Below are 71471 nucleotides of genomic sequence, written 5' to 3' on the forward strand. Positions count from 1 at the left end.
AGCTGTTGCATACAAATAAACCAGACTTGTTACAAATATAATGAATTCTAGAACCTTGTTTCCATATATAATCTTTTCACGTATAAAGTGACAATCTACCTTAATATATTTAGTCCTCTCTTAATATAGGACAACTTGGTCATCTCAGAAAAGAGTCATTTGTGTGAACTCCCCAAATCAATTCTTTAAGCAACTGTTTGGGCCAAATAAGCTTACATGTGGTAGAGACCATAACTCTATATTATGCTTTTGCATTAGATTTTGCTACTACAATCTGCATCTTGATTTTCCAGGAGATCAAATTGTCCCTTATAAAGACATTATTTGGAGGTGCAAGAGATCCAACCCAACCTGCATCTGAATAACCCATAACACAAGTGTGATTATTGTGACCATAGGGCACCTTTAATATACTTCAGATTGCGAATAATTGTATTCCAATATCCTGTACATGGAGAATGCCAAGATAAGTAACTAGGAGATAATTCAATTTTCCAACTTGTAATTTGTATTTCTCAAGATCAGGAGTGGCTCCTCCCGATTAGGTGGAAGTTTGATATTGTGATCCATGGATGAGTCAATGAGATTGAAATTCGTCCAATTTCATCTAAAATATCCAATGCATACTTCCTTTGGGAAGTGTTGGATTGTGCTACTTAAATCCCCGAGAAATATCTAAGTTTGGCAAGGTATTTTGTTTGAAAATGACAACATGTGTTGACTGTAAGAAGTTATGATAATCACTACCTGTGAGTACAATGTCATCAACATACATTACCAAGTAGATACATCTAACGACTGTGTGACGATAAAACACTGAATGATAAACCTCACATCGAGTCGTACCAAATTATTGGACAATTTCACTGAATTTGCCAAACAATAGGGTAAATCCCTTGTGTCTATTGAACACATAGGGTTATGTTTATATAGGAAAAAGAAACATATGGGCTAAGCCCATTACATAAATATGAGATATCTAACAATATCTCATAATATCAAATAATATCTAATAATATCTAACACTCCCCCTCAAGCTGGTGCATATAGATCATATGTACCCAGCTTGTTACAAATGTAATCAATCCTAGGTCCTCGTAAGGGTTTAGTAAAAATATCTGCTAATTGATTATTTGAATTAACAAACTCAGTCTTGATATCTCCTGATATAATCTTTTCTCGAATGAAATGACAATCAATCTCAATATGTTTTGTCCTTTCATGAAAAACTGGATTTGAGCTAATATGAAGAGCAGCCTGATTATCACATATGAGTGTCATTTGAGTAACCTCTCCAAATTGCAATTCTTTAAGTAACTGTTTAAGCCAAATAAGCTCACAAGTAGCCGAGGCCATAGCTCTATATTCTGCTTCTGCACTAGATCTTGCCACAACACTTTGTTTCTTGCTCTTCCAAGAGATCAAGTTATCACCAATGGAGACACAATAACCAGAAGTTGACCTTCTATCAGATGGAGATCCTGCCCAATCAGCATCTGAATAACAAATGACTTTAGTATGGTTATTATGACCATATAACAAACCTTTTCCAGGAGAGCCTTTAATGTACTTCACTATACGAATGACTGCTTTCCAATGATCTTCACATGGAGAATTAAGAAATTGACTCACCACACTGACTGCAAAGGAAATATCAGGACGAGTAACAGTGAGATAGTTCAATCTTCCAACTAATCTCCTGTACTTCTCAGGATCTGAAAGAGGCTCCCCCTGATTGGGTAGAAGCTTGACGTTGGGATCCATGGGAGTATCAACAGATTTCGAATTCATCAACCCAATTTCCTCCAAAATATCTAATGCGTATTTTCTTTGAGAGATAACAATACCAGTATTGGATTGTGCTACCTCAATCCCCAAGAAATATCTGAGTTTGCCAAGATCTTTGGTCTGAAAGTGTTGACAAAGGTTTTGAGCATGTGTGTGTATATATATATATATATATAAAGAAGATACAAAAGAGATGGGCGCTCATATATTTAGTTACACTTAACTACACGGTTAACTTGACCTACATAATTTACATGCATGGATGCGTTCATGATCTTACATGCAAGTAATATGTTTGTGCATTGCTAAAAGTGTTTTAAATACCGACAACTAGTACATTTCAAAACTACAATCAAATTCGAGGAAACAAAAGATTGATCAAAATGAAAAAGAGGAAAGAGGAAAACTAGAACTTGAGTTCAACCAAGTCTACAATGCCAAGTTCTATTTTTCATTCAGTACTAATTTCTATATAACTGGGAGATAGAAACACTAGTTGGAGGATTATGTGTTGAAGATTAGGTCTGGATAATTGATACAGTGCTTAAGTCTGTAGGTGGTCAGAAAATGTCTGTCCAGGATCTGTTTTACATTAGTAATTCTAGATTCATAATTCTTGTGGTCTGATCCATGGTTCAAATCATGGATTCTGCACTATAGAAGCCTAGAGTAATTTCTTATTTATTGCATCTAAAATAGTAATTCAACTGAAGTTTTTTGTTATGTGAGATTATGGTCATTGTTACATGTACTGTTCTCAATTACCCAAAGTTTCTTTTATTGCATCTCCTTTTATGTTTAGAAGGTTTTCAATTACCTAAGAAAATTGATAGAGAAAAAAATCAAAAGAAAAGAAAACATCTGGAGCTTAACTTTCTGTTTTTTTGCCATTTAGCTAGGTACTCTTGAATTGATTTGCATTCGTTTGTTTGTATTTTTTAAAATTATTCTATAGGTTGGAGTATGAGCAAAATCGGGACATGAGTTCACGAATTCTAGAATTGGAAGCTTCTCTAAGTGCTTTAGAGAAAGATTTAAAACGTGTACAGGATAGAGAGGCTGCAGCGAAGTTAGCAGCTGAGAAGGCTACTGAAGAGGTTAATCAGTTAAAGGAAGAAGTTAAAGGTATATTTGATACCTGTGTTTGCTGTATGATATTGATAGAAAACCATGTGGAATTCTTGTTTTTATTTGGATTTGCTATATTTTATTCTCCTTTTGGATTGGGGATGTTGTTGAGGTGAAAGCTTGGTTATCTGGGTAGGCCCTTCGCCATTTTCTATCTGAAATTGATGGGAACACAGACCCACTATTGCTTCATTTTGTTTATGTTTTCTTCTTTTGGAATCTCATTCTTCAACTGTTCTCTTTCTACTCTTGAAGAGTGGAAATCAAAGTCAGAAGATTGTGAAAAGGAAATCCAAGAGTGGAAGAAGAAAGCTTCTGCAGCCACAACAAACATATCCAAACTTAATCGCCTGATACATTCTAAGGTTAGATGTACAATAATTCTTGTCTCTGGTGAAACTTGTAAGCGAAGTGTAGATAGCCAACATCTTTAGTGTGTTTACAGGAGGCACAGATTGACCAGTTGAATGTGCAAAAGCAGGAAATACTAGAAAAGTGTGAACTTGAACAGATTGACCTCCCGATCATACCAGATCCCATGGATACTGATAGCTCGGTACCAGGTCCACATTTTGATTTTGATGAACTAAGTAGGGCACTGAAAGACACGAGACACTCAGACAGGGGTAAAATTGAGGTAGAATTTAAGCAAAACACTGATGCCTTGGTATCTGAGATTGAAAGAACAGCACCAAATTTGAAGGCATTGGATCAATATGAGGCTCTGGTGGAAAAGGAAAGAGCTGTAACCGAGGAGTTTGAAGCTGTCAGGAAAGAGGAGAGGGAAAAAACACAGAGATTCAATGAGGTTAAGCAGAAAAGGTACAAGTTATTTTAGTTTCATTTTATTATTACTTGTATTTTAATATTAATACATAGCCAATTGTTTATAGTGTGCATGGTTTTGGTGGATGTATCAAAGGAGTCTTAAAATTACATAAGAAATGATGTCAAGAAAATAATTAAATGACTAGTTGTTTGAAATGACTTTTAACAAGTGATTGTATACTGATAAAATATTTAATTATTATTTTGTTGTACAACTTTTATAAAGCCACTTTTTGGGTGTACATAGACTAGGGATTAAAGAGTCTTAGGCTGTAGCTGTTCCTTGATCTGTACTCTTCTCATTTTTTCACACATTAAAGGGATTAAAGAGTCTTAGGCTGTAGGTGTTCCTTGATCTGTACTCTTCTCATTTTTTCACACATTAAAATTACATCAGCTGTGAAATATACTCAGTGATTTTACTCATCTTTAAATTCAAGTTGGTATAAGGTCCCGCTTTGTTGCCTGTCCATCTGCTGCAATCCACTGCTAGCTGTTGCCTAGGGGCACCTGGAGGGGTTTGACCCACCCCAAGAAGTTGCATGACCTGAATCCCAGTCACGTATTCTCATGTCTTGTTCTTCAGCAACTTGTCATGCATTGCCCTCTACCTGCCAAAATCTGTTGGACCACCTCCATTAGACTCATCGGCGTCTTTTGGGCTCGTCTTTGCCCTTGGTTCTGGATTTAAACCTACTTGAAGTTTGGGTGAAATTATTAGGCATAGTTTCTCTCTTTTCTTCTTTTTTCTCCCTATAGTTGTGGGTCTATATGTACTTGAAATGACCTCCATAGGTCCTGGCTTTCTTTCTGTTACTAATACCATTGCAACTGCAAAACTCAATTGGAGAAATTACTTGTTATGGTCTGCTTTAGTGGAGTTGTAGTTTCAACCAAGTGTCTATTTTTCTCTATGCTATACCATTTTGTCAAGGTGTATGAGAACATGTGGATTGATGTAAAATTCCATGTGAGCCCAAAATAGTAGAAAAATCAAATGAAAAATATTCTGCTTTGATCCCGAATGGGACTTCTAGACTGGTTAAAGATTTGATCCACTAATGGGACTTCTTGATTGGTTAAGATTTGATCTTGAATATGATCAAAATCTAGATTCATGGTGCAAAGAATAATGACCATATACAAAATTTTCAACCTCTGCCTGATTTCTTCTAGTGAGTCAGCTTCTAAGAACATTTTTAACTCGTCAACAAATTGACCTTCAACAATGAAAGATTTCATAACATGATCTCTCGGTTTGAGAGATGCCAATTTATGGGAAGAATCATAAAGTTTGTCAATGGCATTTGCGAAGATGCTTCAAGCCTTCTTCCAAAAGGTCAATCTGGTAAGCTTGATGTTTGATAATTCACTTACAAGGTTGGTGATAAGTTTCCTCTGAACATGTATCGTCCTGCATTTCCCGTCAGAATCTCTCTAATGCTCTAATGAAGTACAACCTTTTATTCTTGGGAGTTTTCTTTGCTCTCTATGTTAGAGCTTGTCTTTGAAAATAAAATCTTGTATTGTTGCATTTGATCTGTCTTCTGAAGAAGCTTAAGTGTGATGGATGCAGGTACCAATTGTTCATGGATGCTTTTAACCATATATCTGGTAATATAGATAAAATTTACAAACAACTTACAAAGAGCAATACACATCCACTGGGGGGAACAGCATACCTAAACTTGGAAAATGATGATGATCCATTTCTTCATGGCATCAAGTACACTGCTATGCCCCCAACGAAGCGTTTCCGTGATATGGAGCAGCTATCTGGTGGGGAAAAGACAGTTGCAGCACTTGCATTGCTATTCTCCATCCACAGGTAAGAGTTGTTTGTACAACTTGGATTAGAACATGAATACTTGGTAACTAATGAGTTTGAGTTTTAATAATAAAAATTCATCTAAGCAATATACTGACAGATCTCACATAAAACTATTTTTTTGAGATCTTATGTTCATGTTCCATTGACACTGTTCCCTACTTGCTTCTTGTTTCAGTTATAAGCCTTCACCATTTTTTATATTGGACGAAGTTGATGCTGCGTTAGACAACTTGAATGTTGCCAAGGTTGCTGGCTTTATTCGTTCAAGATCATGCGAAGGGGCAAGGACTAGTCTGGATGCCGATGGGGGAAGTGGTTTTCAGAGTATTGTGATATCACTGAAAGACACTTTTTATGACAAAGCTGAAGCGTTAGTTGGGGTTTACAGAGATTCTGACAGAAGGTAAATTTCTTGATATAAATATTGATTTAAAAAAAAATTTCATTGTGTTGATGGCGGATATACTAACATGGTTTACGCCTTATGCAATGATTTTGCCTTTTGCAGCTGTTCGAGAACCCTCACATTTGATCTGACTAAATACCGGGAGTCCTAATATTCTTCCATAGGGGGTAGCTGAAAGCTGCCTGCTATGTACATAGCAGTCAGAGCTTGGTTGCATTTTTATTTCTTCTCTTAAGGTGGCCAAACTTATTTGTGTATCTGCTTTGGGTTCTTTTTTAAAATTATTGTAAATAGGATTTCATTACTTTTTATGTAGAATACAGTAGCTAGATGTCCTAATTTTCCATCTTGAATTATTTTTTATTCACTAAGCTTTTTTCTCTGACTTGACTTTTGCTTTCTTGTATGTGTGATGTGTACAGCCCTCGTAAAACTCAAATGACCATAAGAACTGAAGCACCTTCATTAACAAAATGAAAGAAGAGGCGAAGTTTGTGAAGTAATTTTGCGAAGAAACACAATTATCGAGGGTAGCGTAAGAGTACAGTAATGTTAATGTTGATCACTTGTACAAGTTTTTTATTTTTAAAATATTAGTTATTTTGATAACATAGTAAGTAACTGCGAGCAACAATTTAAAGTTGAAACATGTGACGATGGGGTTAACTATTTTATTTATTTGTCCTTTGTTTTAAAACGTGAAGTTTTGGTCTTTTATTTTCTAAACCGTATCACAATAAACTCCTCTACTAGCACTGGGAAGAAGTTAACGGTTATGTTGTTAGTGGTGGTTCGTTTTGACCACCGTAATATCTAATTTATAGGGTTCGTTTTGACCGTTAAATCTAGTTAGTGGTGGTTTTGACTATCATACTTGTTCAATCTGATTTCCACCACCATCAAACCTTTTTCTTTTTTTGAAGAGACAGTTTCGACAGTCAGTTACTGACACTTCAAACCTCTTAAAATAATTATCAAAGACCCACACGCTATTTCGTTATAAATATTACAGGTTGTATTGGGAACGTTCCCTATAAATTACTCAGTTTTATTAAAATGCCAATAAGGAAATTAACGCAGTTAATTTGAAAAAATTAAACAGTGGAAACGATCGTTAGTGCACCCGTTCTCTAACTGCTTTAGCACCCTCCCAATGCATTCTGGAGTGCCTTTTTAACATGTTTATGACAATTTGATCTATACTCTTGGAAGGTTCCTTTAAAAAAAGAAAAAGAAAATGATTTACTCAATTTTTAACCCCATTGTTCACGGCTAGATCATGAAATTGTTTTTCATATAATACTTTTTATAATTTTCATTAGAAGAACTATCTTATTTTTACCTTTATTGTTTTTTGTTCATATCTCCTTGTCGTCATTTTTTTTATAAAGATATTATACAAATGCAATTGGTTAGTTTGTGATATATGTTTTATTTTATTTAAATAAAGTTTCACTTGACTCTGCACATGAAAAGGCTAGCCCAGGATCACACTAAGGGTACCCAATATTTAATGGCCACACTAGATTTTATATATTTGAACATTTGGTTCGCAGGCCGTGAAGGTCTCACTCAATTAGGAATGTTAGACACTACTCACTGATGTGGCGCATGGTTGAATTGAAATGGAAGCTTGTCCCTGTTATTTGAATTTCTTGAGGCAGATTTTGAGATTGTAAATAATAGGAGAAATGGTTGCGATTATAACGAAGTTGGTGTAGATTGATTTATGTTGCATGAAAAGAGCGTTGCATGCCAATTTGGTTTACATAACCCAAATTAAAACATCATTGTTTGTCAAGTGATCTATATTTGGTGACTCAACTAACTAACGGTTGAGAATGGTCAATTGAGAGCATTGATCCATCATCTCTCAACATTATTATTGAGTTGCAACAAACAAGGCCTTCATGCGTATGCATGTACGTAATGTAAGGCCACCTTTCCTCTTCCCTCTCCACCCCCTCCCTCCGCCAAACGCTCCAATCAAGGAGGAGGATCGGTACATCCGGAGAAGAATATCAACTTTTGAGTCGCGGCCATGAACAGCATGGATGAATGTTGCAATGATGAAAATGGGAAAATCGCTCTCGGGGTGCCCCTCATTTACCATTTCCGCGAGAACAATAATGAGCAAAGTCTGAAGGTCGAAGACCTCCAAGAATATCATGATTGTGAAGATGATGAAGATGATGATGATGATCTTGAAGTCTCATCTTTAGGAGATGGGACCCAAAGTCCTGCTGAGGTTAAACTCAAGATAAAGAAGTCATTGCTGGAATTACGTTGCAAGATTGAAAATGCCATTCTTGGCAACTTTTTGTTAGGGGAACCCGATAAGGATCTTGCACCAGAAGACGTGGCAGTGTCGAGGGAACAGCTGAGAGAGATTTCTATCTGGGGTGTCCCTTTGTTGCCCAGCAAGGCTCATGAGGGCACTGATGTTGTTTTGAGGAAGTTCTTGAAGGCCAAAGATTTCAAGGTCAATGAGGCCTTTGACATGCTACAGAAGACCCTCATATGGCGACGTGAAAACAACATTGATGGGATCACTGAGGAAGATTTGGGTTCTGAGTGTGGAAATGCAGGATTTTTGTGCAGTAAGGATAGGGAGGGTCGTCCTGTGTGTTACCAAGTTTGTGGGGTTTTCAAAGACAGGCGCGTCTACAAGAAGACCTTTGGATCAAATAACAGGTGTGACAAGTATTTGCGGTGGAAAATTCAACTGGTTGAAAAAGCTGTGAAGAAGCTAAACTTTAGAGAAGGAGGGGTAGATTCCATAATTCAGGTTTTTGATTTGAAGAACACACCAATGCAAGGAACCAAGGAGCTCAACTCACTCAGCAAAAAAGCTCTAATATTGTTTCAGAATTACTATCCTGAGATCATTCACAAAATCGTGAGTTCATAAAAGTATAATACAGACTATTATGGCTTCAATTGCTCATTGTTTTTATTTCATTTGCAGATCATAATATATGCTCCATTTTGGTTCTACACGTCCCAAGTGCTATTCTCAAGATTCATGAACCAGAGAAATAAAAAGAAGTTCATCTTAGCTAGGCCACAGAAGGTCACACAGACCCTTCTCAAGTGAGTGTGCTTAACACGAGCCTTAGTGTCTCATTCTCTGTCTCTTATCTTATTCAACCACATTTTTTTTAACATTGTGATTTTTAAAGGTGCATAGCCCCAGAACATCTTCCATGTGAATATGGCGGTCTCAGGAGGAACAACGATGAAGAGTTCTCGCCTTCTGATAAGGCCACAGAGCTTAAAATAAAAGGAAATACTGTTTCCAAAGTTGAATTTCCAGTGGCAGAGGTACACAGCATGAAATTTTTGTCATTTTTGTTTGTTTCAAATTGAATGCACATGCACATAAAAATTTCATTGATCATTAACCATGTTAGAATTTGCTCCATTGTAATTTGATTTTGGGATGTGTCTAGCTTGGAGTGACACTAATGTGGGATGTAACTGTGGTGGGATGGGATGTGTGCTACAAGGAAGAGTTCATTCCAGATGATGAAGGCTCGTACAGTGTATTACTGCAAAACCAAAACGTAGAGGGTAGCAGCACTAGAAACTCCTTTTACATCAGTGAACCTGGGAAGATAGTGATAACAGTTGAAAATGGGACATACAAGAAGAGAAAAATGTTCTATAGATCTAAAGCCAGAACCACGGTTCCCATGTTCATCTTGTTATAGTAGTAAATGGCCTCCAAGCTTCATTTGATATGAAGATATTGTACATTCACACTCTGTTTCCAACATCAAATTGCTGGCAGAATAGACCCTTTTACTCTCTGCTAAAGATTCAAAGATTCTATCTAGTTCACGGCTACTACCATTCATTCTGTACACATCCATATCTTTCTAATTCTTTTTCAACACTTCCAACCCAAAGCCATGCCATGAATTATTGGAACAAAAATTTTCCCAGTTATTGATAGTTGCATGATTTAACCAATTTGAATATCTGCTAAATAAAGCAAGTTATATAAGTTAAATTAAGTCATATATTAATAAAATAATATTGTTTTTTGTAAACTCATTTAAACTGCGAACTAAGTAGAATGATTAAAATTGGTCCACTTTAACATAAGTTAGACTTGTTTTGCCCATTCTAGTCATGAAGATGAATCACCCTGATTAAAAAGTTCATGTATGTATGTAATGACAAAAGGCTTGATAAAATTTGATCTGACCAGAGGTTCTCAAAATTTTGAAAATTGAAATATGGATTAATACATTTTTTTTTTAATTTAACCGCATTATTTTAAATAAATAATGAATATTAAATAAGATAAAAATTATTTTGAAAAATTATTTTTATTTAGAATTTAACATATTTTGATCCAGTAATTTGTATTTTCATTGTTTACACTTTGATGTCCTAATGACTATCATTAGTACTTTCTGAAATGTGCAGACATACATAATTTACTTTGAGTGTCTTAAATATTAGGAGTATTGATATAAAAAAAGAGTTATTATAGAAAGATAAGATTAGCTGGACTTTTTACTTCATTAACATCGTGATATAAAATATTTTTTACTTTTTGCTTTTTTTTTATTGATAATAAGTTTTGTTTTTGAAAATCATGGCTTAATTTATAAGACTCGGGGCATAAGCTTGCTTTTTCAACATGTAATTATTATTTGGTATTCTTTTCATTTACCACTCATGAGATTTCTGATCCCAGTATCCACAATATTTTTAAGGTTTATGAGATTTAATTTAATCCAATTTGAAATATGAATTACTAATTTACTTTCACTGAACCAAATTGTTACATGATCCCGTAATACGTCTACATGAATAAGAAAAACCAACCACTCAACATATCCATAATAAAATAGAAGATCCAAACTAAGCCTAAAAAATATTCATATTATAATAAGAAATGTAAGAGTATGTCATATAGACAAATTTCATAATAAAATTTAGTCTCAAATTTTGTTACCTATTATATGTATTTATACCTTCATTTTATTTTATCATAGTGAATACATAAATTCATCAATACCAAATATTCCTCCATAAAAAATCAGAAGCTATAATGTATATGTTAAACCTAACCATTCTTCAAAACAATATTTTTAAACACATTTTTATTATCTTAAATTTTTTATTAAAATATCATTCCTCATCCTTTTATATAATTATGAAAGTTATATTTTTCATATGAAAATTTTATACACCATTTGTATAAAATAATATTATACATATTAATATTATTATTTACATAAATTATAAAGTAATATTTTTTTAAAATCCATATACAAACATAAAAAATTTATTAACAATTAAATACACAATTTTAATTCATTTCAAATGTAATTAATAATCTATATGTTAATATTAATTATTTAGAAAGATATAAAAAAAATTAATTACACAACTTCAATTAAAAAAATTAAACTAATCATCTTAACACGTTCACCAGTCAACTTAAAGTGTAAAAAGTCCTGTTACCTTAACAAATTTTTTTAAAATTATTGTATCAAGTTCTCACAAGTAACTCCAAATTTGTAATTTTCCAAAAATACAACCTATTTTGATAGTTTCCTAAATTTTTTACCCAAGTACAGTAAAAAGAAAGAAAAATTATTTTAGAGGTTTGCTTGCCTCAAAATACAACTAATGAGGTGGAAGGAGATTTTTATATGGTAGGGATGATTTTGTCAAATGAAGGAGAAAACTGAAAATAATAAAGTGACAGAGAATTAATATCAAAAATAAAATTGAAAAGTTAAAAGTTTATTCTTTTACATTTTTAAGAAATCGATTCAATAATTTTATTTTAATAATATAATAAAATATATTATATTTAAATTTAAAAAATTAAAAAATTAAAAATATAATTAAAATTTTATTGATTGTTAAGTAATTAATTTTTTAAAATATTAAAATTTATCTATTTAATTTAGACAAGACAAATGTTTGATAAAAAAAACTCAAAAAATTAAAATTAATAAAATCTCATATTTACGTAATATTTTCAAACAAATTTATGTTATGATTCATAAAAAAGTAATTTATATAAAGCATATGAAAATCTATTTTTTCTCAAAATAAAATAAAAATTTGAATAATAAAAATCATATTATGAATAGTATATTTTATCAAATTTATTTATTTATAATTTATTAGATTGATAATTTAAGCATAAAGAAAATTGCATACCTAATTTTTCTTTAAAATATTCGAAAATTTAAAATTTTGAACATAAAAATTATAAACTTTTTTAAAATAATTATATTATTAATATAGTAAAATTTAATAGTCTTTTATTAATCATTTACACACTTACACTATTAAAAAAATATTAAATAAAAACTAATTTTAAAGAATAAAAATAATTAATTTCTGATAAATTAGATACTATTTTATAGATTGAAACAAATTATTAATTTTTAAATTAATTTTTATTATTTATAAATAATTTTTAAATTAGTATTTATTCCATTATTAAAAGTTTAACTATCAATTATTATAATAACTGTTATGATGATTATTATTATTAATATTGTTATTATACATAAAAAAAAATTAACACCTCTACTCTGCACAAGAATAAATTTTATAATTATTAAAGAAAACTCAGAAGAAAAAATTAACAAAAGAAAAAAAAATATTAAAATAGAATCCGTTGCCGACAAAAAATATTAAAATAGAATCCGCAAGGAAAGAATAGAATTTGTTTTAAAAGCACGTGAAATATAAAATATTAATATATATACAGAAATGCAACTATTATGCAGTTGTACATAGTGGACAGTGGATATACATAAGGATGTATTAACACTTTCAACACTAAAAACATACACATCAACAAAACTTTTATGATCCATATATCACGATTAAGAAAAACCGAAAATGTCTGATTCTGAAAGTGGATAGACTTAGAGACGTTGAGACAAGGGAAGAAGCATACGAATTCAATTTGATTCTGAAGCAAGGTGAGCCCACAAGCTTATGAGGTGTTACAAATTTGGAAGCCATAGCCATGCAAGCTGAAGAATGTCACCAACTCACTTACGTGTCTCTCTCTCACTCTCTTCTCTTCCTATAAATCACAACCCCTCTCTTCTACACTTCACCAACCCATTCACCACTTCCTTTGCTTACTTCCTTCAACATGTCCAGGCCCTTCACGCTTTCTCTTCTTTCTCTTTGCCTGCTGCTCTTTGCCCCGGCATGCCTTGGTACCACCAACTTGTTCAACAGGTGCCGAATCAACAGCCTCAATGCGTTGAAACCCGACCACCGCGTTGAGTCCAACGGTGGCTTGATTGAGACGTGGAGCTCTACACACCGTGAGCTGGAATGTGCAGGCGTCACTTTTAGCAGACGCACCATATACCGCAATGGCCTCCACATGCCATCTTACTCACCTTATCCCCAAATGATCATTGCCGTCCAAGGTAACTAACTGCTCACACTCTAATCCTGCTTGCAGATTATTATCTATGTTACCTTTATCTCTTTGCACATTATAGCTGAAGAGGGTACCTAGTTCATAATCTGTGTTGTTTTGTTTGGTGATTGACGTGAGCTGTGTGGGGGGTGCAGGAAAGGGAGCACTTGGACTTGCAATACCGGGATGTCCTCAGACGTATGAGGAGGCAGTGGATGAATCTACTTCTTCGCAGAAGCCATCGGACTGCCACCAGAAGATTCTTCAATTCAGTGAAGGTCATGTACTCTTGATTCCCCCTGGTGTTCCTTACTGGACCTACAACACTGGCCATGAATCTCTTATTATCGTCAGTCTTCTTTACACCTCCAACGATTACAACCAGCTTGATCAAAGTCCCAGAGTATGTAATCTTTAACTTAGAAGAACTTCATTTTTCTTTCTTTCACAAGTTTCATGAGTAAAATATATTCATGTATACTAATTAATTTATAATGGGTGCGTTTTTAGGAGTTTTACCTTGCTGGTAACCCGGATATAGAGCACCCAGAGGCAATAAAAGAACAGAAGCAGGTGGAGGAAGAAGGTAGCAACGTGCTCGGTGGCTTCGGCAAACGCTTTTTAGCACGATCCCTCGACATCGATGAAGACATAGCAAAGAAACTTGTCTCTCCAGAGGACGAAATGAAGCAGATAGTGAAACTGAAGGATGGCCTCAGCGTGATCAGCCCCAAGTGGCAAGGACTACAAGATGAAGATGACGACGACAAAGAAGAAGATGAAGATGAATCTCAGGGAAAGCGTGTGCACAAAAAGGAGGAAAAGGAAGTTGAACCTCTCCCTCATGGAAAGCGTGTACACAAAAAGGAGGAAAAGGAAGTTGAACCTCTCCCTCCTCATGGAAAGCGTGTACACAAAGAGGAGGAAAAGGAAGTTGAACCTCTCCCTCCTCATGGAAAGCGTGTACACAAAGAGGAGGAAAAGGAAGTTGAACCTCTCCCTCCCCGAAAGCATGTACACAAAGAGGAGGAAAAGGAGGTTGAACCTCTCCCGCACCGAAAGCATTTACGCAAAGAGGAGGAAGAGGAGAAGCCTCGCGCTCGCCGCACACGGGGACCAACCCCAAGCCCTGGAGGAGAAGGACACAGAGTGGTGGAAGAGGAAGAGGAATATGATGAGCCAGTGCGACACAAGACCCGCCACGAAAAGAGTTGGAAAGAGGATCAACCAGCAGAAGAAGTAGTAGAAAAAGGAGAAGCACACGAAGAATGGGAGACAAAACAAAGTAAAGACAAAAACCGTGGATCCAATGGGATTGAGGAAACATTATGCACCTTGAAGCTTCAACACAACATTGCTCGCGCTTCATCCGCTGACTTCTTCAACCCTAAAGCCGGTCGCATCAGTAACCTCAACAGCCTCACTCTCCCAGTTCTCCAACAATTAGGACTTAGTGCCCAATATGTTGTCCTCTACAAGGTACATACTTCACTTCAATCATATATATAACACTTTTATTTTTAACTATGAGTAATGTCTTGTTTGATAGTTATTGAATTTCTCTCATTCTATCACTTATTTGAACATATGATAACAAGAATATGAGCTTATAATATTGATGCAGAATGGAATATACTCTCCCCATTGGAATCTAAACGCAAACAGTGTGATATACGTGATCCGAGGGCAAGGACAAGTTAGAGTGGTGAACAGCGAAGGGATTGCAGTGTTCGACGATGAACTAAAGAAGGGACAGTTGCTGGCAGTGCCACAGAACTTTATGGTGGCGGAAGAAGCTGGAGAACAAGGATTTGAGTACGTAGTGTTCAAGACAAACCCCAACGCCGTGACCAGCTACTTGAAGGACACGTTCAGGTCATTCCCCGCTGAGGTTATTGCCAAAATTTACAAACTTTCACACAGTGAAGTGAGTGAGCTGAAGTTCGAAGGAAACTGGGGCCCTTTGATCAACCCTGTTAAGTCACAATCATCTTAAGCAACAACCATATGCATGATGGTATGTGGCATCTGTGGCCATCGTATGAAATAATATAATAAATTTTGTACGTCAAATAATAATAATAATAATAATAATAATAATAGTAATAAATAAATATATAAATAAAAGAATAGCCTATGTACCATCCTAGCAAGCCTTTCTTAATATCTGAGTGATTATGTTGAGAGTTTATGTACCTGTGAGTCGCTTACTATTAATTTCAAGTTTTGTCTTTATTCTTTGCCGTTCGTGTTCTTCTTTTATCTTTGTGAAGTTTTTGATTGTGTTTATGTGGGTGTTTATAATCGCTGATTTACTGTTTTGACCAATTTTATATTTAAAAATTAAAGAGCACTAAGAAATTGATCGGGTTTACAAAAGAAATGTTTAACAATGTTTTGGGCCAACTGTTAAAAAAGTTGTATTTATTTTACAAACGTTTCACCATATATTTTTTTATCATTTTTTACCATGATATAAAAGTGTCATTAAAATAGCTAGTAGAATTCATATTTTATATTAATATTACTGATTAATTTACGATATAAGACGTTAAATTTTATTTTTTTGTTGTTATAATTGGTCATTTAGAAAGAAAATACATTATTATAATTTATAATAATAAAAAAATCAATTATGAAAAGTTACTAGTTAAATTATTTATAATAATAATAATATTGGGATCAAACTTTTGGTTATCCCAACTCCAACTTTTGATTTTATTTTTAATGAAAACTTAAACCATTTTAATTTGAGAGCAAATCTAAGAATGACTTCTAACAATGACATTTAGTAAGGAAGTTTTAGAGTTGGGTTAAGTAGGAATTCAAGTCTACTGAAAACATATTGGGTTAGGATGAGTTTTTTATTCTATGTTAAATTTAATTCAACCCAACTCGTTTTTAAGTAGGTTAGATTGATTTGAAGTTGTAATTTTCAAGTATTAATTTAATTAAAATATATATATATATATATATATATTAACATAATTAACATTAAAAATCAACATCCTCAATCTTAACTCGGTTTTAACATGCGATAGTATTAGGGTTTCATATTAACATGTCATAGAGAGTTGGTATAAGGCTTGGGTGGTGTGACATGTTTCTTTTAAATCGGTAATAAATAAATAAAATAATATGAAATATTTAAAAATGTTCTAATCCTACAAAGAGAAAACCTACAAGAATAAAAAGAACTACATAATGTTATGTCTTAAAATTATGTTTTCTTAATCATATCTCCTTTTTAACTAGAAGATTATCATCATGGGAAGGAAGAATTTCTAAGAATTAGAAAGAAACGAAGAGGACGACATATTGGGATCAATTTCTTTTAAAAAAAATCATTAACTTGTTTCATATGAAATGATACACCTTTTAAAAAAATCACATCTTAAAGATATTCTAAATTTGTACAAAACTTATAAAAAAACAAAAGTGTTTCAAACAAATATAAAACGAGTCAGTAACAACATAATATATAACATATTTTTAATGGTTATTAAGGGTATATTTTATAAATAAAAAAAATTATAATTATAAAATATTATTGATTTATCGATAAAAAATTATCATATATTTATTAATAAATTTTTAATTACCGATAAGTGTGTGATCATCAATAATTACCAATAAATCTTATTGATGGATAAGAAAATTTCACTAATTAAGCATGGAAAAAATATCTATCCAATAATTAAACGGCGAAACAATATCCGTTTATAATTGAACGCGAAAAAATATTTGTCAGTAATTAAACATCGATATTATCTATTGATAAATTTCATAATATTAATATAATTATAAAAATAATATTAATTAGCATAATAATAATAAACTACTTAATTATGATAATAATAATGATACTAAAAATTTAATTATATAGATATATCAAAATGAAAATATTACTTTAATAAATTAAAGTAATAATAATAATACTCATAATAACAATAATAATAATCTTAAAATAATTATAATAATAATAGTACAATAATTTATGGTAATTATAATATTAATAATTTCATTTTATAATAATATATATTAAAAGAAAAATATTACTTTAATAATTTGTAATTATAATAATGAAGATAAAAGTAATAATTATCAATATTATTATGATAATAATAATAACAATAAAATAATTATGATAATAAATATAATAATAACATTAATTATTTTCTTATTAATAATAATTTATGATTATAATAATATTTTTTTATATTAATATATATTAAATAAAAAAATGAATTTAGTAATAATAAGGATAATAATAATAATATTATGAAAAATAATTATGATAACAACATAGGTGCTATCGTGGCTATGTATCCGCTTATGTTTCTTACATTATTTTTTTTTTAATCATTGTTATATATTGTATATATTTTTTTTATCATTATTGAGTATCCACATTTATTTACTTTTATTATTAAGGTGTCTCCATATTTTTTAATTTTATCATAAACTTTTGTATATATATATATTTTTTAATTTTATCATCAATTTATGTGTTAATATATTTAATTTTCTATTTTAAATTATTGGGCTTTGTTTGTTTGACCCAACTTTCTTTTTTCTGTTTCAGCTAGGTCTTCATCTTTTTCTTATATATACACCATGTATTTTACTCTCTAATAGACAAGTGAATAAAAGTTTCTTTTATATTTATTTTTCTCTACAAGTAGGGTTCATCAAAACCTCTCTTTCTTCATTACGATTACGTACGCTACATTAAAGCATCACATCAGACAAGGAATATTCATCCTCATTTACTGTAATATGGTATCAGAGCTCTCCGAATGAAGAGTTCTGCTGCGCTTCTCTCTGATTTTTATTTCCCTCTTTGCTGTTCTTGGTTGTTATTTTTTTTCTGTTCTCTTTCAAAATCTTGATTGGTTTTAAAAATCTTTTAGGCAATGTTTAATGAAAACCCTAGTCTTCATAGTCTTAATAGTAGTCACACTATTACATGCAATTTTTGTGGTAAATATGGTCATACTGAGGCTGTTTGTTTTCACCAAGTGGGTTTTCCTGGTAATGTTAAAACCTCAAAGTTTTCTTTTACTAGAAAAGTCTGCACTTTTTGTAATCGTTTTGGCCACACTGTTGACACCTGTTATAAAAAGCATGGGTTCCCTCCTGGCTACAAATTCACCAATTGGACCTCCCAAGCCAATAATATGATTACTACTGACACTTTTTCTGAGCTTTTTCCTAAAGAACAGGATGTAAAGGGGATTCAACTTACATCACAACAGTGCCAATTCCTTACCAACATGTTGCGTCAGCAAAACCTTGAGGATCCTGCCTCTCACACTCAAATTAATCAAGTCGGCAGCATCTCTACGGATGAAATCCCCAATACTGAGCATTCTTCAACAGGTAAGTTTCTCTCTTCACTATCTTCTATAAAAGAATCTTGGATTATTGATTCTGGTGCCACTGATCATGTTTGTCACAATTTGAACGTTTTTACTACTTATACTAAAATTAAACCTGTCTTAATTAGTCTTCCAAATGGCCAATCTTGTCAATCTAAACCTGATCATGGCTTGTATCTTGTCACTACCTTGCCTGCTTTTAGTCAATCTAAACCGCATTGTTTTGCTCCTTTTATTAATTGTAATATCACAAACAAAACACTATGACATTATAGACTAGGACACCCTTCACATGAAAGATTACATGTCTTAAGCAAACAATACTCTTTTATTACTGTTGATACTCATCATGTATGTGACACTTGTAGTCGTGCAAAACAGAGAAAACTTCCTTTCACTCCTTTCACTTTAAGTAATACTGTTACCTCTACTATTTTTGATCTTGTACACTTTGATATTTGGGGACCATGTTCCATAATTTCTATGCAAGGTTTTCGTTATTTCTTGACTATTGTTGATGATTACTCGCGTTATACTTGGGTTATTCTGTTGCATAACAAATCTGAAGTGCGTCAGCACATCATTAACTTCACTGTTTTCGTTCAAAATCATTTCAAAACTAATATCAAAACGATTCGTACTGACAATGGTGTTGAGTTTGCTATGTCAAATTTTTATGCTTCAAAGGGAATTATACATCAAAAATCTTGTGTTGAAACACCACAACAAAATGGCATTGTAGAACGTAAACATCAACACATACTAAATGTAACCCGGGCTTTACTTTTTCAAGCAAATCTTCCTCCTATTTTTTGGGAATTTGCTGTAAATCATGCTGTTTTCTTAATAAATGCTATTCCTACTCCATTACTTGATAACATCACTCCTCATGAAAAGTTGTTTGGAAAACCATATGACATTTCCTTTCTAAAAGTGTTTGGTTGTCTTTGTTATGCTAGTACCATTACTGCACATAGGAAAAAATTAGATGATAGATCTATCAAAGGTATTTTTCTTGGCTTCCCGCAAAATACAAAAGGTTATATTATCTTAAATTTAAAGTTTCATAGCATAGAGATATCAAGACATGTAATCTTTCATGAAAACCACTTTCCATATAAATTGGACAGTGGCTTGCCTAAGGACCCTAACACTTTATCTCTCCCTATTTCTAATGCATATAATTCTGCTTTTGATTTTTTTTTCTGATACTACACCTCCTGTCGAGCCATGTGCCTCTACTCCTGCACCCAATACTGTTCCTCCACCAGCCTCATTATCCTATGATCTTCCAACAAATAGTGCCTCTGCTCCTGCATCCAACATTGCACCTCCATCAGAATTATCACCGCCTGCATCTCCAGGAAGCATCTCACCCCAATTTCCAAGAAGATCAGCTCGTCCTCACCGACAACCTGCCTATCTTGCAGATTTCCACACTGCAAGCAACACCGTAAGTAGTAGATATCCTATTCATAATTACTTGTCTTACAATTCCTTATCTTCCAATTTTAGAAATGTTATTTCCTCTATCAATTCTCATCCTGAACCTCGGACATATAACGAAGCCTCCAAACATGCTTCTTGGCAATCTGCCATGCAAGATGAGCTTCAAGCTCTTGCTGCTAACAATACTTGGCAACTTACCTCTCTCCCTCCAGGAAAGAAAACTATTGGTTGTAAATGGGTATATAAAATCAAATACCATTCTGATGGCACTGTTGAGCGCCACAAAGCTAGAGTTGTTGCCAAAGGGTTTACCCAACTTGAAGGACTTGATTTCTTAGACACTTTTGCACCTGTTGCTAAACTCACTACCCTCCGCCTTCTGCTTGCTATTACCACTACCAAAAATTGGATTTTAAAACAACTTGATGTCAATAATGCATTTCTTCATGGTGATCTCCAAGAAGAGATATACATGACCCCCCCACCTGGCCTCTCTCTTCCTTCTCCCCAGCATGTTTGCAAGCTTCAACGGTCTTTGTATGGCCTTCGTCAAGCTGGTCGCCAATGGTACGTCAAACTTTCTACTTTTCTTTTATCAAATAATTACTCTATTTCTGTTGCTGATCACTCTCTTTTTCTTAAATATAGTAATGATAAACTCACTGTTATTCTTGTTTATGTTGATGACTTGCTCTTAACTGGTAATGACACGGAGGAAATCAATACAATTACTGCATCCCTTTACCATCACTTCAAGATAAAAAATTTAGGTAATCTCACTTACTTTTTGGGACTGGAAATTGCTCGCAACAGTATTGGTCTTCATTTAAGTCAACGCAAGTATACCCTTCAAGAAACTGGCATGCTTGACTCTGCACCTGTGGCCACTCCTATGACTCACACCTCCCGTCTCTCTCCCGACCAAGGCTCACCTCTCGATGCTGATGCCACTTCTCAATACAGAAGACTCCTTGGACGTCTAATTTACTTAACCAACACGCGACCAGACATCGCCTTCGCTGTCCACAATTTAAGCCAATTCATATCTGCACCCACAACTCATCATCAACAAGCTGTCTCACGTCTTTTGCGTTACCTCAAGGGCACCCCTGGTGAAGGACTATATTTTTCTCACACTAGTTCACTTCACCTTTGTGGTTTTAGTGACTCTGACTGGGCAACATGTCCTACCACACGCAAATCTGTCATTGGATATTCCATCTACTTAGGAGACTCCCTAATATCATGGAAATCAAAGAAGCAGTCAACTATCTCCCGCAGCTCCTCTGAAGCCGAGTATAGAGCCCTTGCCACCACCACATGTGAGTTACAATGTTTGTCTTACCTCCTTTAGGATTTACATCTTCCTCTCTCTCAGCCTGCAACCCTGTACTGTGACAACAAATCTGCCCTTCAAATAGCTTCCAATCAAGTTTTTCATGAACGAACCAAGCATATCGAAATTGATTGCCACCTAGTTCGTGAAAAACTTAACTCTGGTCTCCTCAAACTACTACCCATTACTTCTGCAATGCAAGTTGCTGACATATTCACCAAGCCCCTTGCTTCCGCACAATTCTCTACTCTCAAATCTAAGCTGGGCCTGACAAATATCTACTCCCCAGCTTGAAGGGTGTTAATATATTTAATTTTCTATTTTAAATTATTGGGCTTTGTTTGTTTGACCCAACTTTCCTTTTTCTGTTTCAGCTAGGTCTTAATCTTTTACTTATATATACACCATGTATTTTACTCTCTAATAGACAAGTGAATAAAAGTTTCTTTTATATTTATTTTTCTCTAGAAGTAGGGTTCATCAAAACCTCTCTTTCTTCATTACGATTACGTACGCTACATTAAAGCATCACATCAGACAAGGAATATTCATCCTCATTTACTATAATATTATGTGTATCTATATTTCTAATTTTATTATAAACTTTGTATCCATATATTTTTAATTTGATCATTTGTGTAATTTATATTTTTTAATTTGATCATAAACTTATGTCACATTACAACAAAACATTAATAAAATTTCTACTTTTATTTTTCACCTTTATACATACGTGGTCTACTAATAGTTTTTTTTTTATATATCATTTGACGATATTTTTACTCTTTTAGTTTCTCTATTGTTATATTTTATTATTTTTATTTTATCGATAAATTGTGACGTGGTAAAATAATGAGTGTATATATATATATATTTTGTCTCAATCATAATTAATTTTTAAAATATTTTTATATCTAAATTTAGTCATCTATACCTATATATAAAAGGGATTCTCATTCTAATTTTATCCTTATATTTATATTTTACTTTATTATTTTAAAAATATACGAGAGGAGATATTTGTCATTTTGTGACTTCTTTATTTATACCTATATATGAAGGGGATTCCCCTCTTTAACTTTTCTTAATTTTTTTTCTATTTTATCCTTTATCAATACTTGATTTTATTTCATTATTATGGACATTGCGTTATTTTCTATTTTTTAAAATTTTCAATTTTTTCAATTTTAAATTTTTCAAAACTTCAAACCTAAACTCTTTTCAAAATACTCCAAAATTTGTAAATTTCCAAATTTTCAAAATTTTTAATCTTAAATTTTCAAACCTAAAATCTTTTTGGAACACTTTAAATTTCAAAATCTTAAATTTTCATATTTTTACATTTTTAAAAATTTTGATCTTAAATTTTTCAAACCCTTAAAGCTTTTTTTTTTTGAAACACTTCAAATTTCAAAATTTTCAACTTTAAATTTTCAAAATTTCAAAATATCAAAATTTTTTAAATTTTCAACTTTTTAAATTTTCAAATTTCGAATATTTAAAATTTCAAAATATTTCACTCTTTAAATCCTTCAATTTATTTCTTATTTCATCCTTATATCAATATTTGATTTTATTTTCTTGTTATGGACATTGCGTTATTTCCTATTTTTTTAAAATTTTCGTTTCAAATCCTAAAACCTTTTGAAACACTTCAAATATCAAAAATTTCAAATTTTCAAATTTAAAAATTTGATGAGTTTAAAAAAGGTTTTAGCATTTTAAAATTTTCAAAATTTTAAAACTAAACTGGAGGCTTTATAAAAACCCATCAAACCTCCTTTTCATTTTCTATTTTCATATTTTCATTTGATTTACAACAAATTTTCGCAGTTTAAATAAGTGAGGGAAGAGTTTTCCATTTGATATAAGGAACAATTTTCTATTTGATTTACGGATTAGTTTTCCATTTGACATAATGAGCAATTTAATATAAGATTTACGGATAAGTTTTCGTCATTTCTTACAATTTTAGTTAGTTCAAACAAAAAACGTATGATTGTATTGGCACATGTTCCTTTTCTCTCTCACTCCCTCTAAAAAAACTAAGTAAAAGTTTAAAGAGAATGGATGAAAAACAAAAAAATTACACAAAATATTTAGATGTGTACTTGCATAATATTGACAAAAAACACATAGGGAAAATGAAAAAGAGAGGAAAAAAAAGTGCACAATTATACGAAAGAACAAATTTTCAAAGAAAAGAAGAACAAATTTAAAGAGAAAAGAGAGACGAATAAATATAATGATAAATAATATATAATCACAAAAAGTGTAACAAAGAAGTTGGGTAAAGTGAAAAAGAGAATGTGCATTCCTAAGAAGAATGAAAGAGAGTTATTTTTGTTGAAAACATGAAAATTTCGTTTTCTTTTTTCCTGCATCATTACACACCGTTACAATTTTGGGAAAAGGTTCCGACAATGAAGATCCCATGATTCTCGCGAACGCTTCCGACAATGAAGATCACTTTGGCTACTCCAACCACCACATCGTTAAGGATTTCATCGTTTTTATCGATCGTATCAACGCCAAACACAACCCTCAAAGCCAACATTAATATGTACAACACGAATGTTCCTTATGTGATCAATTATATGAACCCCTCATGTTCAATTATATGTTGCATTATCAAGAGGTGTTTCTTAAGCTTCAACAAAAATTCTTATTAAAGAATGACACCTTAAACGAGAAGATGAAATTTAACCAAAAATATTGTTTATAAAGATTTTTTGCTATCACAAAAATGAGGTATTGTTCTATTTATGTGTCAAATAAACGATACCTGATTTTTGAGATAACAAAATATCTTTATAAACAACAATTTTGATAAAATTTCATCTTCTTTTTCAAGGTGTCATTCTTTAATAAGAATTTTTGTGGAAGCTTACGAAACACCTCTTGATAATGCAACAGATAATTGACCATCAGGGGTAAACATAATTGATCACATAAAGAACTTTCGTGTTGTACATATTACCGTCGGCCTTGAGGGATGCGTTTGGCGGCGGTACGATCGACAAAGACGATGAACTCCTTAACGATGTGGTGTTGTGAGTAGCCGAAGTGATATTCATTGTCGGAAGCGTTCGCGAAAATAATGGGATCATAACATTCACCTGTGCATCTAAGCACCAACAATGGCGTGTGATCTTCATTGTTTTCACTCTCGCTCTAGATTTTCTCTTTCTCACTCCCCCTGGAAAAAAAAACTCAGTAAAAGTTCAAAAAGAATGAAAGAAAATAGATCAAAAACTAGATATTCCGATGTGTACTAGCATAATATTGACACGAAAACACCCCTAGGGAAAATGAAAAAGAGAGGAAAAAAAGTGCACAATGATACGAAAGAACAAATTTTCAAAGAAAAGAAGAACAAATTTGTAGAGAAAAGAGAGGAGAAATGAAAGACTAGTAAATATAATGATAAATAATATATAATCATAAAAAGTGTAACAGAAAAGTTGGATAAAGTGAAGAAGAAAATGTGCATACCTAAGAAGAATGAAAGAGTTACCATCACAGTTTTGAAAAAAGGTTCACTTCTTACATCCAATATTAATTGAGTTCTTGGATGATGTAATTGGTTTTTCTCAACCATTGAAGAGAAAAGGGAGAAGGATGAGGTTTGAAGAAAAATGTTTGATTGAATAAGTGAAAAGAGGAGTGACTTACACCATTTTGAATTATGTTTACATTTACTCCATAATTCAAAATTCAAGATTTCAAATTTCAAATTTCAAATTCAAAATTTAAAATTAGAAATTCAAAGTTTAAAGTCAAAATTCAAAATTTAGTTTTAAAAATAAAGAAGTCACAAAATGACAAATATCTCCTCTCATATATTTTTAAAATAATGAAATAAAATATAATATAAGGATAATACCTGATTTTTTAGATAACAAAATATCTTTATAAACAACATTTTTTGTAAAAGTTCATCTTCTCCTTCAAGGTGTCCTTCTTTAATAAGAATTTTTGTTGCAGATTAAGAAAGACCTCTTGATAATGCAACAGATAATTGATCACATAAGGAACTTTCGTGTTGTACATATTAACGTTGTCCTTGAGGGATGCGTTTGGCAGCGGTACGATTGACAAAGACGATGAACTCCTTAACGATGTGGTGTTGGGAGTATCCGAAGTGATCTTCATTGTCGGATGCGTTCGTGAGAATCATGGGATCATAACCTTCACCTTTGCATCTAAGCACCAACAATGGCGTGTGATCTTCATTGCTTTCTCTCTCTTTCTAGATTTTTCTCTCTCACTCCCTCTGAAAAAAAACTGAGTAAAAGTTCAAAAAGAGTGAAAGAGAATAGATTGAAAACAAAATATTTAGAGGTAAACTTGTACCGACCAGTCCTCGGACATCGACGCTAAGGATCGACATCAAACCTCGCCAATAGAGAGAGAGATCAGACCTCGCCAATAGAGAGAGAGATCGGACGTCGGTGGTCTGAACATACATTTTGGGCCACGTAAGGTGGGCCTTAAAATTATATTAGTTACCAGTTGAAACACTTAGATAGAAGAAAGCCTAAGTCACGAGGGATCCATGCATGTGGGGTGTATGACACATTCGGGCGCAACACAAGTAAAGAACCTTGGGAGGCGTTGAGGCCTATTAGGGTTAGGGTTTCCAAGGGTAGCTTGTATGCATTGCACATGAAAGCTTTTTGAAACACTTCAAATTTCAAAATTTTAAACTTTTAAACTTTCAAAATTTTAAAATATAAAAAAAAATTAAATTTTCAACTTTTTAAATTTTCAAATTTTCAAATTCACTTTTTAACTTCCTTCAATTTATTTCTTATTTCATCCTTATATCAATATTTGATTTTCTTGTTATGAACATTGTGTCATTTTTTTTTATCTAATTTTTAAATTTTAAATTTTAAAGTTTGTTAAATTTTTTAAATTTCAAACATTTCAAATATCAAAATTTTAAACTTTTTAAATTTTGAAAATTTGAAATTTAAAAATTTGATGAGTTTAAATAAGGTTTTAGCATTTTAAAATTTTAAAATTTGTAAATTTTCAAAATTTTAAATTTACAACTAAACTGTAGACTTTATAAAAACCCATCAAACGTCCTTTTCATTTTCTATTTTCATATTTTCATTTGATTTACAACAAATTTTCCGTAATTTAAATAAGTGAGGGAGGAGTTTTCCATTTGATATAAGGAACAATTTTCTATTTGATTTACGGATTAGTTTTCCATTTGATATAATGAGCAATTTTCTATTTGATTTACAGATAAGTTTTCGTCATTTCTTACCATTTTAGTTAGTTCAAACAAAGAACGTATGATCGCATTAGGACGTGTTCCTTTTCTCTCTCACTCCCTCTAAAAGAAACTCAGTAAAAGTCTAAAGAGAATGGATGAAAAACAAAAAAATGACACAAAATATTCAGATGTGTACTCGCATAATATTGACAAAAACCACACTTAGGGAAAATGAAAAGAGAGGAAAAAAAGTGTACAAAGATACGAAAGAAAAATTTGCAAAGAAAAGAAGAACAAATTTAATGAGAAATGAGAGACGAATAAATATAATGATAAATAATATATAATCACAAAAAGTGTAACAGATGGGTAAAGTGAAAAAGAGAATGTGCATTCCTAAGAAGAATGAAAGAGTTGTTTTGGTAGAAAGCATGAAATTTTCATCTTCTTTTTTCCTGCATCATTAAAGTTTTGGGAAAAGGATTCGACAATGAAGATCCCATGATTCTCGCGAACGTTAAGGAGTTCATCGTCTTTATCGATCTTATTGCCACAAACACGAATGTTCCTTATGTGATCAATTATATGAACCCCTCATGTTCAATTATATGTTGCATTATCAAGAGGTGTTTCTTAAGCTTCAACAAAAATTCTTATTAAAGAAATGACACCTTAAACGAGAAGATGAAATTTAACCAAAAATATTGTTTATAAAGATTTTTTGCTATCACAAAAATGAGGTATTGTTCTATTTATGTGTTAAATAAACGATACCTGATTTTTGAGATAACAAAATATCTTTATAAACAACAATTTTGATAAAATTTCATCTTCTTTTTCAAGGTGTCATTCTTTAATAAGAATTTTTGTGGAAGCGTACGAAACACCTCTTGATAATGCAACAGATAATTGACCATGAGGGGTAAACATAATTGATCACATAAAGAACTTTCGTGTTGTACATATTACCGTCGGCCTTGAGGGATGCGTTTGGCGGCGGTACGATCGACAAAGACAATGAACTCCTTAACGATGTGGTGTTATGAGTAGCCGAAGTGATATTCATTCGCGAAAATCATGGGATCATAAGCTTCAACAAAAATTCTTATTAAAGAATGACACCTTGAAAGAGAAGATGAAATTTAACCAAAAATGTTGTTTATAAAGATTTTTTGCTATCACAAAAATGAGGTATTGTTCTATTTATGTGTTAAATAAACAATACCTAATTTTTGAGATAACAAAATATCTTTATAAACAACAATTTTGGTAAATTTTCATCTTCTTTTTCAAGGTGTTCTTCTTTAACAAGAATTTTTGTGGAACCTTACGAAACACCTCTTGATAATGCAACAGATAATTGACCATGAGGGGTACACATAATTGATCACATAAGGAACTTTTGTATTGTACATATTACCGTCGACCTTGAGGGATGCGTTTGGCGGCGGTACGATCGACTAAGATGATGAACTCTTAATGATGTGGTGTTGGGAGTAGCCGAAGTGATCTTCATTGTCGGAAGTGTTCACGAAAATCATGGGATCATAAATTTCACCTGTGCATCTAAGCACCAACAATGGCGTGTGATCTTCATTGTTTTCACTCTCGCTCTAGATTTTCTCTCTCTCACTCCCCCTGAAAAAAAAAACTCAGTAAAAGTTCAAAAAGAATGAAAGAAAATAGATCAAAAACAAGATATTCCGATGTGTACTAGCATAATATTGACACGAAAACACCCCTAGGGAAAATGAAAAAGAGAGGAAAAAAAGTGCACAATGATACGAAAAAACAAATTTTCAAAGAAAAGAAGAACAAATTTGTAGAGAAAAGAGAGGAGAAATGAAAGACTAGTAAATATAATGATAAATAATATATAATCATAAAAAGTGTAACAGAAAAGTTGGATAAAGTGAAGAAGAAAATGTGCATACCTAAGAAGAACGAAAGAGTCACCATCACAGTTTTGAAAAAAGGTTCACTTCTTACATCCAATATTAATTGAGTTCTTGGATGATGTAATTGGTTTTTCTCAACCATTGAAGAGAAAAGGGAGAAGGATGAGGTTTGAAGAAAAATGTTTGATTGAATAAGTGAAAAGAGGAGTGACTTACACCATTTTGAATTATGTTTACATTTACTCCATAATTCAAAATTCAAAATTTCAAATTTCAAATTTCAAATTCAAAATTTAAAATTAGAAATTCAAACTTTAAAGTCAAAATTCAAAATTTAGTTTATAAAAATAAAGAATTCGAAAAATGACAAATATTTTCTCTCATATATTTTTAGAATAATAAAATAAAATATAAGTATAAGGGTAATACCTGATTTTTGAGATAACAAAATATCTCTTTACAAACAACATTTTTGGTAAAATTTCATCTTCTCCTTCAAGGTGTCCTTCTTTAATAAGAAATTTTGTTGAAGCTTAAGAAACACCTCTTGATAATGCAATAGATAATTGACCATGAGGGGTTTATATAATTGATCACATAAGGAACTTTATATAATTTGATCACATAAGGAACTTTCGTGTTGTACATATTACCGTTGGCCTTGAGGGATGTGTTTCGCGGCGGTACGATCGACAATGACGATGAACTCCTTAACGATGTGGTGTTAGGAGTAGCAGAAGTGATCTTCATTGTCGGAATCCTTCGCAAAAATCATGGGATCATAACCTTAATTTATGCATCTAAGCACCAACAATGGCGTGTGATCTTCATTGTTTTCGCTCTCGCTCTAGATTTTCTCTCTCTCACTCTTCTTGGAAAAAAAATTCAATAAAAGTTCAAAAAGAATGAAAGAGAATAGATAAAAAAACAAAATATTCAGATGTTTACTCGCATAATATTGACACAAAATCACATATGGGAAAAATGAAAAAGAGAGGAAAAAAAGTGCACAATGATACGAAAGAACAAATTTGCAAAGAAAAGAAGAAAAAATTTGTAGGGAAAAGAGAGGAGAAATAAGAGACGAATAAGTATAATGATAAATAATATATAATCTTAAAAAGTGTAACAAAGAAGTTGGGTGAAGTGAAGAAGAGAATGTGCATACCTAAGAAGAATGAAAGAGTTATTTTTGTTGAAAGCATGAAACTTTCTTTTTCTTTTTTCCTGCATCATTACAAATTGTCACAGTTTTGGGAAAAGGTTCACTTCTTTGATCCAACATTAATTGAGTTCTTGGATTATGTAAGTTGATTGTCTCAACCATTGAAGAAGAAAGGGAGAAGAATGAGGTTTAAAGGAAAATGTTTGGTTGACTATGTGAAAAGAGGAGTTACTCAAAACATTATGTATACAATTACTCCATAATTCAAAATTGAAAATTTAATGTTTAAAGTTTAAAGTTTAAAGTTTAAAATTTGAAGTTTAAAGTTTAAAGTTTAAAATTTGAAATTTAAAGTTTAAAATTTAAAGTTTAAAGTTTAAAGTTTAAAATTTGAAATTTAAAGTTTAAAGTTTAAAGTTTAAAATTTGAAATTTAAAGTTTAAAGTTTAAAATTCAAAATTCAAAATTCAAAATTCAAAATTCAAAATTCAAAATTCAAAATTCAAAATTCAAAATTCAAAATTTAAAATTCAAAATTTAAAATTCAAAATTCAAAATTTAAAATTCAAAATTCAAAATTCAAAATTCAAAATTCAAAATACAAAATTCAAAATTTAAAATTTAAAATTCAAAATTCAAAATTTAAAATTCAAAATTTAAAATTCAAAATTTAAAATTCAAAATTCAAAATTCAAAATTTAAAATTTAAAATCTAAAATGTAAAATCTAAAATCTAAAATTTCAAATCTAAAATTTCAAATTTTAAAGTCTAAAATTTAGAATTGAAAATTGAAAATTTAGTTTTAAAAATAAAGAAGTCTCAAAATGAAAAATATCTCCTCTCATATATTTTTAAAATAATGAAATAAATTATAAGTATAAGGATAATACCTTATGTTTTAGATAACAAAATATCTTTATAAACAACAGTTTTTGTAAAAGTTCATCTTCTCCTTTAAGGTGTCCTTCTTTAATAAGAATTTTTGTTGCAGATTAGGAAAGACCTCTTGATAATGCAACAGATAATTGATCACATAAGGAACTTTCGTGTTGTACATATTAACGTTGTCCTTGAGGGATGCGTTTGGCAGCGGTACGATTGACAAAGATGATGAACTCCTTAACGATGTGGTGCTGGGAGTATCCGAAGTGATCTTCATTGTTGGATGCGTTCGCGAGAATAATGGGATCATAACCTTCACCTTTGCATCTAAGCACCAACAATGGCGTGTGATCTTCATTGCTTTCTCTCTCTTTCTAGATTTTTTCTCTCTCACTCCCTCTGAAAAAAAAATGAGTAAAAGTTCAAAAAGAGTGAAAGAGAATAGATAGAAAACAAAATATTTTGAGGTAAACTTGTACCGACCAGTCCTCGGACATCGACGTTAAGGATCGCCATCAAACCTCGCCAATAGAGAGAGAGATCGGACGTCGGTGGTCTGAACATCCATTTTGGGCCACGTAAGGTGGGCCTTAAAATTATATTAGTTACCAGTTGAAACACTTAGATAGAAGAAAGCCTAAGTCACGAGGGATCCATGCATGTGGGGTGTATGGCACATTCGGGCGCAACACAAGTAAAGAACCCTGGGAGGCGTTGAGGCCTATTAGGGTTAGGGTTTCCAAGGGTAGCTTGTATGCATTGCACATGAATACTTAGGACACCCACATAACAGATGGTCCCGTGGCATTGGTGAATGAGTTGGTACCTTGGCGGCCAATCTGTTAGTCGTTGCACTCCGGTTAAGGAAAGTCCCATGTGTCAGATTATGCTAAGATTGTGTAATAGCGGCGCAGGGACATTACCCAAGGAACCCTAGACACGAGTAATAGAACAAAGGTAAACCCAACTTTCAAGCTACATAAAGAGCACTAACAACCCTAGCAAGGTACATGGTTTCTAAGACTGAAACTACTTTAGACACTTATTGTTTCTCTGCCCCAGTACTGACTTGAGCGTCAGAGTGCAAACGGCAATCAAGACGCCCTTTGTCTTTGTAGGTGAGAGATTCTTCAACCGAGGAAGTTCGATTCTCAAGCGGAGATAGGAGGACCAGAGACTCTCATTCGAGTCAACCGGCGAGAACATTTGGCACCCACCGTGGGGACTGATAAAACAAGGTCCCACTAGCAATCGTGTTAAGGGTTTGCCAACAATATGTGGAGTACGAGGCAAGGATCTGCTGCGTCCCCGGATGCTGCGCCCTCTGGAGGGGACAACGTCACCATGCAACGACTCATGGAGACCATGCGGGCTCTCCAGGAGGCGCTAGCAGCATCTAGGGTTGAGATAGCTGTGTCACAGGCAGACAACGAAGAGCTGCGCAGAACCAATGAAGAACTGTGCAGGAGTTTACAACAGGGAGGGGAGTGCGTGGTGGATGAGCGTGCCCCACCCATACCACCTAGGGCACGCCCCATGTCGTTCTCTCAGGCGATTATGGATACTGTGCTACCAACCACGTCTCTGGTCCTGAAAGTTACCTTCACGAGGACCCAAAGGTTCACCTCACAGTGTTCCACACCCAGATAATGCTTAATAAAAAAGTATTTATGATAACAACATAGGTGTTATCGCTCCTATGTATCCGCATATGTTTCTACATTTTTTTATTTTTGTCATTGCTATATAGTTGTAGTTTTCATTTTTATTATTATTGTGTATTTGTATGTTTTTTTTATCATTATAGTGTATCTGTTCTTTTTATCATTATTGAGTATGACATTTTATTTTTATTTTTATCGTTTGTTATTATATGTGTATCTGTATTTATTAAAATGAACTATAAATTTATACGGTAACATTCTAATTCATCGTAAATTTATGTGTCTCTATATATCCGTATTTTTTAATTTTATCATCAACTTATGTGTATCAATATTTTCTAATTTTATTATAAAATTTATATCCATATATTTTTAATTTGATCATTTGTGTATCTATATTTTTTAATTTCATCATAAACTTATGTCACATTACAACAAAACATTAATAAAACTTCTACTTTTATTTTTCACGTTTATACGTGGTAAATATGCTAATAGTTTTTTTTTATATCATTTTACGATATTTTTCCTCTTTTAGTTTCTCTATTGTTATATTTTATTATTTTAATTTTATCGATAAATGGTGATGTGGTGAAATAATGAGAGAGTAATAAATCCAAAACTTAAAATGGAGGTTAATAAAGAAAATGTTACATGTGAGAAAGAGAAGAATGAATCTTCAAAATTTAAAATCCAAAACTGTTATTTCAATTCAAAACGACCCCTCTACATGTTCCAAATGTTTTAGAAAAAATAGGAAATGACGCAATGTTCATAATACTAAAATAAAACCAAATATTTATACAAGGATAAAATAGAAAAAGAATTTAAATTGATACAAGGATGAAATAGAAAAAGAATTTAGAGCAGAGGAAAATCTTCTTTATATATAGGTATAAATAATAATAATAATAATAATAATAATATGAAAATAATTATGATAATAGTTATCTATCTATACCTACATATAAAGGGGATTCCCCTCTTAACCTCCATTTTACTTTATTCCAATTTTATTCTTTTACTTATATTTTACTTTATTATTTTAAAAATATACGAGAGGATATATTTGTCATTTTGTGACTTCTTTATATATATATATATATATATATATATATATATATTATAAATAAAGGGGATTCCCCTCTTTAACTTTCCTTAATTTTTTTCTCTATTTTATCCTTTATCAATACTTGATTTTATTTCATTATTATCAGCATTGCGTTATTTCCTACTTTTAAAAATTTTAAAGTTTTCAATTTTTTAATTTAAAATTTTTCAAAACTTCAAACCCTAAAGTCTTTTCGAAATACCTCAAAATTTGTAAATTTTCAAATTTTTAAAATTTCCAAATTTTCAAAATTTTTAATCTTAAATTTTGAAACCTAAAATCTTTTTGAAAGACTTTAAATTTCAAAATATTAAATTTTCGTATTTTTAAAATTTCAAAAAATTTCATCTTCAATTTTTCAAACCCTTAAAGCTTTTTGAAACACTTCAAATTTAAAAGTTTTAAACTTTTAAATTTTCAAAATTTTAAAATAAAAAAAAATTAAATTTTCAACTTTTTAAATTTTCAAATTTTAAAATTTTGAATATTTAAATTTTCAAATTCACTTTTTAACTTCCTTCAATTTATTTCTTATTTCATCGTTATATCAATATTTGATTTTATTGCTATGAACATTGCGTCATTTCCTCTTTTCTTTTTAATTTTTAAATTTTAAAGTTTGATAAATCTTTTAAATTTCAAACATTTCAAATATCAAAATTTTAAATTTCCAACATTTCAAATATCATAATTTTAAATTTTTTAAATATTGAAATTTAAAAATTTGTAAATTTTCAACTAAACTGTAGGCTTTATAAAAACCCATCAAACCTCCTTTTCATTTTCTATTTTCATTTGATTTACAACAATTTTCCGTAATTTAAATAAGTGAGGGAGGAGTTTTCCATTTGATATAAGGAACAATTTTCTATTTGATTTATGGATTAGTTTTCCATTTGATATAATGAGCAATTTTCTATTTGATTTACGGATAAGTTTTTGTCATTTCTTACCATTTTAGTTAGTTCAAACAAAGAACGTATGATCGTATTGGCACGTGTTCCTTTTCTCTCTCACTCCCTCTAAAAAAAACCCAGTAAAAGTTTAAAGAGAATGGATGAAAAACAAAAAAATTACACAAAATATTCAGATGTGTACTCGCCTAATATTGACAAAAATCACACTTAGGGAAAATGAAAAGAGAGGAAAAAAAGTGCACACAGATACGAAAGAACAAATTTGCAAAGAAAAGAAGAACAAATTTAAAGAGAAAAGAGAGACGAATAAATATAATGATAAATAATATTGATCCTGCCTGTTCACCAAGACGCTGGAGCCTTGCCTCGTCAAATCTGGATCGACTTCTGCGCCGTGTTAGCTTCGGTCCTTCGCTTTGATTCACCTCAAAAACCTGCAAAAGACAGAACGGCGCCGCTGCGGCCGATCACGCTCCGACGCCCAAGTCAGTGACTGAACCACCAAATACTAAGAGAAAACTCAAGAACTCTAAGGAACCGTGCAAAATTCTCTCTCAGCGTACTCAAGTTCTCGCAAGCGTAAAGAAGTAATCTAAACGTGCGTACCTCAGAAGTTCGTTAGAATCTCTTAAATACCTGCGTATTTTCTCTCTCCTGACAGTTACACATATGGACACGTGGCTCGCATCCAGCTGTACACGTGTCACCATCTGGAGCATCCTTGGCTTGGGCGCCACTTCTTACTCTTCAGGCTTTTGGCTAAGTTACTTATGCATGAAACAACTCAGTGCATAGTTGCCTTGGAGCGTGATCTCTTCTGCGTGGCGAGTACGGGTGCCTTCATACACACCTTCCCTGTGGTCTCGCCGGCCGCCTTCATGATCTACTTTTCTTGCTTCACCGTGCATGTTCAGGTAAGCCGTTACCCGACCTCAGCCTCTGGCCAGCTAGGAAATGACTATCTGACGACTTCATCTTCGGCGATGTACTTGTTTCGGAGATCTCTAACCACTAGGTCGTCTGGGTTCGCATCCGGCGACTTCATCTCAATCCTGGTGACCGCCGGTTTAGGTATGCTAGAGATCGGAGCACGCCAACTTAATAACTGGCGACCACACGAGCCCCCCGACTTCCTTCCCTTCTGCCAGCCATGGGCCCCGCTCAACACGCCTGCATAATAGCTTGCTGCCATGTCATTACTTCCGACTACCAGGGCGGTACACAAGCCCCCCAGTCTTAAGCGAAGACTTGTCCAGCGAAAAGACTAGAGAAGTCACGTCACTACCGATCTACGTGGCGCTGGCGCAGAATTCCAAACGTTCGTACTTTGTGCTTTTCTGACGCTCCACCAAACACCTTTCCAATCGCTTCGACACGTGGCTTCATCAACGGTCATCTTTAGCTGTCGTTTACGCTTCCAAAAATCGCTTGAAAAACCCTTAAACCCATTTCATTTTTACTGTTTCATCATCTTCCTGCCTTCGAAACGCTCTGAGTCTTCTTCTGCAAACCCACGACGCTCTTCGACTCTCTCGATCTCCAACCCCCTTCAACGTTTGTCTGATCATCGAAAGGTACCTCTTTTACTTCTTCTGTTGATGTTTGCTGCATTTTAACCGATTCGCATCATCCATTAACTGTCTGGTGCATACGCTGTGGGTTGTTTCTTCTTCTTCTCCCTTTTCGTAACTTAGGGCTTCGTCTTCCATTTCTTTCATCACAACGAACTTTCGTTCGTTCGTTTTTCATCCTTCATTCACAATCAAGTCGACCTCTACGACCTTCGCTCATCCTTCTTTTCCTTTTTCCTTTGCAGTTCCCGCGATGGCTCGTACAAAGACCACCGCGAACCCTCCTCCTTCGTCGAGAAACCCTCCTTCCCAAGTGCATAACCCACCGCGACCACTTGGTGCTTCCTCTTCCCAGGCTGAGAGACCTGCAACCTCGCGCCCCAACCTTGCTCAGGCAACTCCACCAGTCGCCGGAGGAGCCCCCATTCCCTCTCCGGAGTACAAGAAGCTATACCCCTGGGCCACCTCAACTCTGTTGAAGGAGACTTCTTCAGTGAACTCTGCACTGGCGGTGCTACGGCTGAAGAAAGGGGATGAGCCCAACCTCTCGTTCCACAAGGAGCATGATGATAAACTGATGGTGCTGTCTTGCCCTCCTGACGTGCCGATCTGCGTGGATGACAAGGGGAACGATGGCGAGTTGTTCTGCTTCGTGTATACCACCCTCTTCAAGAAGGTGAAACTCAGGTTTCCCCTCACCCGTTTTGAACGGGAACTCCTAACCGAGCTCGACATCGCCGCCGCCCAGCTTCATCCCAACAGTTGGGCCTTCGTGCGGGCGTTTCAGATTATGTGCGCGCACTTGGGACTACCGGCCTCGGTAGATGTATTTCTTTTCCTGTTCGAGGCCAAAAATCCTGGAGATCGCTTTTGGGTGAGCCTGAACGGAATTGCTGGGAGGTCGATCCTTTCGATCTTCCAGCAATCTTACAAAGATTGGAAAGGTAAATTCGTCCAAGTGCGCCAGAATGACCAAGACCCTTCGTTGCTCGACGGTTTTCCCTTGTACTGGGTAAACAAGGGAAACAAGGACTCCAAGGGAAGCTTCAGAAGGCCTAGAAGTCCTGACAACATGGGCGAGCTGGACAAGGATCTATGCCTCTTCTAGAATAGCGTAGCAGCCGCTAACATCACCTTCCCTACCTCTTCAATAATCACCTTCGAGTTCCTCGAGAGCCAACTCGAAGCTCACATAGGTTAGCCCTTACTTCGACCTTTAGGCTTTATCTTGTGTTGCATCTCTGTTACTTGTTATTGGGCGTCCTGCTGGTTGCACACTAGGCCTGGTTTTTATTTCCTGCGCCATTTACTTGTCTTGTTTGCACATGTATTTATATACTTTTGCACTGTGCAGATCTCATGCTGGGCAAAGGCAAGCTAGCTGAATTGAGGGCGCTCGCCCGAACCCATAAATTGGCATCGGGTTCTCAGACCGTGCCAAACTCGGTGGTGGAGATCGCCGCTGCTCAGGGCAGGTCGCCCCCTCAAGGCCCAACTCCTCCAGAGGCACTGCCCGCTCCTCAACGAAAGAAACTCATCTTGAGAAAACCAAAGAAGAAAACTCCTCAAGTGGTCCAAGAAGATGAAGAAGAGGACGATGAGGCAACAGAGGATGGCCTTATCACCAAAAGGAAAAGGGCGGCACCTTCCTCACCACCTGCTCCACCTGCCCTTCCAACGCCAACACCACCTTCTCCCCCAACACCAACACCACCTTCTCCCCCAGCTCCAACACCGCCAGTCCAAGCAGTGCCCTTGGCAGCTGCACTTCCTGCGGTTGAGGCCAACAAGCCCAACTTCAAGGAGAACCCTCTGAGCGCCTCCACGCCATTTGTATCCGCTGGAGAGGGTCCTCCTTCAACGGCCTCAATCGCCAAGGCTGCGCCAGGTGGGGATGAAGGTGCTCATAACTCGCCAATAATCATCACCGAGTCTCCCACATCACCACCACGCCAAGAAGCTCAAACTCGGCAACCAATCCAAGAGGGCGGTGGTGAGAGCCAGCACCAAGCTCCTTCAGCGCCTCCACCAACAGCGGTTGCAAACTTTCCCCTTGCGGTCAAAGGTATATGGGGGCCCTTCACAGCTAGGCTTAAAATGATGGCAGAGGACCTCCCCTCTATCATATCCAAGGCTGTGGAGAGCTCCAACAAGAAACTTCAGGACGATATCTCCACACTCGAAGAGGAGAATCGCCTGATAAGGATCGAGGCGGAGAAGTTATCTTGCAACCTTATGATGGCGGAAATCGAACACTCAAGGGTGGAGGACGCCATGAGCACCGAGCTGAGGGTGGCGCGTAAAGAGGCCACTGATCTGCGCCAGAAGTTGCACCTCCTAGCTCAAGAGAAAATCGAGCTAGAGAGCAAGCTGGTTCCCTACCGTCTCAAGGTGGCTGACCTGGAGGCATCAATCAAAGCGGATGCAGCCAAGGTAGAGAACCTTGAAAAGAGGTCGGTCGATTGGGAGGTTCTCCTAGGAAAAGTTGAAAAGGAGAGGGATGAAGCCGTGACTGAGCTCGCCGTAGCTAGAGCGAAAAATGCAAAGATCGCTGCAGAGCTGGTCCAGGCGCGGGAGGAAAACCAGAAGGTTGCTGAAGACCTCGCTCAGACTCACAGGGAAACTGAAGAACTGAAGAAGCGAGCTGACGAACTGAAACAGCAAACCGAGGGGCTCAAGCAACAAAACGAAGAGCTTGAGCTAAGCTCCGCCCAAGTCCTCGCCGCCGGGTTTGATGCTGCCCTGGAGCAATTCGCTTGCCAGTACCCCGAGCTTGACCTCTCCATGATCTCAATATGCAACGAAGTGGTGGATGGGAAGATCGTCCCTTCTGAAGATTAGCTGCTTCCCTCCATCACCCATTTGTCTATTCTCTTTGCACAAACTTTGTAATAACTTTCTTTCTTTGTATTTGAACTGATGCCACTTTATCATGAATCTCTATGCTTCTTCATATGATCTCCCTGCTTGCCTTGCTTTTTCTTGTAAAAACCGCTTAAACAAAATTGACTTAGCAATTCTACAGGCGTAACTGTTTACTTACTGCTTCGAGCTCGACCAAACTACCAATTCTCGAACGATAGTATCTTAATAACTCGTGAACTTTAAAGCAACGATCTTCATCGTAAAACTACCCACTAAACAACAAGTTTCAGCCCAACTGATAGCTTAAGGCATAGCTCACCTGATCTGCTCCATCAAATGGGCCCTTACTCATGCCATCGCCTGGATTTCTTCTGATCTCCAGAGGGTCTTGGCGATGTATGCTTCCTCTTGCCTTCACCACTTGGCTATTGTTCCCTCATTTGGGGGTAGAGGCGCCTTTCGGATCCTTCTCTACCTCCCTGACCTTCAGAACAAGGAACCGAGTGGCTGGGCGTTCTCCTCGAACCTACCTAAGCCACCCTCTGAACTTCTTCCACCCTTTACACCATACCTGAACTCGTTCAATACGAGAAGGATTTTACCTTTGCCTGAACTCGCTCGACGGCGAGAAGGTCTTTAACTCGCCTGAACTCGCTCGACAGCGAGAAGGTCTTTAACTCGTGCCTCTACATTGCCTCAGGGGCTACATCTTCTCTCCCCTGGAGGCACTGAGGACTTTTTATTGGTGCCTCTACATTGCCCCGGGGCTACATCTTCTCTCCCCTGGAAGCAGTGAGGACTTTTTACTCTTTCTCGCCTGCACTCGCTCGACGGCGAGGAGGTCTTTAACTCTTTCTCGCCTCAGAACGCGCGAGGGCGTTGAGGTCTTTTTAAACGTTGTTGGTGCCTCTGATCGCCGAAAAACGATGAGGACTTCTATCTTTAACTGATGCCGCCAATCGCCGAAAAACGATGGGGACTTAAAAACTTTTTAGAAAGCATGTAGTATATCTTCAAACTTGCCTTAAATCACATGCGAGTGACAAGGTCTTTCTTCAAAACTTTCGCAACAACAACCAGCATGCAATCTAAAACACTTTAAACTTTGGAAACTCTTCTTTATTGGGTGGCCTCATTAAAAACCCTCCTTAGGGAAAAAAGAGTGCTCCCATCAAACTGTTTTAACAGAAACATTGCAAAGCTCTTCGTGTTTGTTTTTACTTACAAAGCTTTTAACTGTAATACAACTTGAGGTGCGTGGCGTTCCAAGTGCAAGGAATCGCCCCTCCTTCTAATGTTTCTAAGCGGTAGGCGTCGTTCCCGAGCGCCTCGGTTATTCTGAACGGTCCCGTCCACTTAGGCGATAACTTGTTCTCCATCTCGTACTGGTGGTGGGCCTTCCTCATCACCAGGTCGCCTTCTTTAAACTGCCTTGGCATCACCTTCGAGTTATATCTTCGTTCAATCCTTCTTTTCACTGCCTCAGCTTTTAATCTTGCCTCCTCCCTGACCTCATCCAGCAAATCCAGATTCAACCTTTTTTCCTCGTTCGAGTCTTCCGCTACAAAGTTCTGGAATCTCGGCGAGCTCTCCTGGATCTCCACTGGAATCATTGCGTCGCATCCATAGACCAAACTAAACGGGGTCTCATGGGTTCCTGATTGCTCGGTGGTGTGGTACGCCCAAACTATACGGGGTACTTCCTCAGCCCACGATCCCTTGGCTTTCTCTAGCCTTCTCTTCAAGCCTCTTAGCAATACCCGATTGGCGGACTCTACTTGGCCATTTGTCTGAGGGTGCTCGACGGATGCAAACACTTGTTGAATTCCCACCCCTTCGCACAGCTTCTTCAACAGGTGACTTGCAAACTGAGTCCCGTTGTCCGACACCAGATGCTTAGGCACACCAAACCGGCACACGATGTTCTTCCACACGAGGCTCTCGATCTTGTGTGCGGTGATCTGGGCCACTGGTTCTGCTTCGATCCACTTGGTGAAATATTCAATTGCCACCACCAAGTACTTCATCTGCCTGATCGCCATTGGAAAAGGTCCCAGAATGTCGATCCCCCATGTATGAAACGGCCAAGGGCTGTAAATCGACTTCAACTCCTCGAGAGGCACCTTGTGCCAATCGGCGTGCTGCTGACATTGCTTGCAACACTGTGCGTACTTCTTGCAGTCTTCTCTCATTGTAGGCCAATAGTAACCTGCACGGAGGGCTCTTGCGGCCAGGGCTCGACCCCCGATGTGGCTTCCACATATCCCTTCATGGAGCTTGGCCATGATTCTTGTACATTTCTCTCCGTGCACACATTTCAGTAGTGGGTGTGTGAACCCAAACCTATACAACTCGCCATCAATCATTGTGAACTTGCTAGAATTCTTCTTTATCTTCCTAGCCTCCGTCGGATCTAGCGGGAGAAGGCCATCTGCCAAGCATCGCTGGTACTGCGTTATCCACGTGTCTGGCTCATGCGTAGCGCAGACCTGCGTCATGTTCACCCCCTCTCCCCGACATGCTCTTATTCTCAGCGATCTCAAGGTCTCCTGAGTCAGAGACCTGTGACTCCTCGTTGCTTTCTCTGTCGACTTGCTTATTTGAAGAACCAGGTGATCTGCCACAAATGCTCTAGGCGTCTTCAGAGTTTCTTGGATCACCGTCCTCTGCCTACCCCCCTTGCCCGAACTGGCGAGGTTAGCTAGCAAGTCAGCTCGGGCATTCTGCTCTCTAGGCACATGCACCACTTCAAAGGAGACAAAGGAACTTTTCACCTGCACATACTCCAGGTAAGCCGCCATTTGTGCATCCTTGGCCTGGAACTCGCCTGTTACTTGTCTCGTGACCAGCAGCGAGTCACTCTTAGCCATCAGCACCCTAGCTCCCATCTCCTTGGCCAGCAAGATTCCGGCGATCAGCGCCTCATACTCTACTTGATTGTTGTTGGCTTTGAAGGCAAACCTCAGGGATTGCTCAATCAACACGCCGTTGGACCCTTCCAAGATGACTCCATCACCGCTACCCGGCTGGTTCGATGATCCGTCCACCGAGAGCACCCAACGGAAATCATCCCCCTCAACTCGTGCTGCTTCTGAAGAGAGTTCGACCACGAAATCAGCGAAAATCTGCCCCTTGATCGAACCTCGGGGCTCATACTTGATATCGAACTCCGACAGCTCCACCGCCCACTTCACCATCCTCCCAGCTACATCGGGCTTCTTCAGAACCTTCTGGATGGGCAAGTCGGTCATCACCAGTATTGTAAAACTGTGAAAATAGTGGCGCAACCTCCTCGCCGAAAATACCACAGCCAGCGCGGCTTTCTCCAAGGCCTGATACCTCACCTCCGGGCCCTGCACCACTTTGCTGACGAAATAAATAGGCTTCTGAGCCTGGTCCTGGTCTTGGGCGAGCACCGCACTTACCGCCCTCTCAGTTACAGCAAAATACAACCTGAGAGGGGTTCCCACCAGCGGTTTGCACAAAATCGGCGGGCTCGCCAGGTACTCTTTAAGCTTGACGAAGGCCTCTTCACACTCCTTCGTCCAGGCAAACTTGTTGTTTCGCCTTAAACACTGAAAGTACGGATGACCCTTCTCTCCGCTGGCTGATACGAAACGAGACAAGGCGGTCATCCGACCTGTAAGTTGCTGCACCTCCTTCACGGTAGCCGGGATCCTCATCGCCAAAATGGCAGCACACTTATCAGGATTGGCTTCTATTCCCCTTTCAGTTAATATAAATCTCAGGAACTTCCTCGCCTCTACGCCAAAAATGCACTTCTCGGGGTTCAGCTTTAAACTGAACTTGGTGATTGTGGTGAACAACTCCTCCAAGTCCGCGACGTGCTTGCTCTTCTCCGGCGAGCTCACGACCATGTCATCCACGTATGCTTGCACATTCCTCCCAGCATCGGTGCAAGTACCCGATCCATCAACCTCTGGTACGTGGCCCCCGCGTTCTTCAGCCCAAAGGGCATCACCTTGTAGCAGTAGCACGATCTTTCGGTCATGAAGGCGGTCTTCTCTTCATCCATGGGATGCATCTTTATCTGGTTGTACCCCGAGAAGGCATCCAGGAAACTCAGCAACTTACACCCCGCAGCACTGTCCACCAGGGCGTCTATGCTTGACAGAGGATACGAATCCTTTGGGCAAGCCTTGTTCAGGTCAGTGAAATCGACGCACATGCGCCACTTCCCATTGCTTTTATTCACCAGCACAACATTGGTCAGCCACTCAGGGTACTGGACTTCCCTGATATGGCCTGCAGCGAGGAGCTTCTGGGTTTCATACCTGATCGCCTGCCTTCTCTCCTCGTTGAACTTCCTTCTTCTCTGTCGCACTGGTCTGACCTCGTTGTCCATTGCTAGATGGTGGCACAAGAAGTCGGGGTCAATTCCTGGCATGTTTAAGGCAGACCATGCGAAAGCATCCAGATGCCGCTCTATCACCTTGGCAATCTGGTCTTGGAGCTCAGCGTCTAAGGATCTTCCCAACTTGAAGACCTTTCCCCCGATCTCCCTCTCGAGCCATTCCTCGACGGGTTTGGGTCTAGCTTCCCTGGCGATCACCGCCCTGGCGATTCCCAGCTCCCTCGCTTCCTCGGGGCGGTTCCTCGCCTCTTCTTCCCGCTCGGCGTTCTCTCCCTCAGCCTCAGCATCCATCATGGCGACGTCGCCTCCGGCTACCACCTCCATCGTCGTACCAACAACTCGCCACTCTGCCGGCTTGGGCTTCACTCCGGGAGGCAGCGTCGTTGTGATGTAACTCACTGACCTCTTATTTTTCAGGCTATTCTCGTAGCACTTCTTCGCTTCCTTCTGGTCAGATTTGATGGTGATCACCACCCTTTCCATCGATGGCAACTTCACCTTCATGTGCCTGGTTGAAGGCACAGCTCCTATTCTGTTGAGTGTTGGTCTTCCCAACAGAATGTTATACGCTGAGGGAGCATTCACGATGAGGTACTTGATTTTTTCCGTCCTCGAGCCCGCCTCATCCGTGAACGTAGTTCTTAACTCTATATACCCCCTGACCTCCACCTGATCGCCAGCGAAACCATACAAGCACCCTCCATAGGGCCTCAGTTGGTCAAGGGGCAACTGCAACTGTGTGAAAGTCGGCCAGAACATCACATCTGCCGAGCTTCCTTGGTCCACCAGAACCCTGTGGACCTTCCTTCCCGCCGTAACCAGCGAGATGACTATAGGATCGTTGTCATGAGGTACAACGTCCCGGAGATCTTGCTTTGTGAACGTAATGTCCACATCCGGCGAGTGATCTTCGAACATGTCCACCGTCATCACAGACCTCGCGTACTTCTTCCTCTGTGACGCGGTGCATCCACCACCCGAGAAACCTCCTGCGATGGTGTGGATCTCTCCATGAGTGGGCATCTCATGCTGCTGAGTCTCACCACCCGCCGGCTGAGAGCTTGACGTGCCCCCCGTTCTTCTGTCCAGCAGGTAATCGTTAAGGAAACCGCTCTTGACCAGGTCGTCGAGCTGGTATCCCAATGCTAAACATGAATCAACGGTGTGACCAAAGCCCTGGTGAAATTCGCACCAGGCCTCTGGTTATGGTCCCAACACCTTGTCGCCCACCTTTTCCGGCGCCTTCAGCCTGGCTGCTATATTGGGAATGGCGATCAGGTCCGCCAATCCCATCACAAACTTATGCTTTGGTGGACGGTTGTACTCCCTGGGCCCCTGCCCTTGTTTTTTCTTGGATCATAAGGATGGCGGGCCCTCTGATCCCTCTTGGCCGCCGCTGTCTCCAGCACCCTCTGTGGCTGGATCCTGGTCAGGGCACGTGGCCTAGCCGGGGCCACGCTCCCTCTCTTCTCGGCGACCTCGCTCTCATCAGCAATGTGGGCCACCGCAAGTCGCCTAACCTCAGCAAACGTGGCGGGGTGAGCCCTGATCAGTGCCTCGCAGAAAGGTCCCGGCAACACGCCCTTTTTGAAGGCGTAGACCAACATCTCTTCGTCCTTGGCTGGCGAGCGGACCATCTGCGCCCCAAAACGATTTAAGTAGTCCCTGAGGGACTCTCCCTGATACTGCCTTATGTCGAACAGGTCATAAGACACCCGAGGCGGCGCCTTGTTCACTATGTACTGCTCGACGAAAAGCTTCGAAAACTGCTGGAAATTGGTTATGTGGCCAGTAGGCAGGCTCACAAACCATTCCAGCGCTGTTCCCTGGAGCGTACTCACAAACATCTTGCAATACACAGCGTCCGAGCCTCCTGACAGCATCATCTGCGTGTGGAACGTGGTGAGATGTGCCTCAGGATCCTCCATGCCGGTGAAAACAGCCTTCACGGGTACCACACTCGCAGGGATAGGCGTGTCTGTGATCACCTGTGCGAAAGGCATGGGGAAAACGCGAGGCGACGACGACGGCGCGACCTCTTCAACGACTGGGCGCCCTCTCTGCTCCTGAAGAGCTTGGCGCAATTCCTCAGTCACTTTGCTGAGCTCTTCATTCCTGGCCCGAGAGGCGACCAGGTCCTCATGCATCCTAGCCTGCTTTATGCGCGAGGCTTCCACATTCGCCTGCAGCGCACGCATAATCTCCACCATCTGAGCCATAGTCATGGCGCCTTCAGCAGCAACGGGCACAACTGGACTTGAACGGTTGCTTCTCATCTTTCTCATGAAAACTTAACAGATCACAATGAGCGACGAACAACACCTTCTTCAGCAACGATCGATCTAGCAATCAATCGGTCAGAACCTCGCAAACTCCAAAGAACACCAAGAGCACAACCGACAGCAAAACCTTCACAGAAACTCGCGACTTCACCGCAGACCTTCAGTTTTTCCACCAAAACCTCTGATTCACCGGTCGAAAAGTCCGAACGAACGTCGAGGATTCGATTTCACCGATTGAAACTCGCGTAAACAGCGAAAAACCTCTCCTCACCGAACAAGAACTCAAACGAACGGTGGAAAACGCGAATCTACCGAACAAAGCTTGAATGAACGGCGGAAAATGGTTGCACCAGCACGCAACCGCACAGAAACTGCAGAAACTTCCAAGAACTCACACTGTGGATGGAAACAAGTTTTACACGGCCCCACGATGAGCGCCTGATGATCCTGCCTGTTGACCAAGACGCTGGAGTCTTGCCTCGTCAAATCTGGATCGACTTCTGCACCGTGTTAGCTTCGGTCCTTCGCTTTGATTCACCTCAAGAACCTGCAAAAGACAGAACGGCGCCGCTCTGGCCGATCACGCTCCGACGCCCAAGTCAGTGACTGAACCACCAAATACTAAGAGAAAACTCAAGAACTCTAAGGAACCGTGCAAAATTCTCTCTCAGCGTACTCAAGTTCTCGCAAGCGTAAAGAAGTAATCTAAACGTGCGTACCTCAGAAGTTCGTTAGAATCTCTTAAATACCTGCGTACTTTCTCTCTCCTGACAGTTACACATCTGGACACGTGGCTCGCATCCAGCTGTACACGTGTCACCATCTGGAGCATCCTTGGCTTGGGCGCCACTTCTTACTCTTCAGGCTTTTGGCTAAGTTACTTATGCATGAAACAACTCAGTGCATAGCTGCCTTGGAGCGTGATCTCTTCTGCGTGGCGAGTACGGGTGCCTTCATACACACCTTCCCTGTGGTCTCGCCGGCCGCCTTCATGATCTACTTCTCTTGCTTCACCGTGCATGTTCAGGTAAGCCGTTACCCGACCTCAGCCTTTGGCCAGCTAGGAAATGACTATCTGACGACTTCATCTTCGGCGATGTACTTGTTTCGGCGATCTCTAACCACTAGGTCGTCTGGGTTCGCATCCGGCGACTTCATCTCAATCCTGGTGACCGCCGGTTTAGGTATGCTATTGATCGGAGCACGCCAACTTAATAATTGGCGACAACACGAGCCCCCCGACTTCCTTCCCTTCTGCCAGCCATGGGCCCCGCTCAACACGCCTGCATAATAGCTTGCTGTCACGTCATCACTTCCGACTACCAGGGCGGTACAAATATATAATCACAAAAAGTGTAACAAAGAAGTTGGGTAAAGTGAAAAAGAGAATGTGCATTCCTAAGAAGAATGAAAGAGTTATTTTTGTTGAAAGCATGAAATTTTCATCTTCTTTTTTCCTGCATCATTACACACCATTACAGTTTTGGGAAAAGGTTTCGACAATGAAGATCCCATGATTCTCGCGAACGCTTTCAACAATGAAAATCACTTTGGCTACTCCAAACACCACATCATTAAGGAGTTCATCGTCTTTATCGATCTTATTGCCACCAAACACAACCCTCAAAGCCAACGTTAATATGTACAACACGAATGTTCCTTATGTGATCAATTATATGAACCCCTCATGTTCAATTATATGTTGCATTATCAAGAGGTGTTTCTTAAGCTTCAACAAAAATTCTTATTAAAGAATAACACCTTGAAAGAGAAGATGAAATTTAACCAAAAATGTTGTTTATAAAGATTTTTTGTTATAACAAAAATGAGGTATTGTTCTATTTATGTGTTAAATAAACAATACCTGATTTTTGAGATAACAAAATATCTTTATAAACAACAATTTTGGTAAATTTTCATCTTCTTTTTCAAGGTGTTCTTTTTTAATAAGAATTTTTGTGGAACCTTATGAAACACCTTTTGATAATGCAACAGATAATTGACCATGAGGGGTACACATAATTGATCACATACGGAACTTTTGTATTGTACATATTACCGTCGGCCTTGAGGGATGCGTTTGGCGGCGGTACGATCGACAAAGACGATGAACTCCATAACGATGTGGTGTTGGGAGTAGCCGAAGTGATATTCATTGTCAGAAACGTTCACGAAAATCATGGGATCATAACCTTCACTTGTGCATCTAAGCACTAACAATGGCGTGTAATCTTCATTGTTTTCACTCTCGCTCTAGATTTTCTCTCTCTCACTCCCCCTGAAAAAAAACTCAGTAAAAGTTCAAAAAGAATGAAAGAGAATAGATCAAAAACAAGATATTCCGATGTGTACTAGCAATATTGACACGAAAACACCCCTAGGGAAAATGAAAAAGAGAGGAAAAAAAGTGCACAATGATACGAAAGAACAAATTTGCAAAGAAAAGAAGAACAAATTTGTAGAGAAAAGAGAGGATAAATGAAAGACTAATAAATATAATGATAAATAATATATAATCATAAAAAGTGTAACAGAAAAGTTGGGTAAAGTGAAGAAGAAAATGTGCATACCTAAGAAGAATGAAAGAGTCACCATCACAGTTTTGAGAAAAGGTTCACTTCTTACATCCAACATTAATTGAGTTCTTGGATGATGTAACTGGTTTTTCTCAACCATTGAAGAAAAAAGGGAGAAGGATGAGGTTTGAAGAAAAATGTTTGGTTGAATAAGTGAAAAGATGAGTGACTTAAACCATTTTGAATTATGTTTACATTTACTCCATAATTCAAAATTCAAAATTTCAAATTTCAAATTCAAAATTTAAAAATAGAAATTCAAAGTTTAAAATTCAAAATTTAAAATTAGAAATTCAAAGTTTAAGGTCAAAATTCAAAATTTAGTTTATAAAAATAAAGAATTCGAAAAATGACAAATATTTTCTCTCATATATTTTTAGAATAATAAAATAAAATATAAGTATAAAGATAATACCTGATTTTTGAGATAACAAAATATCTCTTTACAAACAACATTTTTGGTAAAATTTCATCTTCTCCTTCGAGGTGTCCTTCTTTAATAATAATTTTTGTTGAAGCTTATGAAACACCTCTTGATAATGCAACAGATAATTGACCATGAGGGGTACATATAATTGATCACATAAGGAACTTTCGTGTTGTACATATTACCGTTGGCCTTGAGGGATGCGTTTGGCGGCGGTACGATCGACAAAGACGATGAACTCCTTAACGATGTGGTGTTGGGAGTAGCCGAAGTGATCTTCATTGTCGTAAGTCGAAGTGCAAACGACCGTCAAGGCGCATTTGTCTTTGCAGGTGAGAGATTCTTCAACCAAGGAAGTTCGATTCTCAAGCGGAGATAGGAGAGTCAGAGATTGTCATTCATGTCAACCAGCAAGCGAGTCAGCTGGCGAGAATAGTACTCGTTTAATATTGACACGGAGACACATATAGGGAAAATGAAAAAGAGAGGAAAAAAAGTGCACAATGATACGAAAGAACAAATTTATAGAGAAAAGAGAGGAGAAATGAGAGACGAATAAATATAATGATAAATAATATATAATCATAAAAAGTGTAACAAAGAAGTTGGGTAAAGTGAAGAAGAGAATGTGCATACCTAAGAAGAATGAAAGAGTTATTTTTGTTGAAAACGTGAAACTTTCTTCTTCTTTTTTCTTGCATCATTACACACCGTCACAGTTTTGGGAAAATGTTCACTTCTTAGATCCAACATTAATTGAGTTCTTGGATGATGTAAGTGGTTTTTCTCAACCATTGAAGAAAAAAGGGAGAAGAATGAAATTTGAAAGAAAATGTTTGGTTGAATAAGTGAAAAGATGAGTGACTCAAAACATTTTGAATTATGTTTACAATTACTCCATAATTCAAAATTCAAAAGTCAAAATTTAAAATTTAAAATTTAAAATTCAATATTTAATTTTTAAAAATAAAGAAGTCACAAAATGACAAATATTTCCTCTCATATATTTTTAAAATAATAAAATAAAATATAAGGATAAGGATAAAATTGGAATAAAATGGAAGTTAAGAGGGGAATCCCTTTATATATAGGTATAAATTATATTAAAGGTAACATAATATATGTGTGTGTATTTTGAAATTTATTCATAATTGTCATTCTTTCGTAGAAAACAAAATTTGTAAAGAATGTAACAATTAGAAAGATGATTAATCACTCGCATTAGTTAAGCCAATTCACACCAAGATATAATGATTTTACATAATAGTGATAATAATGACATTTTTTTATTCATAATGTACTGTAAAATTCTATTGTTAATATAAGTGTGCGAATAATAACATTGTTTAATATATAAATGAAAAAATAAGAAATGCGGATACACAGGCGCGGGAACGTCTCTGTTCCGTTAGTAATAATAATAGTGATAATCTTTATATTATTAATAAAAATTTATGATGATAATAATAATATTAATATATATATATATATATATATTTAAAAATATGAATTTAATAAATTGATGTAATAGTATTTATAAAAATGATGATGATAAATATAATAATGATGTAATAATAATATTAATAATTTTCTTATCATTAATGATAATTTACTATAAAAGTAATACTATTAATATTATCTTAAACTAATATATATTAAGATGAAAATATTAAATTAATAATAATTATATTCATATTCATATAAATAATGTTAATGGTAATTATTATAATATTAATAATAATAATATTATTATTATTATTAAGAATAATATAAATAATATAAATAATATTAAAAAATATTAATAATAATATTATTATTATTATTGATTTGTATCAGTAATTTATATGCAACCATATTATCTCCGTGGGTAAAACCAATTCCCAATCAAATTGACCGTAATAACATCCTCACAGTTGAAGTATTAGGCTAATAATCCAAAACTATTAATAATTACTTATAGTTCAATATTCAATAACATCTTCAGAAATGCAATCAAATATATTTTTCTATTATTTAGCTTTATTCAAAAAGCCTAAAACTTATAAATACACTATAAAACCAAAAGAATTACTGATTTGAGATGTCTTATCCAAATTTACTTTCATTCGCTACTGAAATTTCTGAACCAAAGTTCATTCTCAAGTCCAAAAGCTGAAAAGGTAAGAATAACTAATTTACCTAATAAACAATAACTAACATGCTCAATTGAAATATCTCTAACATCAACCACATCGCCAGCATCAGAACTCTCCTAATTCTTGTTCTCCCATGTACACATCGTACCAGAACTTCACATTATCGTACGCACTTGACGAATGCACCCCTTTCGAAGTCAACGACGGAGAGAGTGGACATTGGAAGTCCCGTTCAGCCGGGCCGGTGGCCGGAAAACTGCTGGTGTCACCGGAGTTACCAGGTGAGAGAACTTGAGACCAGAAATCATCATCCAGCGATTCAGCCTTCACGGGCAAGTGATGCTGATGATGAATAGCACCAACACTCTTGTGGTCACTGCCGTCACAGGTGGTAGAAGCGGTGAGGGTTGACACGTCACTGCTTGCACAGTGTGGAGAAGACAGTGCCTTCTTTTCTGTGGTTTGGATGACATGATCTGTCGGAAGAGCCTTCACGGGTTGTTGTTTGGAAATTTGTGTGCAGACCAAGGAGTGGTTTCGTTTTGTGTCTTTGTCTTGTTGGGACCTCTTCTTCAAGTGGGTGTTCCACACGTTCTTTATTTCGTTGTCTGTGCGACCTGCTAACTTTGCTGCTATGGCTGACCATCTGCATAAATTTTCATATATTAATGCGCATACTTACATCACAAACATTTCTGATTAAATTTTAACAAAAAAATTACCTGTTCCCCAGGTTTTCATGCAACTGGATTATCATGTCTTCTTCTTCTCTTGTAAAGTTGCCCCGTTTAATATCTGGCCTTAGATAGTTTATCCACCGGAGTCTGCAACTCTTTCCACACCTCAAAAGCCCTATTTGATTAAATTAAGGAATAAGAAAACAACAACATTAAACAAAACTCAGATTCGATTGAACAAGAAAGCAGTAGTAGATTTAGGTTAGAATTATTACCAGCTTGTGTGGGTAGGGCACGCCAATTTTTGTGACCATGTTTGTTGATATGATTGATGAGAATGAGATCTTCCTCTCGAGTCCATAGCCCTTTGTTCAACCCCAATCCCTCACTGCAAGGACTTCTTCCCATCTTTCCTGTTACTGTTTCTCCACACACAAAATCAATAACCATTCGCCTCTCTTTTTATTTACATAAAAAATAATAACAAAACTTAACTTCAACTCAGAACCAGCAAGCCGAAACAACAAAAATTAAATTAAGGTTGAAGGTTGAGCCTTCAACCTCTGACACATGTTATATACTTTCTATACACTGCACTGCATTATTAATGTTATAAACTATGAGTAATTAATAATTTCAATAAACATTTATTAAAATTAAAAACAAGTTGTTTTGAAAAGTCTGATAAAAAAAATATTCGGAAAAAGGCAATTTCCATTTATGGGAATAGCTAATTGACTGACTACTAAATAATGGTTTTTCCGGAAGAATGAATCCCATCAAAAACTTATTTCCATAAAAGAGTCCATTTCAATAATTTAGTGTAAGAAATATTATTAAGAAACTGTAATTATAATAAAATTTAATGCCGGGACGTATATAGCTGTATGTTAGAATATACTTATACATTTAAATTTGTTGTTCTGTTTATTATAAAATATTAAATTGTAAAATTATTTCAAAAAATTAAGTTTAATCTAATGTAATACATACAATTATATATATATATATATATACACATATAAATTAATTAACTCTTAATTTCTAGATTTACAACTATAAAAAAAATAATTATCATTTTTCATGAAATATATTTTAAAATAACCAAATTTTTCGTAATATAGTATTTAATGCTGTTAATGTTATATATAAATGTGTAACTAAAAATATTTTTGCTTACATAACTAATTATGACTTTAGTAAAAAATTAAATAATATAATTAATCTTCATAATATTATTAATATTATATTTTCTCATAATTTTTAATATTTTCATTCAACATATTAAATATTGCATTCATTGAATTTATTAAATTGATTCAGAATTGAAAAGTTTAAATGCATGCTTACATAATAAAGTATGTATAATTAATTGGTAAAACCCAGTAATAATAATAATAGTAATAATAAAATATCCCTTCCAATTATTAGGGTGGTGAGCTACAATTAGACATAAATAAATATTTTTTTAATTTTAAAAAATAGATGTTTACGTAAATATAATATAAAAAAATCATTAAATATAAACTAATTTTATAAAAAAAATAATTAGTTATTAACTAAAGTAAATATTATTTTATAAACTAAAAAATTATTATATTGATATTAAATACTAATTTAGAAATCAGTTTATAACTTTTATTAATAATAAAAATTATTTAGATATTATTAATTTTTTATTTAATATTTTTTTAATGTAAATAGACATAGATTCAATGAAAATTATATATTTATTATACTAAATCAATATTTAATGAATTTTAAATAATATATTAAATTATATTATTACTATAAAAATTTCATCCAATTTAAATATATAAAAATATCTAATGTGGATAAATAATAAATAAAAAATATTAACATTTCTTTAATTCAAATCTATTAAAAATTACAAACTTTAGTAAAATAAAATTTGTACTCATTAATATATGTTATTTTAGTTGTAATTCTAAATAATATGAAATCTGCAACCTATAAAAATTATTAGATTTTTGTGGACATTATTATAAAAAGTAACACAATAAACGTAACATATATCAATGGAATATACACTATGATATCGTATTAAAAAAGTATAACTCTAATTCAATTTAAAAAATTCAACTTGTAAATTAATATTTGTACCCTCTATTTTAGTCATATTCTATAAACCACGTGGAATTGTAACAAAATTTTATATAACATATAAATAGAATCACCCCAAGTAAACAATCTTTCTATAGAAATACCATTATAAATATACTAATCCTATTTAAATACTAATCAGTTAAATGTTGAAGTGTCATTACTAGTCCCATGGTAAGAACTTCAATTGTTCATTATGTAAAGTAGTGTTTTTTATGTGAAGTTATTTGAACTTTGGCTAGGGAATTATCAGCATATCATTTGGTGTCTTTTATGTCTATATGCATCTTAGACTGCAGGAAGTAAAGCTAGGACAGGATTGAATTTTGAACACTACAATGCAAAGCGGCTACCACTTCCATCCAGAAAACGATCTGTGTGCCACCCTTTGCACTCTAATTCTTTCAAAAACAGAGGGAACACCTCATTCATTTTCTCATAGGCCTGCAGCAGGGTACTGTTACTGAGCTCATGAGAGGACTTGTCAATTTGTACAGCATATGCAGCAACTAGCCACCCTCTCAATGCATCTTCACCAATAGCATCTTGCGTCAGTACCATATCAATGCACCTATTACCACCATTTAAAAGAAACTTCTCCCCAGGGAATACTTGTTTTAACTCAAGAAGCTTTGAAGGCGTAATTGCCTTGTGCAAAGCCCTACCCACTCTAACATTTCCAGCATCTTCTATAAGTTTCCGAGGAAATACCAAATCTTCTTGATATCTTAGATCAGCTGGGCTTGATACGTTTCCAGCCTGGCTTGTACTCAATCAACAGTCCAACAGCATTTCAGTTTCACAAATAAAGAATGGAAACTAAGAGTTCATTTACCAAAGCACAGACCACACCTTGAGAAAATCGGCCACAATCAATGCAGTTCTTTGTGGATTCAAGGTATTGATAGGAGTAGCTCTCATCTCTTCAGTAACGCTGTATATGTGTATAAATGATAGTAGAGGCCCCACAACCAACTAACAAGAAAGAAATGTTTCATATTCCATCAGTTTGAATTCATATAAATGCTTATATATTATTTCAGTAGTTGGCCTAATTATTTTTATCTTAAGATATAATAATAATAATAATAATAAAGTTATTTTCTTCCATATTTTTTAGTAATGCTTTTAATGGAAAATAACCAATATGGTTACCACAACGCAACATGTACCAAATATCCCATATTACAGAATATGTTGCTTAAAACTTTAATATACCTTTCCCTGCATTGATGCACATACAGTAGATGCTAATTGAATTCCAATTCCAATTCCAACAACATTGAAGAGAGTTGAAATAGCCTCCCCTCTAGCAAATAGGTCACTTAGATTTCCTTCTTTAGCAAATGAAGAATATATAGGTAATCTTGTAGCTCTTGATGCAACAACTGCCATCCCCTGTTGACTCCAAAACAAGTGGAAAGGTAAGATTATACCCAAAATGGAATAGTTTAATGAACAGTTACTTTCACTGGAACAAAAAATGTTCTCTATCATGACAAACATAAGCATGAATGAGAATGAAAACTAGTATTTTGTCAACTTGTATGTTAACAAATGCCACCATGTAAATTGATTTTAAAAATTCAATAAAAATGTGTACCTTGGCAAAATTTCCTAGGCCAGCCATTTCAAGAAAAAGCTGTGGACATAAGGGAGAAAGCACTTCCAAACCAGTGCCTATATCATAGAGCACATCAGCTGCAAGATGGAAGGCTTATTCCAGTCATACACCATAGAATATGACAAATAAGAGCTCATATAAGAAAAAGCGAAAATGTTCCAACTTTAATGCAAACCTAAAACTCTCCAACGTTTAGGCTCAGAATCCATTCTTGCACCCATATTGCTACATATTAGATTCCCTAAATGTTGCATGCCATCCTTTAAAATCTGAATATTGGCAAGAGAAACGAGTTATATATTACATGCATGGCACCATAACTGGTCTGAGAAATCGTCAAAGGCAAAGTAGCTTCAAATTACCCAACTAACAGCAGTTGCTTGTGCAGGAGTGGGCCGCAAGCCTGCAGCAAATAGCAGTGACTGCAGAAGAAAAAGATACAGCACAAGAATACTAACAGAAATGGACCAGAAAATGAGGCAAACATGTGATTTTTATTGCTAGTCAATCCAGATCTGATTAGGAATCAGGGTGATACAGAGCAAAGTCTAAGAACACGATGTGATAAAGAAGGATAACTCTCTCCAGAACTTGCTTCTCCCCTTTCTCTTTGTGTAAAAAATAACCTTCCCCCTACCCATTAATCTCTCTTTTTGCTTCCATTTAACTAACTCTATTGCTTAAAAAGAAACTAAATGGCAACTTCAAATATTAATGAAAGCTTAGTGCTCTAATTCTCTACATTCCTTCTTCCCAATTTAGACTCTTGTTGGAGGAGGACTATAAGAGACCCACTTCAAACTCAATTGTTTTAGTAAGGATCTTTCGGTAAAACAATAGATAATAAATAAAAAGAACGTGCTCCGTATATAGGCTTTGCAATATATTAAAATAGGTTCACAGGTCGTATCACAGCCAAATCAGCTTTGCTGGACTCTTTCACTTCAGCACTTCATTAGTTGTCTCGTCATGCCACCATAACTTCTCTTCCAAATCTTATTTCAACTTGTGGCAATAATACTCTTTCTGTCAACAGAAAAAATTGGGTACTCTTACATTTTCCTTTAGTGTCTAGTTTTAGCTTAATTTATATTAAGAAATGTGTAACTCTTCATGATAAATGACTCTAACTATTCCTCTTTTTTTCCATTTCCTTTTGCTTGATAGAGATTCTACATCAACTAGAAATAACACCAAATTATAATATATAAGTGGGATACAATCCTCACCTGATAAGCCGGTTATGTAAGGTTAAGTTAAGCATAAACCCACTTACTAAAATGGTATTAGAGTCCTTAGAGTCTATCCTAGTCAAGTTTTTTGGGACTATTATGCCACTGGAATCGGGTTCACTTGGAACAAGGCCAAATTATAACATATATAAATGGGGTGCAATCCTTACTTTACAAGCCAATTTTGTGAGCTTGTGTTAGACATAAACTCACTTACTAAGAGAGTTGAGTTAGCAGTCAAATGTTAGTTACATTAATGAGATAATAAAGTAATAAACCAACTATAGTTATCCTTCACATGCCAACATCTACTGTGTCTGGATTAGCTTACAATAAGGTAGCGACCTTTGTTGAAAAATAATAAAAACCAAAATCCACCTGGTTTCCACAAGATGTGAGGAATAAACAGGTTTAACTAAAAGATTTAGCATCAGTCATTAGGAAAGCGGATACATGATTGCTGATGTTCTCAAGTTATTAGAAGAATACCTGAGTCGATAACACAGACAGAGCTGCGCTGGCAGTGTGTTGCAGTGCTCGAAATTGTGTGTATCTGAGGTAACCTTCATTCACACTGCAAAGCAAACACCGAAAAATGAATTAGTTAATCAAATAAACCACCATTGCATGCCAACATACTCAGGAAAAGACCAAACAACCTGTACGGATATCCTGATGGGAAAAATTTATTCAGGAATGAGTCAACAACCTTGTGGTATAATGGCCGGGAATCACCAATAGTATTCACCTACAGAGAAACAAAAAATAAACATGCTGTAAGGCAGTGCAGCAAAGACACTTCTAAGAAATACACAATCTGTTTTCACCATTGTACCAATATTTGGAAAATTAAAACAAAGTGAAATAAGATACATCCTTGAAAGAAAAACGAAAAAAAAAATGCATTTCCTTGGAAAAAGTAAAAAATAAAATAAAGGGAAACAAAATTTAGCTACTTCATTTTTTTGAATCACTCCTTTGTGGAAAGTTTCCTTAAATTTGAGCAAGGTCTCCCATCCAATAAGAACAACAACAACAACAATGTTTATATGAAGTTCAATAGATGTTTTTGGTGTTGTTATAAAATCAAAATTGGAGTTTCACCTTCTCAATTGGTGCCGTTATATCGACCTTCAATACAAATTTCACTATAATTCTGATTAAAAAAAGCAAAATCGAAATCACCAATGGTACTAAGAAGATAGAGAGGGTAAGTAGTAGAAGAATACGGAAAGTTGGCCATGGGGTTCAAACTGGAAGCGGCGACAAACAGAGACAGAGGTTTCGAACCACAACACAGGAGGGGCTTCACATTCTTTGTCTGCTTTTTTCTTCCAAATTTTCAGCTTCTCCTAGTTTTGCAAAACAAAATTAAAACCCAAAATCCAAAAAAGAAAAAGAAAAGGAACCTAACAAAGGGAAGAATAGATACCACGAAATCCATGGAAGAGAATCTGAATTTGGAGTGAAAAGGTAAGAACTTTCAAACTGGTAGAGCGTTGACGAGAGACTCTACGCAATATTAGGATTCTTGTAGGAAATAGGAATGGACATTTTACCATTACCATGTGTTGTTAATTAAAAAAAACACACATTCATGAGATATTAAATTAGAGCAATATAACTTTTAAATATTACATTATTAATAATTTATATAGAAAATATTTGTTTTTATCCAACTATTATATCATAATTATTTTTATTAATTTTTTAAATATTAAACCACAACAAGATAATAAATTAATTCATATTTTAATATTTTAAAAGATATATATTATACTAATTTTAATTTATAAAAATGAGATATTAAATAAATTTATATTAATATATGTTTTTAATAATAAGATCTATGCAAAATAATTTTTTCCTTTTTTATTAGTGAGTTTCAAAATAAAATAATTCAATTTAAAAATATTAACAAGTTTAACATTTGCTAAAAGTTACATTAATTTGAACTCTCTTCCATGTATATTAAAATTTAAGTTTAATAGTTTCTTAATTTAAATTTGAACTCCCACTATTTTTAAATTGATTTCAATATCGTCTTATTGTTTTTAAAATTTTCAATTAAGTATTTTTTTAATGTAACAATTTACTCATTCTTGTTAAATAAACGAAAACACATTCTTATTGTTGGGAATCTCTCCTTAATTTAATGAGAGATTAAGATCATTTAATATTGGTAATCCATTGAATGTATTCAATTATAGCCATTAAAAAGTTTTTTGGAAATTGTAATTCTCTCTTGAAAATGTAATGACCATTAATCTTTTTATGAAGAAGTCTTCATCTCATTCCATAAAAGGAACTTCTAAGGAAGAGAAAACTAAAGAAGTAAGGAAGCAAGTAAGAAGAGCTCTCATAGAGAGAAAAAGAGAGAGGAGATATCCACCATAGTGTGAGACTAGAAATCCTAATGAAAATCCTAGTTGAGTGAGATTGAGTGTTATTCTCTTATAATGAGGGAAACAAATATTGTAATTCTACTTTCATAGTAGAGGCATTTTCTGGACTAGGTCTCATGGGTTTTTATTTCTCAAGTTGAAAAGGTTTTCCCATGTTTTGTCTCATTATTCTATTTTTGTTCTATTTTCTATTATTTGCTCATTGCTTCCGAAAGTGTCCATTCGAAAAAATTAATTTTGAATTTTCCCAACAATATAACGTACAAGAAAAATATATATAACATTAAACCCTAAACCCTAATATAAAGATTATTCTATCAAAATTTAATAAAATTTGTCATTTATAATTTTCATTATGCTCTCACATACAAATCAATAGTGGTATGTACTCCTTTCTTCAGTTTTAAATTTCCACCCGTTACACTTATCACCATCACTAAAAGAAAATCAAAATCATGAAATAGAAACCAATTTTAGAAACAAAAAATAATTAGTTGTTATAGTGATTAAAGTAGAAACCATTTTAGAGACTAAAAAAATTTGGTTTCTAAATTAATTTATATTATTGTTAAATAGTTTCTAAATTGGTATCTAATTAGCTATCAAGGTTTTACCAACCAATTATTTAAATTCTAAATTTGGTAGCAAAAACCTTGTAGCTAATTAGATACCAATCTAGAAACCATTAAAACCATAATAGAAACTAATTTAGAAACAAAAAAATTTGATTTCTATTTTAGTCACTATAGTAACCAATTATTTTTTGTCTCTAAAATTAGTTTTTATTTCATGATTTTCTTGTAGTGAATTTGATTACTCTTTGTTTATCATAAATTTTATTACTTATTTAAGTATTTGATTAATCTATGTAAACCATCTTATTTTAACAACATTGATAATATATTTTATCTTTATGAAATTAGACTCAAGGATCATAGTCACTAAACATTGATATAGTTGAATTACATACATGAAAGTTTGCATTTTAGGAGAATAAAGAAATCAATCTCAACATGAATTAATAAGAGCAACACAATAAAATATAACTTAACAATACAACTAGAATAAAATATAACTTAACAATACAACTAGAAGTAAAGAATTGGTGGAATAGAATTAGAAGACAAAATAAAAGGATGAGAAGACTTAGAATATGGAGAATGATGTGCTACTTATAAAATAAGAAAGAACTTCGTGTTTCTCCAACTAAATAATCACCACTTGACTCCTTAAAACTAAGATGGATTCCAAAGAATTATTTCATACACAATGCGCTAAGAATCTCTCTCAAATTCAACATATGTCAAAGTGTCTTTACAAGAAAACATGACTATTTATAAGTGAAGACACCTTCAAATGTAGACCCAAATATATGGGAAATTAAATTTAAATCCTAATTCTATTCTAATGCATTGGCCTGGAATTAAGGAGGTAATTTTGAATTTTTTAAATTTAAATTTTCCTTCTCAAATGCACCAAAATTGAAAGGCATGGATGGTGTTTGTTTCATGCTTTCCTTTCTCCATATGTAACTATGTTTCTCTTGCCTTCTCTTTGTACCTTTAGGGTCTGTTTGTATCCAGGCACGGAAAAGCGAGGAATAGAAGAGTGCAGAAAAAATTAGAAAAAAAAAGAAAAAAGAGTGAAAACACGAAAAACGATGCAACTTTTTATTTTAAAACTTTCTCTTTTTATATGAGAATATTTGTAGAGAAAGATGACTTGACACTATTTTATTTTTAAAAAAATTAATAAATTATATATGATTATGTATATAAACTATATTTTAATATATATATATATAACACTTATAATTTCTTAATTAATTATTAGTATTAATTTTCATATTATAATAAAATAAATAATAAATAAAATATTAATTTTAATTATTAATACATATTTTTATTTAACTTCATATTAATTTTTTTATTTTAAATTATTTTATTTCTAATATATATTTTTTAAATTCTATTATAATAAATTCTTTAATAATGTTTTTAAAAATTTATTATTTATCAAATTTGTAAACTTACATTTTATACATTTTAAAAAACTAAAAAAATCTTTCCCAATATCACATCAATTACAAACTTCAATAAACTTTCCTCACAAATCTACTCTAATATACCCCAATCCAAACAACCTCACTTTCCTCTCAAATCATTCTAAATCCTCTCCCTCAAATCCTCTCCCCAATCCAAACACACCATTAAAGCTTCAACCATATCCATTTCCCTTGGGGCTTCTTCTTCCTGCACCCCTACATTTTTCTTCCTGCACCCCCACAACTTTCTAAATCCCGAAATTGGCCTTGACCTTTTATTCGAAAAAGAGCACTGTGGTTACTGAAAATTGGAATCTGGGAGTGTGTTACAGATTCATCAATCCAGAACTGAATATTTTTGTTTTCCGGATGAGAGGATGTTCCGGAAGCAAATTTTGCATATATTATTACTTTCTGGATTGCTGAATCTGGAAGCCTAATTTTGTTATGGATTGATGGATCTGGAATGCTTTTTTTTAAATTATGGATTTCTGAATCCAAAATGCATACTTCTGTTACGGATTGGTGGATCAGGAATTTTTTTTTTTTTTAATGATGGATTTTTGAATGTGAAATGCATATTCTGAAGTACGGATTGGTGGATCCAAAATTTTACCGGAAGTGCCAAACCAAAAAATTTTCGGATTCAATAATCCATAATGCAAAAAAATAAATACAATTCAAGTGCATTTTAGGGTTTTAAAAAAATAATAGGGACAATTTAGTATTTGCATAACATTATAGGGGTGCAAGAAGAAAAATGTGGGGGTGCAGGCCTTCCCGTGGTTGAGATTTTTATGTAATTGGGCTTGGATTAGCCCACTAAACATTCTACAATATATTGTACCAAAAAGTTACAATGAAATGTGCCTCTTAATTATAAGCTTAACAAATACAAAATAAAGAGACTATTTTTTAATGAAGATAATGTTGTGCATGTGAAAAATAATAATTTTGATTTTGATTTGTAGATGGAGACTCTGGTTATGTAATATATTTATGAAGTTATAAATGAGTTATAGAATAAATAATTGCACTTGTTGAAATTTGTAATTACATAAGTCTTTTCAATAACACTATAATATTATTATTTCTTAGATGGCAATTTTGTAATGATCTTTGATGCTTATTTTTATTTTTATCGAATTTAATACATTAATGGATAGTGAAGTTTATATGGTTTATATGAGACTATTGAAAAAAAATAATTCTAGATGGAAGGAATAAATTTCAATTTGATCAACAACTTGATAGTTCAAGGATTTTTTGGTTGAAGCATGACAATAGACTCTGAGGATAAGAAGCAACATGTTATAACCTTTAATTAATTTTTATTATTTCATACAAAAATATGATTCTAAATTTATTTATGTTGGCTTTTTTTTAAATTGAAACTATTTGGTAGAAAAGTTATGGTGGAGAGGATAAAGAGTTACAAAATTTAAAAATAAATATTTTAAGTCTTACTTGTAGTGCCACTAAATGTGAAAAAAAGTAAGAGTATATTTGATCAAAATGCATACTAAAAGAAGAAATCAATTATGTGGTTGATGTAAACGTTTTTGTTTTATAAAAAAATATGTTTTGTTGAAGTAATATAATATCGTGTAACAAAATAAATAAAAGTAATATAATAAAAATATAATAAATTAAATAAATAATTATTGTATTATAATAAAAATGGAGAAGCGAAGTAAAATTATAAAATGTTGTTTATTGATGAATAATCTTGTCTAAAAGGACAAGAAAGAATACATTTAGTTAAAGTAGTTTTTTTCCAACTTTATCAATAAATAAAGGAAAAATAAGGAGAGTGGTGCAAACTAAAAATGTTGTTAGCATGTACATGCATGATCCGGGCAAGGGTCATTGGCAAGCTGTGAGATGGATTCTACGGTACCTCCAAAACACCTTAGATGTTGGATTGGCATTTGAGCAAGATGAATCACTTGGTCAATGCGTAGTTGGATATTGTGATTCTGATTATGCAGGTGATTTGGATAAGTGATGGTCTACAACTGACTATTTGTTCACTTTAGCAAAAGCGTCAGTTAGTTGGAAGTTTACCTTGCAGTGTACAGTGGCTTTGTCTACGACAGAGGCAAAGTATATGGCGATTACAAAGGCTGTGAAGGAAGCAGTTTGGCTTCATGGGTTGCTTAAAGATTTGGGAGTTGGTCAGAAACAACTTGAGTTATATTCTGTCAATCAAAGTGCTATTCATTTAGCAAAGAATCAAGTCTTTCATGCACGGACGAAGCACATTGATGTTCACTATCACTTTGTGCGTGAGATTCTCGAAGAAGAGGAGATTGTTCTCCAGAAGATTCACACTACGGAGAATCCTGCAGATATGCTCACCAAGGTGGTTACAAGGGTCAAGTTTGAACATTGTTTAGACTTAGTTAATATCTTGCACATTTGAAGTTAGCGCCCGGATGCGCAAATTTGAAGCACTGCAAAGTTTGTTTTTGTTATGTTTTGAGAAGATTTGTATTAGGTGAGACTTGAAATTAAGCCGAGGTGGAGAGTTGTTGATTTTGGCTTAATCCCAAGTCCTACATCGGTAAGTTCATTGTTTGGGAAGGAGGTTTGAGGATTACAAATTAACCTTTCCTCCTTCACTGTTAAATATCCCAAGTTGTAATATCTTCTCTCATAATAATAAAAACGGGCTGTTTCAGCTGTGCTCGAAGATTAGGCTAAATTGGCCGAACTCCATTAACAATTTTATGGTGTATTTTTTTCTCTTTATCTCTTTTATTATTTCGCTATATTTATTAGTATTATATTGTTTTCTCTTTTGTTTTGAATAAAAGTGTAAATAAACAAAATACTTATTATATTAAAATTATAGATTATTTTTCTTAAAATAATTAAAACAATGTAGTATTTAAAAAATGTATCAAATAAATAATAAATAGCAGTGCAATAAACTTTAACATAGAGGAGCAACAAATCTCCACCGTCAGTGCAAGTGCCTGAGTTGTATCCATCGGTGATATAATCGCCGTGTCTTTCTCAACTTCTGTTCACTCAACATCGTTTTTTAACTCTCTCAACGGTTTTTGACGTGGCGTAACATGATTGGTTAATCATCCAAGTTGAGAAGAAATTTATCTGAAAGCGAAAATAGCCTTGCAGAGTGAACCCTAAAACGAAAATTGGGTATTTAGGGTTTCTTTTATCTTCTTCGTTTCTCACATTCCTCAGTGGTTCTCTCGAACATGGAATCGGAAGGTAATAACCCAATATTTCCGCCACCCTCCAATTGAATTGAATTTTTTTGGGATTATTAAACCTATAACGGAATGCCCTGTTTTAGGGCAAAAGGGTACGGTGAACCCGTCCGCAATGTTAGCTTCTCTGCTCAGTAGGAGAGCCAAGCTTCACGAGGAGCTTCGCAACATTGAGAAGCAGGTAAATTTTTCAACGTGGCCATCTGGGTTCCTTTGGTTGTTTCGAATGGAGTAAAAATGTCTCTTTATACGGTTACAATTTATTATTATTTTTGTACCTATAAAATTATGATTTTTGTTATGAATTGTTTTATTTTTCACTTATAAAAAAGTGTGCTTTTTGTTGGATTGGTCGATTGATTTCGTTTGCAATAATTGGGTAACGTGTAATTTAACCTAAAAATCGGGCACATCGTGTGCTCCACAAATATCATGTTCATGTATAACATCCTGACTGGTACTTGGCAATTTATACTCTTTAATACTCATGATTTTAAATTCTATGTTGGGCATGTAGTGATGGACATTCTGGATGAATGTCCATGATGCCCAAACCCCATTCCCCTGCTTAAGTTCATAACACAACAAAGTGAAGTTAAGCTCCTGAAAAGAACATTCCGTGTGCTTTGTAGGAAGCAGTTGTTGACATTTTCTTAACACACAGGTTTATGATATGGAGACAAGTTATTTACAGGACCCTGGGCAGTGTGGCAATGTATTAAAAGGATTTGAAGGTTTCTTATCATCATCGAAGAACACTGCACTGTATGAATATTTTCTCACTTTCTCTTTTTTCTAGACTCTAATGATTTTCTTCCCTATCTCGACTTCTCATAATCAAACAGCCTTTTCTTTCGGTTCTTGTAGTTTCTGGGGTTCATTTCATTTCTGCTGAAAAGAAATGACATCCATATTTTCTGCCAGAATCTTTGATTTTCTTAAACCCTAAGGAAAATAAGAAGTGTTCGGATGTGCTTTCAAGTGGATTGATCTGTTATATACTTGATCACACACCATACTTGTTGGGGCTCATTGATGGTTGGGAAAAACTAACTCATAGTTTTGGTAACTTGCATTGATTCCTGATATTTCCAAATCAATTGATACATTTCTGGGACATGCCTGGATGCATTAGTTATCGAAACTGACCAATTTTTTTTGTACTAAGAATTGTTCAAAATCTTGAGAAGCAGGGATACTAAATGAAGTGTGTCTTTTTATTCATTATTATTTTCTTATGATTAATTTACGTGTGTTTTATGTATCAGAGTATATGACTTAATTTTTGTTCGTGCATGTGTTCATGTGTTTCAAATGAGATATAAGTTTTATCCTAGTTTGGCTCCATGTTGATGTTTGCATGACATTAGTGAATCAAATTTCTTCATGGCAGCTTGAAGAGGTCTAGAAAGTTTCAGCCTGAAGATAGGCTCTTTTCATTATCTTCAGTGACCTCACCAGCGGTACGCTTCTGATATTCAGTGATATGCTTTCAACCAGGAATAGAAAAAAAACATGCTCTAGCGAATGCTATATACCTTTTCTGTGAGGATTGGAAAAATATATCTTTGTGCAGTTCATCTGCTGTTCAGTTATTACATCCTTGTTAAAAACCTGGTCATAACATAGTACTTTTGTTTGATAATGAAAGCATTAGCATGCCAACTTCTGGGAAGAGAAGAGTAATTAGGACATGTTGGAAGAGTTTGTTTCTTGCATTTTGGGCTAAAGTACATCCATGATTCTGTGCTATCTTGATTTAATCCACAGCCAAAAGAATTGTCAAAGCAGAGCTCAGTTAGGAAGTTTGGCAAAACTGATCTGATGATACCGTTTTGATCAATTTTAAGCAAAAAAGATTTCAGAGGCTTACTTTTATAGAAATATGAAATAATTTTTGAATTAGAAATTTATACTAGACTCTCAGATATATGACTACGTTTTTGTTTTAAACAGCTAGAACGGGGAATCAAATGTTATATATGTCCTTAGGTCAGGTCCTGCCCTATCATTTGGTTTCAATTTTGCCCAGCATCTTACTTGTTAACAAATTTGGGCATTGCATAATTTGAAATCTTCAAACTCGACTATAAAAACCTAAACATTTCAAGAAATAATAGCATCTTTTGTGGCAATAGGATGCGTTGAAGTTTGAAGTTGGTGAACATAGAATTCTAAGCTATCCACTCTGGATCTTTTTTCTGGCATGATCCTTCCATCTATTGACATTCTATCCATAAAATAAATCATCCTTTTATGTTTTCTTTTTCCAAATTCTAATGTTTCATGTCCATTTATTTAGTATCAGTATCTTTTCATAAAATGATTATTTCTGACTTGACATGCATTTTATCTACTTTACTATAGGCAGAAGAGCTTGCAGCCGGGCGAGATGGTGAGTTTATATTGGCTAAGGTTTCAATTACTTTTTTGGCTTGAAATTCGTTTATTTATTGTGTTTCTGTTTACATCAGATGGTAGATCAGACTATGGTCCTGGTCGTTCAAAAGGTGGAGGAATTTATGCTAATGGACAGTAAGTTTTCAACTATTGTATCTTAATTAACTAGCTTACTTTACAGAAACTTTCCATAAATCATTGGAAATATGTAAAGACTGCATGCTTGTATGAACTAAAAAAACCTGCATGTGTATAGGGGAAAACCAAAGAAAGGTAGAGGTGGATCGAGAGATGCAAAGAGAGCAAGAGCTTCAAGTGAACAAGATTTTGATTATGAAGATGATCCTGACCTTACCATGTGATTGAAAGTGCTGCTTCCATATCGAATAGATTGGCACTTGTTGCTTTCCGGTTACTCTCATTGGTAATACTTGTGAATTTTGCACATTTGGGTGAACAGATGCCACATACTACTCAGGCTTAGTGGAAGGCATGGGTGACCTGCTGTGTTGCAAGGCAGGCAGGATACAGCAAATTTTTCTTTGCACAAGTTTAAGCTTGTTCCTTCTAGCAATGATTTGTTAGTGTTGTAGCAATGCTGTACAGAACAAGAAAATGAAGTAAACTAATTTGATGCCTGTAAATTGATTTTTTCTGATGTAATTTACTTACTATGACGGTATGGTGGAGTGGCCATTTGAACATTGCAGCTTTGCAGTGTGATGTTGCAGCTGCAACAGTGGCATTGATTGCAGCCGGTTGCCCGGGAAATGCAGGAGATATATGAATTTGTGCATCTCAACATTTTAAAACTTTATTCAACTAATCGAGATATGTGAATTCATTTTTATTTATAGGATACATTACTTTCGTTTTGCTATTTCATATCAAGAGTATTTGTTGAGAATTAGATCCAATTTTTTTGTAATCTTTCATTGTATTGTCATAGCTTCAATGTTCATTTGAAGGACTTTCTTGGTAGACACGTAAGTATCTTCCTTTTACTATAAAGTCGGAGATGGATGGTCTTTGACTTGAATTTTCATTTGTGAATTTTTCATATTATTCTTCATACAATTTCCATTTTGATTCTAAATATAAAAATTAATTTTTACTTCTTACTACTTTTTATATCCATTAAGTGTACCTTAAATAAAATGTCATGGAGCAAGTATGTTTGATATATGTATTTTTTTTTTGTTTTCAATAAATTTATACATTTTGCTTTTGGTTCTTGACTTTTTTTCATCTTATTTTCCATAATATTTTTATTTCTATTTTGATCTATGTTTCTTAATAAGACTGATACATCTATTTTCTTAAAAATTGCTTTTGTTTGAAGGGTTTAAAGGAAAAAAAGTAATGAGGGACCGATTAGGATTAATATATGTATTTATTTTTCTTTTTATTTTTTATTTTCAATAAAGTTATTCATTTTGCTCTTTCTATTCTCCATTTTTTTTCCAATTTAATTTCCATACAATTTTTATTTCGGTTTTGATCCTTCTTTATTAACACCCTTAAGTGATTGGTAGTTAGCCATTGAGTACATTAAAAAAATGATTGCTAAAAAGGAGAAAACACAATGAATATGATGTAAACAATGACATTTGTCTTTAATTAGGATTTGCATTTATTACTTTCTAACATTTTTTATTTGATAGTGATACATAAAGAAAAGGAAGAATCATGTCAGATTGAGTTGGGTCGGGCAAAGTTAGATTTGACTCAAATGGTAAAAGGTTAAGTCATTCAAGTCCAAATTAGATGGAATCGAGTTAGGCTAAATTAGGTTGGGTTGGGTTTAAGTTAGGTTAAACTAGTTAAAGATTTTATTAGTCTACAAACTTGATTTTATTTTCCAATGATTAATCTAGGGGAGGTGTTATATATACTTCCTCATTTAGTTCACCATATAGAAAGGCATTGTCTACATCTAATTGATATAGATGCCAATGTTTAACAACTCCAATGGCAAGGATAATCCTAACAATGGTGGAATTGACAATAGAAGAAAACATGTCTTTCAATGGTTCCATCAATCCAATGTTTTAATTTGTAAATCCAATTACATCCAATAGGATTTTTTCTTACTGGTAAATCTGTGAGGTACCGAGTATGATTCTATTGAAGGACTTTTATGTCTTTCTCCATAACATTAACCCAGTAAGTGCATTTACAAGCTTCTTCAAAAGTTTGAGGTTCAATGTTAGAGGATATTGTAAGGGTATAGTTTAAATGTTTTTCAAATAGAAAATGATATGATAAAACAAATGTTATAGGATAGGGAGTTAGAAGAGTATTTGTCAAATTAGAATTAGTGGTTATAGAATTAAGTGGTGTTATCTAATGGCTAAAAAATGGAATCAGGATGATGAGCAAAATATTGCACAAGATTAGTTTCATAATCTAAAGCCTTATTAGAGACCTTGTAAAGCCTTATTAGAGACTTGTAAGGAAAAGTATTTTCGTAAAAAGATAACATTTTTGCTAATAATAATTTCCCTATTATTAGTGTCTAATAACACCACATAGCCCTTAATAATTCCAAACTTATATCCAAGAAAAAAACATTTCCTAAATCTTGGTTCAAGCTTAGTGTGATTACTTTCAAGACTATAAGTATAACATAAAGATCCAAAAAATTCAAATCAAGATAAGTAGGTGATATTTTATATAGTAATTCATAAAAAGATTTATTTTTTAGAATAACAAAGGATAATCTATTTATTAGAAAAACTGCATGAGCAACAACATATAACCAATAAGTCTTAGGTAATCTAGATTGAAATAACAAGTTGCGAGTAACATTAAGAATGTGTTGATGTTTCCTCTCAACAACAACATTTTTTTTAGGAGTTTCAACACAAGAAGTTTGTGGAACAATACTAAATTTGTTATATAATTCATTAAAATAAATTTTCTTTCCATGTCAAACCTAATAATCTGAACATCATGTTTAAATTGATTTTTAACATATAGAAAAAAAATTGTATAGAAGAGATCTAGTTCCGACTTTGGTTTTGATAAGGTATATCCAAGTATGTCTAAAATGGTCATCAACTATGATTAGAAAATATTTATGTCTATGAACAAAGAGAATACAAATAGGACCCCATATATCAATACGAATTTACATTTAAGGAATTTGTATTACTTTGCTGAAAATGAAGTTTGTGTTGTTTTGCAAAATGACAAATATCACAAGCAGTTTTAGAAACAAAATTCACATAGGGGATTTTTTTTTTAAAATGTAATCAATGGTTTTGATACTAGGATGTCCTAATCTGTAATGCCAAAGATCCACACCATCTTCTCTAAGTTAAGAACAAAATTGATTGAAAAAATTTCATTCTTGAGATCCACATAAGGTAGTATAGTCTTTGCTAAAGATCAACTTGTCCAATAATTTTGGATGAACTGTTGTCTTGAATTTGACATTTCTTTAAGAGAAAAAGTTAGTGTGCAGTTTGGATCTTCAATTAATCTTTGTACTGAAATGATAAAGGAAAATTTAGGTATACATAGGACATTAAAAATGACAAGATTTTTGGAAAACTGAATAATGTTAGCATGATAAGAAATGACGAAAGAACCATTAGAATATTTCATATTGATAGGTTTAATTTTATAGAATGTCACAAAATGTTCTTTAATGTAAGTAACATGGTCAGTATAACCAATGTCAAGGATTCAAGAAACCTTACTCTTTGTTTGTGTTTCTGGTGTAAGAGAATCATCAATGTACCTTTGAATTTGATTGATGTTATGATTTGATGTTGGTGGTTAAGAGTCTTTGAATTTGCTCTATTGTGAAGGGGTTCCTGTCTTGTTTATCTTCTTGACTGAAATTTTGTTGTAATTACTCATTCTTTACATTGAGATTATAAGTTCTTTCTTTATTGGTAGAAAATTATTCATTCTTTGGTTTATACCATGGAGGATATCCATGTTTAGAGTAATATTCATCCACCGTATGATTCAATTTATGACAATAAGAGTATTGTTTTTCCTGGTTATTGGATCTTCCTATGCCTATCCCTGTACCTTGACCACGCCAACCATTTCCTCTTCCTTGTGGTTTCTAAAATTCTAACTTTGATTGTTCTGATGTTGTGGTTTGCAAGAAACTTGTTCTGTTGTTTCTATATCTCAACAGTATTGAGAATAACCTTTATTTCAGTAGAACCAGTGAGTTGTCTCACTTGTTAAATCACCAAGGAAAAAACTTTGTTTATGTTGGGAAGAGGTTCCATAAGGAGAATTTAGGTTTTTACAGTGTTATAAATTTCACCAAGACCTTTTACAAAAAAACATAACATATTCAAATTATCTACATTGAACCGTAATCTTGAATAAATCACAATTGCAAGGGATATCACAAATGCAAACCGATATAAGTCTTAGAGATTCAAGTTCTTCCCAAAGAATTTTTAAATCTGTAAAAAAAATGAGTGACATTTATTTCACCTTATTTAATAGAGTGAACCTCTTGAAACAAATAAGAGATTCGAAAATGATCTCCTTAGAAAACTTTTCCTTTAAATCTTTCCAAAGATGTTTAGTAACATCTATGTAAATAACACTCTCAACCATTTGAGGAGTTAGAGTCCTTGTAATCCACGATAGAAACATGATATTGCATCTTTCCCAAACATCAAAATTAGGATAATAATTACTTGGTTTAGAAATATTACCATCAACAAACTTCAATTTGTGCTTGGACCGAAGAGCTCTTTTCATATTATGCTCCAAGTATGATAATTCATTTCATTAAGAGAGGGAGAAATAAGAATCAATCATAGATTTTCTCAGGTGCAAATAATAAGGACTGATGAGATTCAAACATTGATTAATATTATAAAAACTCTCTGAAATAGCTAATTCCATTTTTGTTACCAGAAAGAAAGTCAAGAAAGAATAAATAACAAAGAAAAGATGGCAAAAAAGCATAACATACATTAATATCATACCATATAAAAATGGAAATACATCTACAAGGGAAAAAAGTAAAAACATTAAGTAAGGACAAAATGGTAAAAACACAA

General features: G+C 34.7%; 6 protein-coding genes across 10 annotated transcripts in view; 4 read left to right on the top strand and 2 right to left on the bottom strand.

Annotated features, from left to right (window-relative positions):
- The window catches only part of TTN8 (Structural maintenance of chromosomes (SMC) family protein), a 16384-nt gene extending 9700 nt beyond the window's left edge, over positions 1 to 6684 (top strand). The window contains exons 14-20 of one of the 2 annotated variants that reach the window (XR_016523142.1): positions 2744 to 2913; positions 3172 to 3281; positions 3362 to 3738; positions 5321 to 5572; positions 5751 to 5978; positions 6084 to 6217; positions 6404 to 6684. Coding sequence is in view for 1 of the 2 variants with exons in the window: in XM_068637036.1 (XP_068493137.1) it covers positions 2744 to 2913; positions 3172 to 3281; positions 3362 to 3738; positions 5321 to 5572; positions 5751 to 5978; positions 6084 to 6132 (1186 nt within the window). In the remaining variant the exon portion in view is untranslated. Of the gene's footprint in view, positions 1 to 2743; positions 2914 to 3171; positions 3282 to 3361; positions 3739 to 5320; positions 5573 to 5750; positions 5979 to 6083; positions 6367 to 6403 lie in introns of those variants that run through there. The other variant, XM_068637036.1, reaches the window with a different exon arrangement.
- Positions 6685 to 7719: 1035 nt separating this feature from the next.
- On the top strand, positions 7720 to 9813 carry LOC137828221 (patellin-4). Its single transcript, XM_068634699.2, has 4 exons — positions 7720 to 8880; positions 8950 to 9074; positions 9164 to 9305; positions 9434 to 9813. Exons 1-4 carry the CDS (start codon positions 8023 to 8025, stop codon positions 9692 to 9694), a joined length of 1386 nt encoding a protein of 461 aa, XP_068490800.1. The 5' UTR covers positions 7720 to 8022; the 3' UTR covers positions 9695 to 9813.
- A 3058-nt stretch (positions 9814 to 12871) lies between these two features.
- LOC137829980 (glycinin G4) lies at positions 12872 to 15651 on the top strand. Its single transcript, XM_068637037.2, has 4 exons — positions 12872 to 13417; positions 13566 to 13813; positions 13921 to 14889; positions 15035 to 15651. Exons 1-4 carry the CDS (start codon positions 13132 to 13134, stop codon positions 15404 to 15406), a joined length of 1875 nt encoding a protein of 624 aa, XP_068493138.1. The 5' UTR covers positions 12872 to 13131; the 3' UTR covers positions 15407 to 15651.
- A 34883-nt stretch (positions 15652 to 50534) lies between these two features.
- On the bottom strand, positions 50535 to 51935 carry LOC137829982 (transcription factor MYB30). The gene is made up of 3 exons (XM_068637038.2): positions 51631 to 51935; positions 51401 to 51530; positions 50535 to 51324 (listed from the first exon to the last, which is right to left on the bottom strand). Exons 1-3 carry the CDS (start codon positions 51803 to 51805, stop codon positions 50784 to 50786), a joined length of 846 nt encoding a protein of 281 aa, XP_068493139.1. The 5' UTR covers positions 51806 to 51935; the 3' UTR covers positions 50535 to 50783.
- Positions 51936 to 53651: 1716 nt separating this feature from the next.
- Positions 53652 to 57922, bottom strand: LOC137829984 (protein root UVB sensitive 2, chloroplastic). Of its 3 annotated transcripts, none has more exons than XM_068637039.1 (10): positions 57768 to 57922; positions 57565 to 57687; positions 56995 to 57083; positions 56825 to 56909; positions 55466 to 55525; positions 55279 to 55372; positions 55083 to 55180; positions 54698 to 54877; positions 54332 to 54454; positions 53652 to 54238 (listed from the first exon to the last, which is right to left on the bottom strand). In XM_068637039.1, exons 1-10 carry the CDS (start codon positions 57777 to 57779, stop codon positions 53813 to 53815), a joined length of 1290 nt encoding a protein of 429 aa, XP_068493140.1. In that variant the 5' UTR covers positions 57780 to 57922; the 3' UTR covers positions 53652 to 53812. The 3 variants fall into 3 exon arrangements, with proteins under 3 accessions (XP_068493140.1, XP_090160802.1, XP_090160803.1); XM_090304676.1 differs by having other exon boundaries at positions 55466 to 56129; positions 57768 to 57887; XM_090304677.1 differs by having other exon boundaries at positions 57440 to 57687; positions 57768 to 57841.
- Positions 57923 to 63818: 5896 nt separating this feature from the next.
- On the top strand, positions 63819 to 67277 carry LOC137829988 (histone acetyltransferase subunit NuA4-domain protein). Of its 2 annotated transcripts, none has more exons than XM_068637043.2 (7): positions 63819 to 64024; positions 64110 to 64204; positions 64688 to 64788; positions 65417 to 65486; positions 66391 to 66418; positions 66498 to 66558; positions 66680 to 67277. In XM_068637043.2, exons 1-7 carry the CDS (start codon positions 64012 to 64014, stop codon positions 66783 to 66785), a joined length of 474 nt encoding a protein of 157 aa, XP_068493144.1. In that variant the 5' UTR covers positions 63819 to 64011; the 3' UTR covers positions 66786 to 67277. The 2 variants fall into 2 exon arrangements, with proteins under 2 accessions (XP_068493144.1, XP_068493145.1); XM_068637044.2 differs by having other exon boundaries at positions 63899 to 64024; positions 64118 to 64204.
- The last annotated feature ends 4194 nt before the right edge of the window (positions 67278 to 71471 follow it).

This window comes from Phaseolus vulgaris, chromosome 7 (genome assembly GCF_051622355.1).
Source record: "Phaseolus vulgaris cultivar YP4 chromosome 7, ASM5162235v1, whole genome shotgun sequence".
Classification (NCBI taxonomy): Eukaryota; Viridiplantae; Streptophyta; class Magnoliopsida; order Fabales; family Fabaceae; genus Phaseolus; species Phaseolus vulgaris.

Coding starts and splice junctions, on each gene's coding strand:
- LOC137828221 (XM_068634699.2), top strand. CDS start 8,023: ATGAACAGCATGGATGAATGTTGCAATGATGAAAATGGGAAAATCGCT. Junction 9,075..9,163: donor GTCACACAGACCCTTCTCAA/GTGAGTGTGCTT, acceptor TGATTTTTAAAG/GTGCATAGCCCCAGAACATC. Junction 9,306..9,433: donor TTGAATTTCCAGTGGCAGAG/GTACACAGCATG, acceptor GGATGTGTCTAG/CTTGGAGTGACACTAATGTG.
- LOC137829980 (XM_068637037.2), top strand. CDS start 13,132: ATGTCCAGGCCCTTCACGCTTTCTCTTCTTTCTCTTTGCCTGCTGCTC. Junction 13,418..13,565: donor AATGATCATTGCCGTCCAAG/GTAACTAACTGC, acceptor TGGGGGGTGCAG/GAAAGGGAGCACTTGGACTT. Junction 13,814..13,920: donor AGCTTGATCAAAGTCCCAGA/GTATGTAATCTT, acceptor GTGCGTTTTTAG/GAGTTTTACCTTGCTGGTAA.
- LOC137829982 (XM_068637038.2), bottom strand. CDS start 51,805: ATGGTTATTGATTTTGTGTGTGGAGAAACAGTAACAGGAAAGATGGGA. Junction 51,531..51,630: donor TGCCCTACCCACACAAGCTG/GTAATAATTCTA, acceptor TTAATCAAATAG/GGCTTTTGAGGTGTGGAAAG. Junction 51,325..51,400: donor CATGAAAACCTGGGGAACAG/GTAATTTTTTTG, acceptor AAATTTATGCAG/ATGGTCAGCCATAGCAGCAA.
- LOC137829984 (XM_068637039.1), bottom strand. Junction 57,084..57,564: donor AACCCCATGGCCAACTTTCC/GTATTCTTCTAC, acceptor GTTTCTCTGTAG/GTGAATACTATTGGTGATTC. Junction 54,878..55,082: donor GCCTAGGAAATTTTGCCAAG/GTACACATTTTT, acceptor TGGAGTCAACAG/GGGATGGCAGTTGTTGCATC.
- LOC137829988 (XM_068637043.2), top strand. Junction 64,205..64,687: donor TTCGCAACATTGAGAAGCAG/GTAAATTTTTCA, acceptor CTTAACACACAG/GTTTATGATATGGAGACAAG. Junction 64,789..65,416: donor TCATCGAAGAACACTGCACT/GTATGAATATTT, acceptor TCTTCATGGCAG/CTTGAAGAGGTCTAGAAAGT.